This window comes from Prunus avium, chromosome 7 (genome assembly GCF_965620075.1).
Source record: "Prunus avium chromosome 7, drPruAviu1.hap1.1, whole genome shotgun sequence".
Classification (NCBI taxonomy): domain Eukaryota; kingdom Viridiplantae; phylum Streptophyta; class Magnoliopsida; order Rosales; family Rosaceae; genus Prunus; species Prunus avium.
Genome location: NC_142290.1, coordinates 25,609,564 through 25,681,652, shown reverse-complemented (window position 1 = coordinate 25,681,652; position 72,089 = coordinate 25,609,564). Strand labels below are relative to the sequence as shown.

Sequence of the window (72,089 nt, the reverse complement as noted above, 5' to 3'; positions counted from 1 at the left end):
ACATTTCAGCATGAAAGCCGCAAGCCTAAACAAATCAGAGATGGACTCATCGCCCAAAACTAACAATACAACTACAACTTTTAAACTCTCACAAGTAAAATTACAAGTACAGACTCAACTACAAACAAAACACCCAAGTCACAAAAGAGTTGATGTAAATATTACAACCCAAAAAATAAAAACTACAAAACCAACCGAGATGACATAAAGTAGAGTCGCCGCCGTCACTTGAAAACAGGAACACTATGGTCGAAGCCCAGTGAGGGGAGAACTACAGCCACACAGGAATCTACAAAAAAACACACAAAACCCACAGATCTGCAAAAAGAACCCAAACAACACCAAGTTAAAGCCGCAAAATAATGGGGCATCACAAGGTGAGGGGGATTTAAGGAGATCTAGGGCAACAAAAAAGTAGAGCAGAGAGCACAACCAAACCCTCAAAGGGTCAGAAATGACCACAAGCTCAACTAAAAAATCAAAAGGAAGGCAAGGGAAAAGAGCGAGGAAGAGGATGAGAGAATAGGGAAGGAGAAGGGAGGAAAGACAGTGACCTTCCCTCCCCCTCCCCTAGGATAGGAATGGTGACTAGGGTTTGAGAGGGAGAGAAGTGGAGAGCGTTTGAGAGAAATGATATGTAAATGTTACTTAAGTTATAATAAAGTGAAATGTATTGAGACTCCATCATAACTTCTCTATAAATATTAATATTAACAATTTAATTAATAGTAAAATGAACCAATACATATTGACTCCAAGTGGATAGCTGCATAATCATTAATACTACAAAACCCCATTGGATTTCTGTGCATGAATGATAAGTTGCCTCATTAACAACTTTGCTAAGAAATCTCGGTGAGATAAAACCTTGGCGAAGGGAAAAGACTAGTACAACTTTTGTCCAGATTATTGACATCGCATTGGACGCACTGAAATATGTCTCATTAAAACCTTACAATGAAAAACCCAATAGGATAGAAAGGCCTAGTCCAAGAGAAAAATAGTACAGTGCGCATATGTTTGATGTAGTATACTTTTGGAGGCTTCCCTAAATTGATATCTTCATATGATCCCAACAAGTTTGAATCTGATTGCTTGTAAATTTGATGCCCTCCGATACCATACATCAACTTCTAGAATATAGATTTTGGTAGAGCTTTGGTGAAAAGGACTGAAATATTATCTTGGGAATAAATTTGTTTGACTTCGATCTCTAGAATTTTTTAAAGTTCATGTGTATAATGATTTTGGTGATATGTGTTTGGTTGTGTCACCCTTGATAAATCGTTCTTTGATTTAAGTTATACATGCATCATTGTCTTCATACATAATCATTAGAGCATTTGTTGTTATAGGAAGAACACATGTGCTTTGAATTTGATGAATTTGAGATCTTAACAAAACACATTCTTTGTTGGTTACATTGAGCACGAGAATTTTTTAATGATTAAAGGATGTAGCAATCATAGTTTGTTTGGTAGATCGTTATGAGATAAATGTATTTCCACAAGTAACTGCATCTGCAAAGATAGCGCAAGATATGCTTTGTACAGTTCCAATGTCTACATGTTGAACTGTGATATCGGTGATAGTAGATGGGAGCCGCTACAATGAGAGGGTATTGATCGGTGCATAATTACATATCATTTTGTACCCTTCTAGCTTATGATTTCATTATGTTTTGAAGTTAAACTTGTGCTTTTAATCACTTTTCTGTTTGCTTTAGTGTATTAAGTTTTAGGACTCATTTAATGCATTTTGGAGTCAAGTTAGCTTAAAATTGTGTCTGCAGATCAGTCAAATTCACGGATTGGATTGCACGTTCTCAAGAAGAACCAGCTAATGAGCCATACACCATTGGAAATATGTGGGAGTTTAGTTTTTGGAGCATTTTACGGTTCATGATTCCAAGTCTTCTAGAAGAAGTTATGAAAATTTTGGTAGCTTAAGGTGAAATTTGGCAGCATTTGCGTTACTGTGCCAAAAATGACATTTGAAGGCCTTTCCGATTTTTCCTTGAGCTGCGCTACATATGGTTGGAAAGATAAGACAAAGCTTCAAGGCCCATATTTTTCCAGAATTTTATGAATGTTGGAACAACCCAAAACGAGCCTACAAGCAGACTGCAATGCATTATCGTGCATGACCTATGCATGAGCTAATTTTTTTTAGTGGGGAAGTTAGGTAAAGTTTGTGAAGTGGGTGTTGTAGGTAGAGACAATACTCAAATCAGATTTTTACTTCCCTTAGGCCTATAAATAGTGAGGTTCTCCAAGCTTACAAACACAGTAAAAAACTTATTGTTGTCTGATTCAACTGTGCCAAAATTGATTCAGCTACATCCTTAACTTGTGATACTCGCAAGTGCACGAGCCGTTCAGTAGTAGTATGTAAGTGCGAGATCGATCCCACGAGGATTGATGATAGATTGATTCAATCGATTCCCTACACAAAACAGAAAACAAAACAAAATAACAGAAACCAAGAAAGAAAGAAAAGAACTAACTCAAGCAAATCAGTTAACAAGTTCAATTCAGATTCACGGATTGATTCTAGCTAAAATATGATTAAGCCATGATGTCTAGTCCTAACCTTGTATTCCTAATTCCCTAATTAAATCCTTGTTGCCAAACCTAAATTAAGCATTAGAAATCCAATAAGCATAGAAGAATATTTTAAACAACCAAGCATGTATCTAATCCCTATTGTCGAATGTCCATACATACTCTTCCTATTCATAGTTCAATTTGAATTAAGGCATATGGTGTCTACTCTTAATTCCAACCAAGATAGCAAACATAGAAATTTTAATGGTGATCAATCATTCAAACAACCATATTAACTTACAATTACAAGCATAATGAATAAGAACAAAACCTGTAATTGAAACTTGGAAACTAATCAAACTTGAAAACTTCAAATAAGAAATTACATGACAATGAAAAATAAATTACAACTAAGAAAAACATAAAGGAAAATTTAGCAAAAGGTTTTTTATTATAACAATTGAGAACTTAAAAGAAAAACTAAGAGAATTTGAGGGAGAGGAGCTCTTGTTCTTTTTCTTTTGATTTTTTCCTGTTATGTTATGACCAATGATAAGGAAAGAAAGGAAAAGAAAAATGAAATTTAGGTAAATAATTAATTTATTTATATAAGCTAATTCTAGGGATATACGAAACTAAAATTCATTACAAAAATGTATTTAAGAATCAAAATCAGAATTATGAAACCACGGAATTCATGGGTTCTTTGAAAGAAAAGTAAGATGAAAAGAATATGCACAGTTCAATCTGTACCCACTCTTCCTACTAACTCTCGAGTTTGTGCCCTTATCACCGCGACTGGTCGGTGGGATGTTGATAAGATTTTTGATAACTTCTCGTTTCCGGAAGCTGAAACAATTCTTTCTATCCCCTTAATGGGTGATACTCTGGACCGGAGAATCTGGCATTTTGCTAAAAATGGGAGATATTCTGTTAAAAGTGGGTACTGGGCAGCTTTGGAGTTTAAGCGGTTGGAGGAGCTGTCAGTTGGGAGTCTTGCTGGTCCCTCTTCTCCTTCCTTGAAACTCTGGAAGCATTTATGGAAGCTCAAGGTACCGCAGAAAATCCTTCATTTGTTATGGCATTTGGCTCACAATCTCCTCCCCTCCAAGGAGGTGCTGTTCCGGCGTCGTGTTACACAGGAGACCTCCTGTTTTCGTTGTGCTGCTGTGAGTGAATCTACGCTGCATGCCTTAGTGGGCTGTGCTGTTTGTATGCAGGTGTGGGAGGCGTTAGATTTTCCTAGTGAGTTCCTTCTTCTCAATTTGAATGATGCTGGTTTTTGGGTGGATGCTGCATGGGATCTAATTCCTCCTGTTAAGCAGTCCCTTTTTGCATTTACGGTGTGGGTGTTGTGGAATGAAAGGAATGGGGTGCTGTTTGGTTCCCAACCCACCCCTCCCGGAATTTTGGTTCAACGTGCAAAGGACTATGATGATGAGTTTACACGTTCTCTTGTTGTCAATCATAGAAGTTTATCCTCGCCGATTCATGATGTTAAGTGGCATCCGCTTACTGATGGTTTTTTCAAGCTGAATGTGGATGGGGCTGCTGATTTGGCGACGGGAGATAGGGGAGCTGGTGTAATTGTTCGTGACTCTCAAGGAAATCTGGTAGGGGCTCTGGCAATGCGTGCCCTGAGCAGGATCTCTGTTCTTGCTACTGAGTTGTACGCTCTTAAGACTGGCATATCTTTTGCGCTGGATGCGTCTTTGGTGCCTCTTGTGATTGAGTCAGACTCTCTATTGGCGGTTAATATGGTTAATTGTGATGAGGAATGTCTTGCGGCTGAGGGTGGTTTGGTGGACGGAGTGCGTCGCCTTCTTACTAATCATGTGATAGTCTCTGTTTCACATATCTCTCGCCATGCAAACAAGGCTGCTCATCGCATTGCTCGCTTCAGTCTCCGGGATCAAAGTCTGTCGTGCTGGTTGGATGAGGGCCCTTTGTGGCTCATGGATGCTGTGTAGAACGATAGGTCTGAGACCAGTGTTTTTGGTTAAGTTTTCAGTTGTCAGTTGGCATGTGTGGCACTCTTTTTCCTCCTCTAGAGTTTTGTCCCATTGGGTTTTCTTTAGGGAGGTTTTAACGAGGCCACTTCTATCCATGCCAGAAGTCTTTGTTTTGACATTTGTCTGATTAATGAAAGTCTTTTCCTCAAAAAAAAAAAAAAAAGAATCAAAATCTTCTTTACCTAATTGTGTAGAGTTTTTCTGTCAGTTGTTATTTTCTTAAATTAAATTATTCTGGTAAGATCTATATTTCGAGTTGACATTGTTTTTTCTTTGATGCAGAGGGTATACAGAGCAGCACAATGAGGTTGAGCTCTCTGCAATTTGTTTGTAATTTTTTTTTTGGGTAGTAATTTTTGTTTGTAATTAAATTTGATTTATTTTGTTTGTAATTAAATTTGCTTTATTTTGTTTTGTTTTAAGGTTGTAAGTTTTATATTAATGCTTGATATTTGTTGTTTTGTAAAAAAGTTGTACTAATGCTTGATGGACTTTGTTCAATTTGCAATGTCCGGATATGAATTGGGCCAATTGTGATGTTTAAGGCCCAAAAATTTTAAAAATCAGATGGTCTTGAAGCTTAAATACACAAAAAAACCAAACTGGGCTTACAGCAGCCCCAAACCATGAGAACCGGAAACCGGAAATCGGCAGGTTCGGGTTGGTTCGGATTTTGGTATGGATTTTTAGCAAAATCGGTCCAAACCGAATCGGTCTGTATTTTCGGTTCAGGTTCCATATTTTAACAAAAACCGGTCCAAACCGGACCGTGCCCACGCCTAGTTTGAGAGCTCCACCCCCCCCCCCCCCCTCCAAGGGTGTGTTTGAGAACTTAGAGAATTTGAGGAAGAGAAGGGAAATGAGCTCTAGAGAGGTGCTTGAGAGCTCCCCCCCATGGAGTGTGTTTGAGAACTTAGAGAATTTGAGGAAGAGAAGGGAGAGAAGCTCTAGAGAGGTGTTTGACCTCCCTTCTCTCCCTTCTTTCCCTTAAATTCTCTTAGTTTTCCTTTTAAGTTCTTAATTGTTGTAATAAAACCCTTTTGCTAAATTTTCCTTTATGTTTTTCTTAGTTGTAATTTATTTTTCATTATCATGTAATTTCTTATGTTAAGTTTTCAAATTTGATTAGTTTCCAAGTTTCAATTACGGTTTTTGTTCTTATTCATTATGCTTATAAGTTAATATGTTTGTTTGAATGATTGATCACCATTAAAACTTGTATGTTAGCTATCTTGGTTGGAATTAAGAGTAGACACCATATGCCTTAATTCGAATTGAACTATGAATAGGAAGAGTATGTACGGACATTCAACAACAGGGATTAGATACATGCTTTGTTGTTTAAAATATTCTTCTATACTTAATGGATTTCTAATGCTTAATTTAGGTTCGACAACAAGGATCTAATTAGGGAATTAGGAATACAAGGTTAGGACAGGACACCATGGCTTAATCATACTTTAGCTAAAATCAATCCGTCAATCTGAATTGAACTTGTTAACTGATTTGCTTGAGTCAATTCTTTCTTTCTTTCTTGTTTTCTGTTTTGTGCGGGGAATTGAATTGAATCAATCTATCATCAATCATCGTGGGATCGACCTCGCACTTACATGTGCTATACTTACGAACAGCTCGTGCACTTGCGAGTATCACAAGTTGAGGATGTAGCTGAATCAATTTTAGCGCAGTTGAATCCGAAAACAACAGGTATGAGTGAGGGGCTTAAGTGAGGGGTCCAATCCAACCATGTGTAAGTTGAAAATGTTGAAGTTTAAGAGTTGGATTAGACCACTCACTTAAGCCCCTCATTTATACCTCCTAATTGTAGCCTTTCCGTATGGTAGATTGTGCTAAATGTAATAAAGCACTTATCAGACTAAGATATGGTACTTTTGGACCAAGCGTAATTTTATCATTATCTTTAAGACGAAACTAATCTTTTTTAGTGTGTAGGTTATAATCTCATGGGTTACCTTGATACTCACAAGTGCCCATCTCCATTTGTCAAAACAAAGCTCATACTCATGCCTATACCGCAATGGTACACCAAGGTGTTATGTAACACATTGTCCTTGCTTTTGTTTGTAAACTAGCTATATCCATCATAATAGCCAAAATTTACCATGAATTTTGGAATAAACTTTCTAAGCATTATACCAATCGAGCTCGTTTTCAGGTAATGAGCCTCAAGGAACGCCTCAGTCTCATCCACTGTAAATCCGAGTCTATGTGTGACTATCTGCAAACACTTAAAGTTATCTCTGATGAACTAGTTCTGATCAACAACAGTGAATGTGTTGCATGCTAAGTCTCCAATTGGAGAGTTCATTTGTCTTGGAGCAGGATTCACAAGCTCACTTAGGATTGTACCATCATAGGCTTCAGATGCCAAAGGGACAACTCCTTCCTCAGTAGTATGTTCCTCCCTAAGTATCAACTTTGGGTGAGTGATATTGGTTGGTTGATGCCTAAAGACATAAGCACCCTTTTCCTTGTAATTCTTTTGACCACTAATCTAATTGTTCAATTGTTCATTCGCAGAAATGTGGTTCCTAATCCTTTGCTTACCATTCACTAACCTTCCCTCAGTAGCCAGACCCCCAGTCACAGTATTGTTAGACTGGCTCATAAACATAGAACCATCAGTCCTTTTGCCAGATTCCAATGAAGGCTTATTAGAAATGTCATTTAAAGCTTTCCTTAGACCAAGAGTCTTGTTTTTAGATGTTGTCCAGACTTTTTTCCCATCAGCCTCCCCACTTTTGGAAGAGCCAATATGACCATAATTGTGCTTTCCGACATTTACACCAAAGGACACTCCATCATTCGTAGAGCCTTCACTCACATTTTTTAAAGCATCGAACCTAGACCCAAAGTTGCCACCTCTAGATCCCTTGTTTCCCAAGTTGTTAACCACATGCTTGGGTTTCCTTCTAACAGGCATATTCATCCAAGGGCCTCTTAAGTTTTCAAGAGCACAATCAATATTCTCTTGTTGATCGGTTCATAATTGTATATCATTTTGTACCCTTATAGCTTATGATTTCGTCATGTTTTTTTAGTTAAACTTGTGCTTTTAATCTCTTTTGTGTTTATCATTAAGTTCATTAAGCTTTAGGTAGCAATGGTGGCTTTGGATAGGAAAAGATACAAAAACGCGAAGACTGAGTTAGCAATTCGTTTCGGCCTTAACATCTTCATCCTACCTTGGATTGGCCCAAATAACATGTGGTTGGAAAGATGACATTCTGAACTTCAAGATGGAGGGCTCAAAGTTTTCATTTGCTTAAGAATAGCTCAATTCGTGAGCCCATGAAATTGCTTGTCATTCTAACCTAAAGATGAGCTGATTGTTGCTTGGTCATGATGAGCTATGCATGAGCTATGATTTCTGGTGAGATTTGTTGGTGAAGTGCAGTAGCCAAAGAAGAAAAGAAACTGATTTTGTATTGCATTGGTGTGTTAGGTAAGGTTGGTGAAGTGGGTGTTGTAGGTGAAAGCCATTCTCAATTCAGATTTCTCACTTCCTTCTCCCTACAAATATTATTTCCATTTCACCCCAAAAAGAAACACATTGTTGGATTCACACTCCCACAATTCATCCATCCTTCACACTCTCATCATTCCCCAAACAAATTCAGAAATCATCCTCAAACACTCCCACAACCCCAAACACTCCAGCCATCAACTCAAAGCTCTAAATAGCCCCAAATCACCAAAACTGTCCCAACAAGCCTCTCTTCCATTTCCTTACGAATTTCCTTTTTCTCAGCCATCACTACTCACCCAAACTCATCCTAAATCACCTCTTTAACCTTCATACATCCTTCTAGATGTAGAGAAGCTCTTGGAGAAGCATTAGACATGGAGAAGCTCTTGGAAAAGCATTGGACACCACACGAACTTCATAAAAGGGTTTTTCTACTCTTATTGCATTTATTATGTTTTCTCATTTCTGTTTAAGTTTCTTTCCCATTATGAGTATCTAAATCTATAACTAGGGTTTTGATGTAACCTAACATGAATATTCTACGTTTATAAATTTCAAGTTTCAAGTTTGATTCATGATTCATGTTCTTATTCATTATGCATACCTGCCTTTATGCTAATCAGAGTGCCTAGATATCATTCAGATTTTGTATCTTGGTTGGAATTAAGACTAGACACCATATGCTTTAATTCTAATTGAACTATGAATAGGAAGAGTACGTATGGACATTCGACAACAGGGATTAGATACATGCTTGGTTGTTTAAAACATTCTTCTATGCTTAATGGATTTCTAATGCTTAATTTAGGTTCGACAACAAGGATCTAATTAGGGAATTAGGAATACAAGGTTAGGACCAGACACCATGGCTTAATCATACTTTAGCTAGAATCAATCTTTGAATCTGAATTAGACTTGTCACTTGAATCCTTATAATCTAGAATTAGATTGTTATGGTGAATCGAATGCCCTAGTCTCCAAATCTATTTTCCAACCTTCAAAACCACCCTTTGTTGCACTTGTTTACTTTGCTTCATTTGTTTTGACAATCATAATCACTTTCACTTTAAACTCTATTTTAGACTTAACTTCCTACTTTCTTGAATTCGGTAATCTAAGTACATAACTAAGTTTAACTTCTCAGTCCTTATGGGTATGACCTCGTACTTGTCTTGCTATACTACTAATTAGCCCGTACAATTGCGAGTTAATATAACAACAAATTTTGGTGCCGTTGCCGGGGACTAAACGGAAGTTATTCCCTAGTTATGTGCCCAAGGTTACCCTATTCTTTTAGTGTTTCTAATTAATTCAAAATTTCTTTTTCAGGTAGTTTATGTCTGAAAGACCAAGTGAAGTCTGCACGTTCGAGATTTTTGAATTGTCTAGAAAGAGAGTTGTTAACTGCAAAAGAGCAAGCTCTTGCTACATTTACAAGTCTTGCTCTCCATACTGACCTTCCTGGTTCTTCACCTTCAAATTCGGAAGCAAGTTCAGACCAAGAACAAGAGATGGCTGCCAATGAGTTCATGGGAGACCTTGATATCCCAACAATTCCAACATCCCCTTCAAGCATCTTGCTACCCATCGTAGCTAGAAACTATGAGCTTAAATCTTCTCATCTTAATATGTTACCTTCCTTGTATGGTTTACCTAATGAAGATCCATTGACTCATATAAAGGACGTTTTTAATGTTGTGAGTTCTTTTCCGTTGACAGGTGTGAAAAAAGATCAACTTCGAATGAGAGTGTTTCCATATACTTTAAAGGATAAGGCAAAGTATTGGTTGAATTCTTTGAAGCGTAGTTCACTCATCACATGGGTTGCCATTCAAAAGAAGTTCTTGGAGAAATACTTCTCCACACAAAAAACCGACATGCTTAGGGACAAGATCTTGTTATTTGCACAACAAGATGATGAATCGTTTTGTGAAGCATGGGAGAGGTTCAATGGGGTGCTCAATCAATGTCCTCATCATGTGATTCCTTTGAAACTTCAAATGTGTATGTTTTATAAGGGACTAACCCCTTTTAGCCATAATATTGTCACCAATTTTGCTACCATAGCTTGTCCACTTGGGGCTGCATATCCATAATTTGTGCAAGAGCAAGCTAACTTGGTCAATTCTTACAACCAAGGTCCAAGAAGTGATCCATACTCTCAAAGTTATAATCCAAGTTGGAGGAATCATCCAAACTTTTCATGGAGGAATACCCAAAATCAACCCAACTCCCCTTCATTCCAAAGGCAACAACAATCATCATCATCATTGGAGGATATAGTGAAGCAAATGGCAATCAACCAATCCAATTTCCAGCAAACTACACAAGCTGCCAATTCCAAATTGGAAGTTCAAATAGGCCAAATAGCTGCTGAGATAAACCAAAGAGAACCCAACACATGGCCAAGCCAAATCGTGATCAATCCAAAGAACCACAAAGTCAAGGCCATTCACGTGCTCAGATCTGGTAAGATCATTAATAACAAAGTTGATTCTAATCTTTCAAATGATGTTGTGGTTGTAGAAGATGAAGAAGAAGATGAGCAGATCACATCTACAAAAGAGCAACAACCCTAAACATCTCAATATGCTCATAAGGCCAAATCAAATTCTCAGGAACCCAATCCATTCCAATTGGATTAAAGAGATGACAAATTCGTGCCACCACATCTTCAAGAAGATAGATACATGCCACCCGCCCCATATGTTCCACCCATTCCATTTCCAAGCCGTCTTAAGGAAGCAAAGCAAGATAAGCCTTTTAAAGAGATTTATGATATTTTAAGTAAAGTTAATATCAACTTGCCTTTGCTTGATATTGTTGAACAGATTCCTGCATATGGAAAGTTCATCAGGAACTTGAAAACTCACAAGCTCAATTTTGCTCCAAATGAAGAAGTAAAGCTTAACAAGAATGTAAGTGTTGTGTTGCAAAGGAAGCTTCCACTAAAACTAGAAGATCCTGACAACTTTGACATTCCCATTAACATTAGAGACAAAAAGGTTGGAAGAGCCATGTTGGACTTGGGAGCAAGCATCAATCTAATGCCATATTCAGTTTATCAAAAGATTGGCTTGGAAGGGATGAAGAAGACTTCAATTTGTCTTGAACCAGCTGATCATTCTATCAAATATCCAAAATGTATTGTAGAAGATATTCTAGTTTAAGTTAATACACTAATTCTTCCTACTGATTTTGTAATGATGGACATGAAGGACGACCCAAATGGAGATTGTGTTGAAAAATGGCCACAACAAACACAGTTATCAACCCCCTCCATGATTGTGTTGGGTGAAACCGCTGAATTTAAAGTGTTTGATCCTTCATCTCAACGTTCTATCTCTCTTGATACTTGTTTTTCAATTGATGTTGTGAATGATGAAGTTTCTTACAAGATTTTGTAGAAACAGTCCAATGATGCTATAAAAGTTGTCCTTCCACAAGAAGGGGAAGATCATGTTGAACCGGAGTTCCAAGAAGTGGTAGCTGCCTTAGAAGTGTTCCAGCCATACCCACCATCTTTTAGGCCACCAATCGAGCCTCTTGGACCATTCCTCACGAAATTGAAACCATCCATTGTCACCTCAATGTTCAATGTTGCACTCCCTACATAGATGATGAAGAAGAAAAGAAAAAAAACAAAGGAAGCGAAGCAAAATAAGAAAAATTTGGGTGAAGTATCTTGCTATGCATAAGGGTATTGATCCGAAACCCCTCAACTCATCATAAATTGCATAATGTCAACCCATGTGTTCTTTGGAGGCAACCCATCTGTTCTTTGGGTGAAATATCTTGCTATGCATAAGGTGCTTCTTTGGAGGGAACCCATGTGTTCAAGAAGAAGGTGCTTGGTAGGGGTCGACCTAATCGCATCAAGGGAGAGTTTTTCTAAACCTTTTCTTCACTTTTCCCTTTATTATTTACATGTTCTCAATCATTTGTGCTATGCTTTAACATTGAGGACAATGTTCAATTCAAGTCTGGGGGGGAAGGTTTTCAATTTTCGTTCATTTGTCACTAATTTTATTTTAGAATGTCGTACAATCAATGCTATGGAGCTGCCATTGAGGTTTTCATATCAGTATTTTTGCACTTCACAAAAATTTTGCACTCGAATTCTGGTGGCTAATTGCTTTCTTGAGAGGGTTTAAAGTGTTTCTAATTCTCATCCGTACTTATTTCAATTCACTCTAAATGATCTCATTGTTCCATTTTGATTGAATACTAAGGATGATTCTCTTTTGCAGATATCATGTGCTTGCTCTTACTCATGAATGAACTCATTGAAGTGATGCTAGGCTATGTGTGCATAACCATTCTATGTGTTTTCTTTTCACCCTACCCATATATGTGTTCCATCAGCCCTTTTGAAGCCAAACACTTCAAGCCCTTTTCTTCTATCACCCTCATCATTTCCCTACCTTTGTATCTCAATTTGAGATATTTAACCTATTGTAGCCATACCATATAGCTTAGAAATATACCAAGGTGTGCCAAGATAAAGTACCTAAATGAAAAATTGTTGTGAATCTATGCAATGAAGTTAAAGAAGAAGCAAATCAAATTAGCAAATAAGAAAGATAAATGAGAAAGTGTCTCGATATGATCTAAGTGTGAAAGATAAGGTAAATCCTAGGTGATACCATGAACTTTGCAGTCATGCCATTCTAAATCAATGATACCTTGCAGATCAATGAAGAATGCAACCTTGGTATGTTCTTAAGTTACTTGTTTTTCCTTCCAATTCTTCCATTCCCCCTAACCTTAGCCTTTCATTACAACCTTGTGAAAGACCTAACTGATCTTTGAGGATGTATTCATGGGTACTAGTAAGTATGTGTGTATCTCTATTCTTAGTATTTGATTCCCTTCATGAGATCTAACCAAAAATAAATAAAACTACAAAAGTGGTACTCTACGAGTCTTTAAAAGCATTAAATTCATCAATAAAACTATAACCTACGAGTCTTTACACGTGTTTGTAAAACTTGCACCAGTTCAGCACAGTCTTGATTTTTTCGGTTTGATTGTTTGACGAGCTTATGCAATTTTGCAACTTCAGCCTTCAAGGATGCAACTTGTGCAGTCAATGAAGCACATTCTTGGTTCCTTGCTAGCAGACGCAATCCTAAATTTGTCACTAAAGCAGCACTGCGAGCATTGAGAAATTGACCTTCTTCCACTGCTGTTTTATCAGACCTCCTTTCCATTTCATGCAAGTGCATACTTGATAGCATTTCATTATGCATGTTTACAACTTGCACATAAGTAGAACCGGTATGTAAATTGGAATGTAGAAACACAACATTTTCATGTGATGTTTCCTGGGTTGAAGGAGGAGCAAGAGATAAATTCAAATATGAGGAGCTTTCAGGAATCGAAGGGAATTCCATTTTGTTTTCATATTAAAGGAAGTCCTGGTATTTAAATTGGTGGAGCTGGGTTTTTTTTTCTAAGTTGTGATTTTTTTTTTCTGAACTAGGTTTCCTTTTATAGACGTCCATTATGGTACCTATTTCTCAAGCTACACACCCGTAATTTTTGGCTTTCCACCACGAGCTACACACCCATAATTTCTGGCTTTACACCTCGAGTTACACAACCGTGTTTTCTGGCTTTCCACCTCGACCCACTTAATTAGAAAAAAAAAAAAAAAAAAAAAAAAGTGAGTAGAGAAGATAGATCCATCTGTTATTTATTTATTTATTATTTTTTCTATTCTCTCTTTCTTTCCTTTTATTTAATATTTCTCCCTCCTTTTTTTTTTATTCTTTCTTTCTCTCTTTCTTTATTATTTTCCTTCTTCTTCCAACCTCCCCCTCTTTTTTTTATTCTTTCTTTCTCTCCCTGTTTCTTTCTTCCCACTGTAAGATCCCACATCGACTAACGAAGAGGGGGTGATGTGCCTTATATGTACATGCCCGCCTCCATCTAGCACGAGAACTTTTGGGAGCTCACTGGCTTCAGATTCATGGGAACTCCAAAGTTAAACGAGTTGGGGGCTAAAGCAATCCCAGGATGGGTGACCCACTGGGAAGTTGCTCGTGAGCTCCCAGAAACAAAACCGTGAGGGCAGAGAGGGGGGCCCAAATCGGATAATATCATGCTACAGCGGAGCCGATCCTGGGATGTGACACCCACCCTCCCTGACCACTCCCCTGCTACTAACTAAACGAAGAGGCTTTCTTTCTTCCATTGTTTCATAAGAACAAATAAACAAGAGCAGCACAAAATTAAAAAGGAAAAAATAATTAATTGTTCCTTGCGGTTAGTTTGGCTTTTGCATCAGTGCACAATTGAAAACCAAGTGGTCTATTGATTCCATGACATATCAAAACAAGACACAGACATGCTGGGATTTTCTTCGAGCACCTAGTGTGCACATAAGGGGTCGCTTTGTAGCTATCCAATGGGTCGTCCATGGAGTTCACAGCTTGTCCCAACGTGCATCCGCCTATGGCTGTGTCTTCTTAGTGTTTCCTAGTGGAGAGAGATGTGGAGAACAACATGGATTTTTGTGTCACTGTGCCATACTATTGATGTATATATTTGGATATATGGATTAAGCAGTAAAACCACAATCACACATATAACAGTGTGTTTGAGTGGTTCATCTGGATGGAAGATGCCATGTTTTGGTCTTAGTGTTTCCTTCTTTTTGGCCGAAGCGGCCGAAGGAAGGAACTTTTGGTCCTTCTTCTTTTGAGTGCGAGGAGTGCCACCACCAAGCCACGAATTTGGGCTTGAATGGAATGTGAGTAGATGGATATGTTGTGCTTCTGACTTCTGATTAAGTGATTAATCGACCAAACAAGGAACCTCCTCTTGGCTTAGGTTCTTTCACTTCCTCGGGTTCGAGGATGGTTAGGATTCGTATGGATGTTTTTGTGATTTTTAGGTTTTTAAGTGAAAAACGTGCGATTAAATTAAATGTGCGTTTAAACGTAAAGACAAGAATTAAAGGGCGATAAAATAGATCGAAGCAATAAATAAAGTAAGAACGAAATAAAAGCGATAAGAACGATAAACTAAATTAAACTTGAAATTAAACTTAATTAAAATGCGATAACAATGAAAAGTAAAGAAATTGAAATAGACTTGAATTTAAAAGACAATAATGCAAATTGCAAGAATTTAAACTTACACTAGGAAAAGGAAGAACTTGCTACATTAGGTGCTTGAAAAGTAAAATCCTAAGTTTAGAAAAAGAAAAGTGCAAGACGAAAAATAGGTTTGTGTGTCTGATGATGTGTGTCTTCTGCCTTCGTTCAGTGAAGTTTATATAGGGCGTCTGTTGGCCCATGGGCTGGCCATTGAATGACCAAATTTCAACTCTTTTAAAACTCTTTCCTTTTGAGGCCCCTTGAATTCGTGGGATTACATTGGTGGAAATTAGGGGTGGCATTTTATACCGAAAAACTGAAAAACTGCAAAAACCAACCGATAATTTACCCCAATGAAACCTCAATCGCGGTAAACCGAACCGCATTTGCGGTATTTAGAACCGAACCGCATTTGCGGTTGCGGTTACGGTATTTGATTTTCAAAACTTGCGGTTACTGCAAACCGCGAATATATTTTAAATAATATTGTCTATATTATATTATATGTAAAATATCCTATTCTTTCACAAGTTGCCAAGGATATCTTTGCAATTCCAAGTTCTACGGTTGCTAGTGAAAATGCTTTTAGCCTAGGCAAGAGGATTGTGGATCCTTTTAGAAGTTCTTTGCATTCTAAAATGGTAGAGGCATTAGTGTGTACTAGTGATTGGCTTAGAGCGGATGAATTTTCCTTTTACAAGGAACCAACGGATGACGAGGTTGAATTCTACAAGGAAATGGAATATATGACAACTTGTAAGTAATTAGTTTATTTATGCTCATGTTATTTATGCTTCTTCTTATAATAAAATGTACTAAACTTATGTTGTTTTATTTGTAGATAGCATTGGTGCTCAAACAACACAACGGGGTTCTTCAAATCCACTCACCACCACCAACACTTGAGTTTGTAACTTTAGTTTGAAACATTGGTGCATTGCATTTTCCTTTTAGTTTGTAACTTTAATTAACTTTGAATTGGATTTTCTTTTGGGTTGTAACTTTAATTCATTTTGCATTGCATTTTCCTTTTGGTTTGTAACTTTAAAGAATTTGGAATTGGAATGCTTGAGAAGTTTAACTTTAATTGGAATGCTTGGAATTGAACTTTAATTTTCTTTAGGTTGTGAATGCTTGAGAAGTTGAGGAGATTGTGAATTTATATATGCTTGAGAAGTTGGATTTTTATGACACAAAAAGAACTTGCGGTTTTAAACCGCTAATTCACGGTAGTAAACCGCAAAACGCGGTCGGTTTGCGGTTTCAAAAATCACCATACTGTAAATAGTCGGTCGGTTTGCGGTTTGGGCAAAAATTTGCGGTTACCGAACCGCAACCACCCCTAGTGGAAATATTATGATTGATTGATTCTCTCTTATTTTGGAATATTCTAAACTATCATTAATCTCCTTGATTTCTTTCCTTGTGAGGCCATCGCCACATATACACACTCTTCCGGAAATCTTGGGCACGAATCCATGGCTTGGGCTTCCCCCTCTGGGCTCCTTGGAATTATATGGGGTTGACAAACACTGTGAGTGTAGAAAATATGTATTAATTAATGAAAGAAGATTAAACACACCATAATCATTTATATATAATGATTTATTACAATATTTTACACTTTATACATTACATGGTAAGATACATGAGTGACTTAGTACCTTCAAATTTTTCACTATCTTCATCATCTCTATGTGTAAAGTAAGTGTATTGTGAAGAGTAGTCATCAAATGATAAATCCCCCAAATAGTTTTGCATGTAATTGTTAACATGCCACCCATATGGATATGAGATTGGTTGACGTTGTCCATAAGCAAAATCATTTGAAGAGGGTCTCGGATTCTTTCCATGAGCCGCTCGATTCCATCCCAAAAGGAAAGATCAAAGACTCACATTCTCATGTGGAAATCTGATTCTTGGAAGGAAACAAAACAATATAGATATACATATTTAGCATATTTAGCATATTATCACAAAAACATAAGCAACATGGTTGTTAAGGCGTTGGAGGAGTGAAATGGCAGGGGTTTGAATCCCCTTTGTACTTTGTGTTTTTTTTTCTTTTCCTTTTTTCCATTACATCGATATTTTTGATATTTTCGATATTATAGTGATATTTTGACAAAATATTGCTGAAGTGTGAGCGAAATTATCGATATCGATATTTTCCATTATTATCGTCGATATTATCAATATTTAGACAATATGTGTATGGATACATTCCGAAATATCTGTGATTTGAAAAAATGATAATATCCTCGATATTTCGTCAATATTATCGATATTTTAGACTATGATTACAACCAACAAATTCACAACTTGTTCCATACTTAAAATCATTTGCTAGAGTACGAAACCATGCTAAAACTCAACATGTCATTAAACTTCAAAATTCAATAACTATTATAGTTCAAATCAAATTTTAATATATAGTTAATACCTAATTAGAGTATTACACATGTAAAATATAATATAAATAAATAAATATACACATATACAATCCAGTGCAGTTTTTAAACCGTTTGACTTTTTCTTAGTTAAAACCAAACCAAACCAATAATTACGAATTAATTCGGCCAATTTCATCGATTCGGCTGGATTGATGCCCACCCTTTCGGTTATAAGAACGGATATGAATGCAATTTGCAAAATTGTGAGATGTTTAAATTCTAAGTTGTGCAGAATGTATGTCCCTCGTTGTCTCATTTTTGATTTCATGCATATATACATCATGAAAAACGACTAACGCCCTAGCATGGACAAGAAGCAAGTAGTTTGGGTGAAAGCCCCCAACATTTCCATTGGTTTTTGAGCACTGGTCGGCTAAGCCAACTGAGAGCTCAAGGGATTTGTCCCAATCTTCACACTGTGCAGAATGCATAATTGTACACATATACCCCATTTCATTAAAAATGAAGGTCATCACTGCTCTCTCTCTCTCTCTCTCTCTCTCTCTCTCTCTCTCTCTCATTCAAATAATTAACAATAATTCTCTCTAGCTAATTGAATTCAACTAATATTGTCAGAGTCTCTCAGAAGTACAACAATGTGCCTAGATTTTACCTTTGGTCCACACAACAGCTGTGCTTTTGTTTTACATGTCTAAAAGATAGACCAGCCCCAACTTATAAACTTAATTAGGTCTCAAAAATTGAGATGAAAAAAATGGTAAGAAAAATTCATGTTGCTAGGACAGCAGGCATCTTCTACTATACTCTGTGGCATGTCAACCCATAAGATACCCATATATCATATGTTTGTGTCTCACTCGGGAGGCTTTGATCGCACTGTAAATCTAACTAGGATTAGTCAAATCATCTTTGCTTATCAATGATTTCCTTCTTAAATAGCAGACAATACATATATAAAACTCTTGTAAGAATCCTATATATAATTGAGAGTTTTTTTGGATTGGATGAGTATTTGTAATTTTTATAGCATAGGACAAATTGGATCATCCTAATCTTGCACAAGTAAACAATGGTATGCGAATGTACCAACTAACTATTAGTTCGGTCATATCTGTATTCCTAATGTTCGGTGATATTTGTATTCCTAATGTAGTGATTGTCTCATGTGATATCAAAACTCTAATTTCATGACGCCCTCGACCATAGCGATTATCAAGCTAACCAACAAGGTGATATACAAAACTCTAATACCGTCTACATCTGTAAACTAGCTTGATATACACAGCATTTGTCAATTGAGGCTCAAATGATCAATTTCCCAATTTTGTTGATATGAAATGTGTAGGAATCTTAACATATAAATCCTCTTGATCAAGTAATCAACATGTTAACTACTAATCCCAATGTTAAATTCAACTTAATTTCATTATCAAGGGTGAATTCTAAAGAGAGTGGCCAGACCAGAACCAAAGACTTGCGACAGGCTTATCTATAGAGGCCCCACCTGACTGTAGTCCACTGTGTATATACAGTACTTGTATCAGACCCCCCCAAAAAAAACAGTGCTTTGTATTAGAAATGGGTGAGAAGGAAAGAGGAAATGTCTGATTGCCGTGCAGTGATCAGTTCTCACAAACAAAGTACTTCCAACACATAAATACTGACTACATCTTGTTGGCTTGCTGCAGAGCTAACCAGCATTGCCACCCACTTCACCTCTTAATGCGGAGAGGGAGAGAGAGAGTCAATGCTTATGCTTTTATGTTGTGGGGTCTTTTTTTATCACTTACTGGATTTTAGGTTGAGAGATGTGTGGAATTTACCTTTGCCATAATGTATATAGGCAAAAAGGAATGGACATAATAAAAGGGGTTGAGGTTTAATTGGAGTGAATTAAGGGTCCTAAATGTAGTTCACAAATTTGATGATCTTAAGTAGATAATTGATCTCATGACTAGCTTGCCTATGTGGTCACGGTTCGGAAAAATTAAACCTAAAAGTTCTTTAGCAATAACCCAAATCTCACTTTCAAATTTGACAAAAAGAGATCTATGAATCAATAGCAACCTATAAAGTCCAAAGTTTTTTTTTTATTTTTTTTAAAAAAAGGCCCTGACTATTAGTGGACAATGCTCACCTCTTACAACCAATGACGTAGAATCCGAACCTTAACAATTAAATTCTAGCTGTCTAATTAATAATCAAAAAATTATTAGGTGTATCAGAACCTTACATAATATGTCGATATGGTGCACGTAACGTGGTAAACTAAAGAACCGTAACTTCACCAAAATTCTATTATTAACTCAATGGGTATGGGTTTGAACCTACCTATTGAATTCAATCATATCCAAACATAAAAACAAAGAAAATCGCTCTCCCCTTTTCCTTTATTTGGTTGGGACGTTCTCCTTTTGCTTAAAGCAAAGTCACTTCCATTTGCATAAAAGGATGACAATAGTTGCACAAATGATTGATTCACAACACATGCATGCACAACAGCTTGTAAATTTGTCACATCAGTTTTAAGTATATTTCACCAGAAGAAACATATATATATTTGTGGGGTAGAATTATAAACTAGTCTCTTTTTTATATGGGCTAAGTTTGGTTTCTCCCCAATCTTGTTTAACGAAAACTACAAAAAAAAAAAAAAAAAAACCATCTTAAATAATATACCTAGCTATTTACCCATTAGTGTTCATTTAGTTAATTTTCTACAGCACCATTAAATTATTTCAGACTTTCAGTGTACTTTGTGGACCACGTATGAGAAAGAAAACAAACAAAAAACAAGTTTTTATTATCTTGCAACAAATTATACTCCTCTCTCTCTCTCTCTCTCTCTCTCAGCTTGTATTAATAATCCTTCTCCACCTTACCAAACTGAAAAGTTTCAAACCCATAGATTATTGGTACCTTGATGACAATTTAAAATTCTTTGGAAGTCAGAAAGAAAGCAGGAGGTCCTTGAGGAAAACCAACATTTGAGCACAATTTCAGCACATGCATAGAGAACATGAAGTGGGGGGGGGGTGGGGGAAACACCATGTGCATGTGGGATTGCAATAATATATTTCCATGGTAAAATACTATACAGGAGAATTTCAAACCCGTGCAGCTAAGTAAAATGAAATATGGATAGGGTTTTGAGAAAACCAAAATTAAATTTAAAAAAAAAATAGTATTTAAAAATGAACAGAACAAAATCTAACGTTTAGCGAAAAGAGCCTGTCTGCAGTGTGTTTGACCAGATCCCATGCTCTCCTTTAAATCTTTTATGTTTCCAAGACAGCACGAGTGTGTGTGTGTGTGTTGCATTGTAATTGTAGGACATATATAAGTCTACTTTGAGTTTCCATGTCCATGTCTTGTTTTGTGACTTCCAAACATTTCTGTCCTGCAATCTCAAATCCCTATAAACATAAAGATCGATGGACTATTTGCAGATGTTAATGTTAATTTAATTCAATTAAATTCTCATCAATTCGTTTTGAGGGTTACAAGTTTAAGAAAAATAATAGTTTCAAAAAAGATTATGACAAGGTTTGCGACATGCATGTGACCATCGAATAAAACTCAGTTGAATTCTGCTGCAGGCCAGTCAAATTCACAACGGAGACCGGCCCAGTCAAATTCTGCTGCAGCCCAAACAACTCATCTGTGTTCATTTGTTCTGTTTTAAAACTACAAGCCTCCACTATTGCCTATCAACCATGGCAGCGCCATCTATCTAGACTTAATTACCAAGCTAGCTATTGGCCTAAATAGTGGGGCAGCCATGCAGGCATGAGGTGGTCATGGCTCTTTATGGAGAGATTAAGGTTATGAATAGTTTAGTGGGGTCAAAATTTCAACTAACTAAAGTATTCATAATCCTAGCCAATCCGAAACATATTTTCTTCGCTTCACTCCTATGTCAAACCATGCTCACTGGCCCCCCTAATTTGTTAGGGTTTGACATGAAACATAATTGTAACGACATAAACATTGTTATAGACTTTGAAACTCACACAAAATTATGCATCAAAAGCTTCGAATCATATTTAAGTCAACTCGCCAAGACAAGATTAATAAACAAACGGGTTTTGAATCAACTCGCCAACACAAAATGAACACGGTCGAAACTAACTAGCTTGAAGTTTCCATGTCGAGTCAAATTCATGTAACTCATTTAGTTATATTAATTTAAATTTTTGTAGGGCTAAAATTATATACATAAATTTGCTTTTTGTAGAATATTCTCAATATTATCATGATTTTCTTATTATATATGAGTGGAGGAATTGATAAATATGAATATTTAACAGATTAAATAGGTTTAAATAGGTTAAGTATGTTTACTCTTGTATATGTTACACGGATATATCATGTTATTGTTTGATAACAAGTCATGTTGGAATTGGAGATCTCTGAATCTCTTAATACCTCAACACGACCCAATCCCACCAACAGTGGAACCTACGAGCGCAAACGCATTTCGTCCCTCACCAGGACTCTCACCAAATCCATTGCAAGCAGTAACCTCCAGTCCCTGCTCAGTCATGTGAAAGTTGCTTAACATGAAAGAAGCAAAGTTGATCCAGTATTTTCAACCAAAGTGTTCAAAGTAACTCCTCTAATTCCTCCATTGGGAAAAAATGGATGCTCTCTTGAGATCCATCATCAACATTTATTATATGATTCACATGAAAGACAGCATTTATGAAGTTAATGATTGAACCCTACTATTCACATAAAGATATGACATCATGCATCACCAAATACCTTCCTTCAATATTCCAGCCCTCTCTCCATCTCTTTCTCAAGCCTAAACTCATTAGTGGTACTCCAACTTCTGCAGGCTTATGTAGCCATCACAGATTCATCAGTCACAGGAGCTGATCAGTTTTCTGGCCTATAAATACGTACTGGCTGAGATATCATTATAATTAATGGGCCCATTTCATTTTTTAGCTAACAACTTGAAGGTCTACTCATTATGGCCTGCACAAGAAATTGTACAAATTATGATCAAGGAGAGAGGCACTTGGAGCGTTGGGGTAAAATTTGACCCCCACCCCCCTCTCCATCTCTCCAATCCAATCCAACAACAAAAGTTATGTGTGGCTGTGAATGAATGATGAGGTTGATTATTATTTTGGGAACTTGAGACCCCTCCATATGGACTCCAATTGATTTTGCTTTGTTTCCTTCCAGAGCCCTGCCAAGCACCTCATTGATTCACATTGACAGGTTAAGCTTCAATATAACATGGCATATCTTGCAGCAATCAGAAAAAAACAAAAAAAAGTATATGCGTGGCATTGCATTTTGAATTAATAGTCATTGAATAAAGATGGAGATTTTACCAAATGTCCTCTCACTGTGGGGTTAGTCTTAATTAATTGTGAGGATTTTAATGGAAATTCCACCCCCCACCCCTTTTCTTTTTTTCTTTTTTTTCAAATTTTCAATATCTCTTTTTGCTTTTTTACGGAAATTTGAACTTTGATCTTATTGGAATCCTAGTAGTTCATGGTTGGCAAGTTGGAAACCATCTGTTTGTTTCATTTGCACAAGTTCCAACCCTAGCAAAATACCCATTGGTTTTCAGTCATTTGAGTCTTATGAATTACATATATTTCTTCTCCCTTTCTTTCCTTCATGCCATTGCCGTTGACGGTGACTAAAAATACTTTCCACAAGTTGGTAAACCAAGCTCAAAACAAAACAAGTTAATGATATGTTTACTTGAAATGAAAGAAGTCATGAATTGCAAAACGGCAAAATAAGAGAGATCAGGATTGGATATGAGATCAATAACTGTGGATTACAAATGTGTAACCAACATAATTTTTCATTCATTAAACGCCAGAAATTTGTTCTAATCCCTATGTGTTCGGAAATTAGAAAAATCAAAATAAGTATAAATACTTATTCCGTGTAAATAAACATGTCACAAGAGTCCAATAAACACCCACAATTGGCATGTTATATCACTATTGGGTTCTCCGGTTATTCGCATTACACTTGTTCCCATTTGATTTGTAAGCATCTCCCATTAAACATAAAATTTGAATCTTATAACTTATGTGGCAATTTGACATATAATAGAGTTTTACATTAAAATATTAAATTATTATTTATTATTTATTAGTTTACTATAATTTAGGCACATTAATTAAATAATAATAATAAAATAATGTCATAGTCAAACAGCCAAAAATAACAGCAAAACAGAAAAATGTTATTCCACGTTGGATTTAACATTTCAGTTGGAGTAAGTCTCAGTTATTTTTTCTCAACCTAAAAGTGCCACGTTGGATTTTGCTCTAAGTCCCAAAAGAAACCCAACACAGGGAAAGCCCATGATGATTTTCATTTCTTTGACTGAGGCCCAGAAGATGCCCACTCAGGTCTGTGCTTTCTGCTTTCCATGGAGCTCTCTCCCCTCCAAAACCCCCTTCAAAACCCTAATTCCCAATTACACCATTGCCCATCAATTTCCCACCATCAACAACCTAAATTTAACGTCTTTTTCTGTTTAATTTTATGAATAGGTAAATCAACCTCAAGCTCAACCCAATTCTTTCTTTTTTCTTCTTTTTTTTGTCTTTTTTTTTTAAAATAAAAAAATCTCAGAGTTGTATAAGAATTCCAATTAGGCTGTGGTTGATTATGTTATGTCTGTTTTAAGTAGTTGTGTTAATATTGATTAGGAGGAGATTAAGATGAGCCAGCAACCATCGGTGATCCTAGCAACGGCTAGCTATGACCACACTATTCGGTTTTGGGAGGCCAAAAGTGGCCGCTGCTATCGCACCATCCAATACCCTGATTCAGTATGTCTCTCACTTCCCACTTTTCAATTTTTAAAGAAAGAAATTATCTTTGTGTGTGTGTCGTAAGTTTTGGATTTTGGAGTTTATTGAGATGTTGGTTTTGTTTTCAAATGATAGAATCCAACTGAGGTAAGCCAAAGAGTTGGCATTGAGAGGATTTGAGATTGGTGGAGTGGAATGGTTTCATTTGTTGTTAGGTCATTGAGTTTCCTTTAGTTCATAGTTGCTTGATTATGTTTTCTGAAAAGATTGGAAAACTTCCTGGTGGGTTTACTTATTGTTTATTTAATTCAATTGTGCTGGATCTGATTTTTCCATTTTTCATGAGCACAGCAAGTTAATAGGCTCGAGATTACTCCAGATAAACGCTTCCTGGCTGCAGCCGGCAATCCTCACATTCGATTATTTGATGTTAATTCAAACAGCCCTCAACCGGTTTGTCTTTCTCACTCTTAGGTTTGCTTTAGTTTTTGTTGAATTTAGATGGGGACTTTCATGATCATTTGTTCTTCTTCCATCTACTCATGAGCATCCTTTTGGTATAATTGTTTGGCAGGTGATGAGCTATGATTCACATACTAATAATGTAATGGCAGTGGGATTTCAATGTGATGGAAACTGGATGTATTCAGGTTCTGAGGATGGTACAGTAAAAATTTGGGATTTGAGGTAATTGTTGCCAACACACGTATGCTGTGATGTAGGATATGGGTGAATTGAGAATTTAGGTAGTTTAGCGGAAGCAAAAACAACGGAAAACAGAAAATAGAACGAACAAGGATAGGTCTGGAATCACTCCAGGGGTTTGGCTTCACACCAAGTAGTCTCCAATCTCTGGAAAATAAACTTTTCTTTATATCTCAACACCTCAACTACATAATGAATTACATAGAAGGGGTATTTATAATAATCTAACCCTAGAGTGAAAAGGAAAATTAAACTTATTCTAGGAAAGAAATCCTAAGCCAAATAAAATAGGAAACTTAGAAATCCTACTGAAATCTGGAAAAACTAAAATCCTAATGAAATCTGGAAAACTTAGAGAACCTAGGAAATAACAAATAAATTAGGAAACTAATTAATAATTCCCTCTTCCATCTCTTTCGTTTGTAAACCCTAATGGGTTTGACAAAGATGTCCTCATCATTCTGGTTGTGCTATCTATTTTTCTTTTATTAAGTCTTGTTCGTATTTTGTATATAGTTTGTTTTTCTTATATGTTGAGTTAATCACAGAGCTCCAGGTTGTCAACGGGAATATGAAAGCCGTGCAGCTGTTAACACTGTTGTGCTGCACCCAAATCAGGTAAACTTTTGTCTCGTCCCTTTCTGCTATGGAACATTTACGTTAGCTAAAAATGTTATTTGGTTGTAGTGTCTTAATAACTGCTCAAGTTATTAAGAAGGATAGAGATAACATTGACTTTCATGATAATGTAATTGTATGTGTTTTTTTTTCTTGAAAAGAGATGATAATCTTCGTAGACGATTTTCGTTTGTGTCTGGTAAGCTTAGAGAGTGCCAAATGGCTTTCCCAAAAGAGAGTAGGGAGGAAAAAAAACAAGAAGGAAAGCATCATGCTGGCATATGTGAGCTCCTACTTACATTAGACTGTTCAAGTATGGTGTTGAACTGGATGGAAGTTGGAACATGCATGCAGTTTTCCATACAGCCCTTTGTCATATCTGCGTAACTATCTTATGAGAGTGAACTTTCCCATAATCACCGTACATTGACCATGTACAGAGTTTTGGCTCATCAAATTGCTTATATAGAGATAGTGTTTGCTAAAAGGTCTTAAGTTGATGTAGTGAGCCAGTGGCCGTCTGTATTCTGTTGCAATAATGTTTCCCTGGGTTTTGTTCAAGTCCGATGTTATTTTTAAGTCAGAGTTATTGTTTCATGTTCATTCTTGTTCTATAATTGTCAATTTTATGCCCTTGAGAAAAATGAAAAAAGAAGGAAGAGCTTGCATGCCATAATGGTTTCAATCGTTTTTCTAATCTTTAAATCTGTATGTGGTTTTACAGACAGAACTGATATCTGGGGACCAAAATGGCAATATTCGTGTTTGGGATTTGACAGCAAATTCATGCAGCTGCGAACTGGTATGCTTCGCTGTCTTGCACTTACGTACTTCATATACACCTTTTATTACTGCTATGATCAAAATTGCAAATCTAAGGTGGTGATTGGGGGGGAGGGTTCCTCCCCGTTTTCATCTTACACTAATTTCAAAGGTCTCATTAGGAACCATGTTGTCTAAACAGCAATCTTTTTTAAAAGTCTTGGTATTTTTTTAGGTGAAATGAAGATCTAAGTGGGCAAAGTCTTTACTAGACTCGTGCACATGTGTTGTGCTGTGTTTAACAATAAAAACCTATCTTAAATAGAAAATAATTTTGAAAAACAAAAATACTGTGGTGTTCAATATGCAGGAATAGATGGTAGATGGGAAGGGGATTTTTGGATGGTAATTACCGAGGATAAGAATGTGAAATCGTTAACAGTGATGTGTAAATTTGATGGTTCTTTTGGATGGTAATTTACAGAATGGTACATTTAATATCAATCTATGGGGTGAATCTAGGTTCCAGAGGTGGATACTGCTGTAAGGTCATTAACAGTGATGTGGGATGGGAGCCTGGTTGTTGCAGCAAATAATCATGGTACATGCTATGTTTGGCGCTTGTTACGGGGAACCCAGGTAGTACCTTTATGCGTTCGATTATCTGATTTCACCTTCTTGTCATACTTCATTCATTTTGACGCCAAGTACTTTTTCTTCCAGACTATGACAAATTTTGAGCCACTTCATAAGCTGCAAGCACACAAGGGATACATCCTCAAATGTCTTCTTTCACCTGAATTCTGTGAACCCCACAGGTTTGATCCATCAAAGCCGATAACCTTTCTTTCTTTCTACCTTTCATTTAGGGTCAAATTTATTGTTTTATTTCGCCTTCTCTTCCTACCTAGTATTCTCTCCAGGTCAATAAACTTTTGCCTTTTACTATAACTTTCTTTTTTGGTTCAAACAATATCTACTATTTTATTTTTGCCTTCTGTTGCTAGCAGCCAGTATATTGATGTTGTCACATGTTGGCGTAACCTGTCTTTGTACTTCTAGATATCTGGCAACCGCCTCTTCTGACCACACTGTCAAGATATGGAATGTTGATGGTTTCACATTAGAGAAAACTCTAGTAGGTAATTATCTGCTATACCATTAAAGGTGCTCATTTTAGTTTACAATTTACTCAATACGCCTGATTGTTTCTTAAAACCAAGCTATATGATAAATTAATCTTTACTGTTTCTTTACCTCGTAGGACATCAGCGGTGGGTATGGGACTGTGTTTTCTCAGTAGATGGTGCTTATCTTATAACAGGTAATAGTTCTCAATAACTGACGATTTTAAATGAACCCATGTCTTCTGAAGCAGCTTGTAGATAACGATGGACGCTTCACAATTGAGGATTTTCACTAAGAGTTCTAAACCTTAATCTATAAAATGTCATTTTGTAAATTGGGATATGGCAGCATCCTATCCTTTTTCTGTCAAGTTTGTAGACTAATGCAGTAGTCAAACTTGTGCGATAAATTAACATTCAGATTCTTAGTTTTCGTTTTTCTCTAATTTTTCTTTGAAAAATAGTGATACTGATAACAGATTGAACAATTTATCATTTATCCATGCAGCTTCCTCAGATACAACAGCAAGACTTTGGTCCATGTCCACTGGTGAAGATATCAGGGTGTATCAGGGGCATCACAAAGCAACCATTTGTTGTGCACTTCATGATGGAGCCGAACCTTCTTCATCCTGAACCAGAATCGTCCTTGGCTCATCTACATGCATGTCTGCCTCGTGTGTGTATGTGTGTGCGCGCGCACTCGCAATTACATTATTGTTTATAATGGAATTGTATAAAAATATGGGGGTGCTACATATCTTATTTCAGGTTCCCCATACAGATATCTTCCACCTAATGTGCATTATGTGTATTACTTTTGTAACCAAAATAAAAAAGTATACTTTCTTCATAATTCCTCGACACTTTGTTAAATCCACAAATTATATCGTGTCCTCTAGTAGAAGCCATACTGAACAAGTGAGATCAGCTATGCCTGCACTGTTTATTGCAAGCAATGTTTCTTATTGTAAGTGTTAGCTTTTATTTTATTTTATTTTATTTTTGTGCAATCTCATTGAATAGTTTGTAATAACAATACAGCTGTATAATCCAAAGCTTTGGCTTTCTTGGCTTTCATTGCCCTTGTACTAAGTGGTGGGGGAAAAATGATACGGTAGACTTTTTTCGTTTTCTTCCCAATTCCCATTTTATCTCTGTATTTGGTGCTTCTTCATTTACCACCCTTTTCTTTCAGGTGAAAAAAAAGATTTTTCACTTTAAAATAAGGTGAGTTTATGGGGGGGTTTTGGCTTTAAGTGAATAAGAATGTAATTTCCACCAAGAATGTATGTTTGTGTGTGAGCGCAGACACCATGTAGCATTTCTGATACCGGTCTAAAACCACAAGCACCACGGCACCTTTCGTACATGAAGGCAATTATTTAGCTAACTCCTATAATCTTGCGCTGATAATTTCCTATATATAATTACAGTTCTACCCTACTTGGTTAGGGTTCATTCATGGCCCTGCCCACTCCATGTCCGGAGGATTTGCGAATCCCTCCTGCTTCCACCTCATGGGATCCAAGTTGAGAGAGATAAATTGAACAGGTTTGGCTCCCCCTATTGGGATGTACTATTAACCCTAAATTGGGGCTACACACTAAAAATTACAGTAGAGTAGTTTATGAATGTCTCTGCGGTGGACTTGATTTTACTAAAGATGATGAGAATGTTAATTCCCAATCATTTATGCAAAAGACCATTTATTATTTTGTGTGGAAGCAACGGCTGAAATAGGGATGACAAAAATCCACGTTGGGTCCTCAGTCCTAACAAGGGGAGATTTCAGGGGGGAAATGGGTGTGGGTACCGGGATCCCCGATTTAAAAAATACCCGATCGGAGACGGATCGTGATAGTATTGTTATCCTTGTTTCCGAACTCGGGCCAATAAATGATGTATTTATTTTTAATAAATAAATATATATATATAATATAATATAACAATTAAAAAGTTTTAATGTATAAATAACTAATTAAATAATATAGCAGCTGTATGTATAGCCACATATCCTTTTCTTGTGCAAGTTTTTTTCGTTTTCCATTGAGTGAGGACATTCATCTTGATGATGAATTGTCGATGAAAACAATATGTTGTATTAGTTCCATTAATTTTTATCCCATATTCTCAAAGAAAATTATATGATTTTATTATTTTTGTCAAATTGAATTGAGTTGAATTTGAGTAGTTGAGTGAAATTTTAATTGAGTTAAATGAGAGTTTAAGGTGAAATTGAAGTGTAATATGGATAGTTTTTATATATTTTTAAATATATAATCGGGTATTTAGGTCGGGTTTTGGGATATAATCCCCCGATGGGGTAGAGGGGCAGGAATTCCCAAAATTTCATATTGAGAATGGGGGTGGGAATGGAGATGGTATTGCCATACCTAGCCCCTAACTGCCCGTTGCCATCCCTAGGCTGAAACATGTGAAATCAAAGGCCATTACTTGAACGACATGCATAACCCACCAGAAAAGATTAGGAAGTTAGGATGGTACTTAGAAGCGTCTTTTTCCTACCATTTTTCTATAGAATTTCAACTTCACATTTTTAGTTAGTTATTGAAAGGTCTATTGAAAGGTCTAAGAAATATCGTTGTTTGTAGTATTGGGTATTTGAGTCCTTTCACACGGTTTTAATGGCCATTTTTCTAAAAGTGTAATTGGGTGTTAATAAATCAACTCAGTAAATATCATCAATCAGCCAAAAAAAAAAAAAAACAAATAAATATGATCAGACCTGCGTTATTAAAACTGACCTTGGACATTACATGCTTTCGAAATTTTGAGCGAGGCTTTATAAATAGCAGATTAACGAAAAAAGAAAAAAGAAGAACTCATGTAAGTGAAATACAAATAAAGGGCTGCAATTGGCCCAAAATATGTAAAAGTCTCATATATATATATATATATATAATCTATCTCTGTGTGCATTCAACCTCCATCTTGTGCATCAAATCAAAACATCCAGTACCCACATTGACTGGCAATCCAAGACAGATCCTAGCAGATGGGGTTTCTAAGCGATCCACCTGCCCATGATATGCTGCTTCAACAATGAACTTGGAAGCTGTCTCAAAAGTCATTTTATTAAACGGAGATATCGACTCCACGATGCCTCCAAATCGATTCAATGGACGATAACCACCAGCATGAGTCATAAAGTCAGCTATTAGTGTAAGATGCCTAATGTTGACGGATATTCCGTAAGACTTGAAAACATTATTTATTTCTCGGATGATAGTTTCCCTGGCGGCTTCTACTCCGTAAGTGTTCAGCATCGCATGTATGTTATTGGAATAAATATACCTGACATCAAGAACATCTTGCAGTTTCCAAAATGTACCGAAATCAATTCCAGTAGTTTGCAGAGCTGCCATCTCCTTTTTTTCCTTGGATGAAAAACTTTGTTTATTTTCAGGATCCTTCCCAAAGCAGAGGACTTGATTTTCATCACAAGTAATTTGTTTACAGTCTGCAACCTTTCCAGATCTCTGTATATAAACCTTCTGGGCTGTCTTCTGAGCAATCTACATAACATAATTCAAACAATTTTCAACACAGGGGTGAAAGAGAATGTGCAGTAATAAAATATATAATGAACACCTGCATAGTAACAAAAATATAAAACGCCACATGAATCTAATTATACTCGTAAGTTAACAACGGTTTTGGGCGTGCTTTTTATTGTGCTGTTTTTGTTTTTCCTATAGTTTTTATTTATTTTTATGAAGCTTCTGACCCAAAATAGCTTGTCAGAGGGAGAAATGCTGAGTAACGTGTGGGCTAACTTTCCAAGGAAATAAATAAGAGCAGAAGTGTGATAACGAGTAAAACTAGAAGTACCTGAGACAGCAAAATATGAGGTTCATTGTCGGTAAATCTAAAATGGACCTCGAAGTGAAACCCCTTTGCTGATACAAAAATTGCCCTGTCAGTCTCCTTTTTTACCATCTCTGCTCGGACCTTCCTTTTCTTTCTAATTTGGGTTCCCGATTTGGTCTTTTTCTCCTTTGACTTGGGCTTAGCTAGGTCCCCAGCTTCTTCTAAAGGACTTCCAGGCATTTCATCACTAGCATCGATAACCCCAATTTCAACTTCACTTTCCTCCTCATCAATTTCACTTTCATCTCCATCTGACAAGTCTGCTTCTCTCACTTCATCATCACAGCCATCTTCATAATCCATCTCATCTGTAGCTTGTAGCTTTCGCTTATGTGCATCCAGACCAAAATCCTCGACCCCTTCACCATGTTCACCATCATCTGCACCACCATTGTCATCATCTTCTTCCTCACGTTGAGATCTTTTTTCAGAACGATTTTCATCTGTCTCATTTGATGCCTTCGGTTGTGAATCAGGCATGAAATTTTTAATACCACTAATTTTAGAAAGCAAAAGAATATGATTTTGTATGGCGTCTTCCAACTCCCTAACAAACAGAGTCTCTAGGATTTCCTCCCAATCTTCTGATGAATATTCAACAATGGTTTGAAGATGTTCAGGTATGTGGAGTGTCATCTCAAGCTTATAAATACGGCAAGTTTGACCATCCTGAATGGAAAATGGCACAAAGGTTACTTTCATACTCTCAATTATGTCTGCCACAGTGATTTTCTTCAACTTATCAGCTAGCTGCTGGGCTTCCTCCCTGCATATAACAAATAGAGTATTTCTAAGTCTATAAACATAAAACACGGTGCCCCTACATTCCATAAATGTGTCCAAACTAGAGGACAAACATCGGATAACACATGGTCAGCAGGGTTTAGCAATATTTAAAACTAAGAAATACATAAGCTCTGTCATTGAGAGCGAATTTACAAAAAAGCAATTGGACATCAATAAACACTAGGTATCGGTTATCAGCAAGGATAGCTTTGCACTCAAAGTTGCATTCAATTGAGACAGAATAAACCCTTACATCAACCCTACCCTCACTTTAACTATGAACCAGAGCCTTTTGTGAAAATAAGATTATTCAATAGCTCAGAGCATTCTCTTTGAAATTTTGAAAAAAAAAATCCGTACTGTTGCAAGGATTACTTAAAGACTTATAACAAAATATTAAATGTACAGTATGTTCAGTTGTCTACTAACATACCCACCCAAAAAAAAAAAAAAAGCAAAAGTATATCACAACAACAAATTAAAGACTCACTTCGATCTCCCCTTTTGCAATGGGCATGTCATAACCGGCGTCTTAATATCATTTGCAGCAGTCATCAAGATCTCTTGGAGGCGTGGGATTCCAAGGGTCACATTCATTTCACCTCGTCCCGCAAGATGGAAAGTATTCAGTCTGAAAAAGATAGCAATGACCATATGGCAGGATACATATTAATATAACCAAAAATAATGCTCGCCTAAATACAAAAACAAAACACGTACCAAATGCATTTGGTTGTACCAAAAAAAAGAGAGGAGAGATAAATTTTTACATCTTTTTTTCTGTTTGAAAAAGAGAGAAATCTTATAAAGCAGAAAAATATATGATTACAAAGAATGTGGAACTGATGGCCAGTTCAAAGAGACCTGCGAAGGAGAAAGACAAAAGCTAGCTAATGCTAAAAGGTTTTTTAGCAATAGACTCCAAAGAGCAGCTCCCTTTAGCAAAAAAAATTAGACTCTTTTTTTTAATTTATTTTTAAAATGCTTTTAACTTTAATCTTCTAATTATTTTATTTGTCCATCTCTTTTAGGAGACTAAATCAATTTGTCCATGTCTTTTAGGACCCATTCTAAATCCTGAAAAACTCATCATAACTTGGTAAGAGTTACACTTTAAACTGTAAATCGCTGAAATAAAAAGTAATACACTTCACTACTAATCACAATCCGCAGCCTTAATTAAATTAATTTTAGATTCTGTTCAGGGTTTGGGGAGGGCTTAGATTCTAGGATTTAGCTAAAGCCTTAAATCCTAAATCCATAGCCCACAATACTGGGACATGCTAGAATAAAATCCAAAAGTAACTATGTAGGTATTACATTTATGTCACTCACTGAATTTGCTTTCAGTTTCAGTTTTGGCAGCTAAGCAATAAACCCTAAGCTCCAAAATGACGATTCTACATTCTAAAGTAATCAAACTCACCCTAAAAATTTAAATCCTACCTGATCAACAATCCAACCCTACCAAACCATTTATTCAGAAAACAAATAACAAATTTAAAAATAATAATAAATGTTCCATAAAAGCAGCAGGAAAAATGAAATTTTGTTTTATGCATTGGCTAAAAATAAGTAAACGTTTTTCCAAGTTCTTAACTAAAACTTACAAGTTTTGGGGATTTCTACTAATTGGCCATGCTAAAACAGATTCAACCACAACACAACACCTAAAACACAGCGGCTTTCCATTTTAACCAAATGTCTGAAAGATTTTTTTTGGTCATCATGATTGTGAAAGATAAACTCCTACGTTATGCAGAAACAGATGCCCAAAGTACGGACCAAAACTCCTAAGCCTCATTGCCAGTCTTCAAAAGTCCATCTAATTTCTCTCTGCCAAACCACCTAGAGCACAGCCAAAACCATGCAACTCCACATAACTTTGACCTTCATCCCTCCTCATAAAGAAGAGAACAAAAGTCCAAGAAATTACCAAGCTACTTCTGGCTAACTAAACAACTTCAACCAAGGACACAAAATCACAAAATGTGAAAACATGATCCACAGATTTTAAACCCTTATTTTACAATATGCACCGCCGGCAGAAAAGGCAACTGGAAGGGTGGAACCAAGCAATTTCTGAAAGAAAAAAAGTAGTGAAGACAATAGCCATCATCTCAACTTCACACAAGTTCCTTCTAAGCCCAAAGTCATAGTTCAACAGTAAGACAGTAGAGTCAAGAAGCCTCTTAGCCATGTTGTGAAACCTAGAGAAGTTATAGAGTCTAGAACACACATTTTCCAGACAACTCTCCCAAACATGCATCCTCCGAAAACTTAATTATGTCCCTGTTTCCCCCTTTTTTTTTCAAAATTTCAACCTGAAAACCTACGTCGTTCCCAGCCTAACCCTTGCATCTTGAGATGTAACCAAGGGCAGACATAAATAGCAAGAAAATGAACATTTAAAACAATATGAGAAAAGTAGAATGAAAACTCACGTCATCTGTGTTGACGGTTCTCCTACAGACTGACCGGCAAGAACACCAACTGGTTCTCCAGGTTGAGCAAGACTACATAGGTATTTGTGCTCCATTAACTTCAAGAAATCCTCTTGGAAGTTTTGATCTTTCTCTTTCAAGGCCAAATTATGCACAAACTTCTCTGCTTTTTCTTTGAGAGCCAAAGGCAAGTCTTTAATATAAGGATTTAATTTATCCATTTGACGACAACCTTTCTTGTGAAACATTTCTTTATTCTGAGAAAAATAAACATTAGGAAGTAAATAAATTATTGAAAAATGGTTTTGCAAGGAATTCATATTCAGAAAACCAGAAAGAAGTTCTTACAGCTATCAGGGATTCAAACTTTTGAATAAAGCTCGTCATATGGACATCAATGCCATCTTCTCCATAACGAAATTGAATAATGGAACCATCAGCATCACGGACGGTATTGTCATAAGAAACTTTTAGGCACTCAAGATTTTTTATTATACATCTTTGCAAGTATCCACTACGAGATGTTTTGACAGCTGTATCAACCAACCTAGCAGTATGAAGATTGTAGTTAAACAAAGAAAAAATCAGTGAAATGGTTACTAAGGATACAATATACCATTGGCTCTATTTGTTTGACCAGGTAAAGAAAATAAAATATTTTTTATCATCCTACAATAACAACATGATGGCACACAAATGCGTAAAGTGATTTTCTGTTGTGACAAATACGTTCGAAAATTTTAATCTGGAAGGCTATTCCTAAAAAGGATAAGCTACTGAGATTCTCTAAATAATTTTAAATGAAAAGAAAAATTCAAAATCACAGGTGGAGTAAGTGGCTGAAGGAAAAGTTTAAAAATGAAGAATCAAAACGCATACAAACTGACACACAAGCAGCACATGCTTCCTATGTTTACAGGCTATAGCACGCCCTTCACTAGGGCTGTCTTTCAGAATGAGTCCTGTGCCAAAACGGAAAAAGGGACACTTTTTGACACACTAATAAATACAGGGTCCCAAATTCTGAGCTATATAATTTTCTTGGGGAGGGGGGAATTTTTATTTATTTATTGATCTTTGGGTTAAAGAATAGATAAGACGATCAGTGTGCTATAAAAAAACCACTACAGCCTTTCTGAAGACACTTACACTCGACAAATTTAAGGAAATTTTTTCAAATATTGATCTAGGTAACCCAAATGCAAGACGAACTTGTACATACTTGGGCCTACTCATAAGCAACAAGCTTATTTATTCAAAGGGTTTAACTCTTTCCAGGGCTCCATCTATTACGGAACCACAACATAATCAAGCATGCACATCGCCACACAAGAACAACATATAATTAAAACACCAAATTATAAAATGAAAACTAACAGCAAGCAATACTTGGTTGAAATGTTACATCCAAACTCTAAATCTATCTCAAAAAAATTATATTGTAGAATGGAGGAAGATTTAGTCATGCGCAGCTATTAATTCTTAAAGGAATTGTGGCAAACTAATACAATCAATCCAGCAATACTGCAATCCAATGTACCTCTCAGAAATTACTGTAAAACCATAGCATTGACCCAAACCAACACTAGATTATAAAATTAGTGTAGACACAGCAGTTGATTGATGGTTGGAACTTATGGACTATAGGGATTTCCTCCCCAAAAGTCTGTTAGGGTGGGGAACTGAGGAAGCGGGACGAGAGGTTTTTATTTTATTTTATATTTTATATCTATATAAATCCTTTATCTGTATTTTAAAGCAAATGGAGTGCCATCCCAGTATGTAAAGAACAAGAGTGATCCCTTGGTTACATATTACTTGCATGGTGAATTCTATTGACACCTCCCAAAATGCTCTCTACACCCCCTAAATGTTTATTGTGACTTGTTAATTAAGTTGGTGGAAGGGGTTTGCAGAATCTCGTTACATATGAAAAACATGGTCCAATAAACATGAAATCAAATAATTCTCTTTTTAATATTATGTGATGAGTTTTGTTTTTTTTCCAACCTTGATCTTTTGTTTCACTTCCCCAAGGGAAAAACAAGTCTCAGTTACTGAGTCATAACTCAACTTAAACTAGGAGGCTCCATTGCTTGCTTGAGATCTAGAAACTAAAAACATGCAACCAAGACTATGACAAAAAACCACAGTTTAAACCTTCTTATCCACCAGCACTACAATATTTCAAGCAATACAACTGCACGACAGCCTGACGGGTACAGGTGCTGTGACATAAAGCTTGCAACTTCTATAAAGAAAAACAAACAAAAAAGAAACTAGAAAAGAAAAAAAGCATATCTTATATTCTTGCACGACAAAATATTGCTTATGGAAAAACATAAAGGCTGATGATTTCCACCAAAGACAACTTAGACAGGGTAGAGAAAGAAGTTTAAATTACCCTTCACGGCCAGCCATGCAATGGAAATAGTACTCCTGAGGATGAAGACCAGTAAGAAAACGATCAATGATAAAGCCTCCTGCTCGAGATGACCAATCCCATGGGGGAAAGCACGGTAAGGTCTTTCCAGAAATCATTTGAGGGACCCGTTTGCCTTCTAGCTCTTGCTGACCCAAATATGAAGTTATTTGTTGGAGATTAGCCTAATCAAAACGTTAAACAACATTAAATATGTATAAATATCTATTTATGAAGTTTCTTGAGTAATACTTTATAACAAAATTTGAAAACAAATAATTCATAGCTTACAGATGTTAACATGTAGACATTTAAATTAAATCAGAACTATCATACTGTTGCACTGGAATGGTTTACATGATACAATGCAAAGAGAAATTAAACAAATCCCCAAAAACTAGGGTACTGGTATGGTAAGGATACAAAACAATCTAATAATATATGTATTTTTTTCCTTTTCCTTCTTCTCTTATTCATGTTTTGTTTCTCTGTCCAAAACTCTTTAAAACAAAAATAAAGTTCATAATTTAAAAAAAAAAATTAATTCACCCAGAGCTGAAACCCCCTTTTTTTCTAAAAAAAACAATTCAAATAACACCTTTGGCTTCCCTTGCATATTCTTCAAGAATCCATATGTATCCAAGGGTCAAACTTTACAAAAGTCTATCAGATAGAAATTTTTAGCAGAGCTGTCATACAATAACTCGCGTATTAACATGTGCCTTGCACACGATGTTGAGTATCGAATATAAAATAAACTGTAATACTGATAATATAAATAACAACAACAACAATAATAAGAACAACCATATCTTAATAAGCATGATCATGATCTAGCATAAAAAGGGAAGATGAAAATAACACATGGAGGTAATCCGTACAAGTAGAAGCTATAAGGAATTGCCTTTATTTCACAAAGGAAATCTTTATTTATTATTGCGACTTGTAAGTAAAATATATACTTATTTTATTGCCTTTGACGTGGAACACTTCACATGCAATTTCACACTACACTTTATAACTTGATAAAATAATAAGGTATGTTTACCCAATGAACGTATTACAAAATTTGTGCTAAAATACATATGTATCAATGATAAGAAACAAATCTGGTTGAAGTAATGTCAAAAGCATAACTACTCTTAGTAATCTGATAGTGCACTATCATGTTGCACATAACTCCAAGCATGAATAAGTAAGAAGCAAACTCCAGAAACTTACCACACTACCTTTAGCCCCAGATGTTGTCATAAGATAGATACAATTTTTAACAGACGGTTTTGATAACCCCCTCAACAATAATTGTTTGAACACATCAGAGTTGGAGGTCTTGTTATTAAGCTGACTAATCATTCTCCTATCCAAGGATGCCAAGGCAGATTCTCCATTACTCCGTATAAAATTTTCGATGTTTAATTGCAGTTCCACTGGATCTGCAAATTTGATCAAGGCATCAAACATGCATTAATACAAATGAATCAAGAACCGAAGGGAACAAAATGAGTGTAAAAACTTTGGAAAGAAAGACAGGTAAGAAATTATACATCTCCATTTTAACCAATTTTTTTGTAAGATTGAAATTCTCACCCTAGCAGACTCTATCTGAGACATCCAATGGCATGCTAATTTTCTTTTTGAAGTTAATACTCCAATATCCCATGTTTTATTGAGATTTTACTTGATCTTTATGTATGTAGAGAGAGAGAGAGAGAAGAGAGAGAGAGAGAGAGAGAGAGAGAGAGAGAGAGAGAGAGAGAGAGAGAGAGGTGCACCTTACAGCCCCCATGTCACGTTTTAGCAGCAGGATGAAAATACAATAGTTAATAGAAAATGTCCTACTTGCATGTTGCAATCTTCTACGCTAATAACTGTTGGACCTTGGTCCAAACGGTTACAGAATTGTCCTATAAAAACACTGCCCCGCAAGTGCCTATATACAACCCAAAAAAATTTCAAAGCCAGCCACCAAGCCGACAAACATCATGTCTTTCCATCATTGCTAACACTCGTATATCAAGATTAATACTTGTGATGTTATTCAAAGGAGGCAACCAAAGATGTGTTTATCCCCTTCTTGGTGTGTTCTTTGCAAAGAGAATGCAGAAAACATTGATCACTTGTTCATTCACTATTCACATTCACTAAAATTATGGTGGAAGATGCTGTGCGCACTCAGAGCGAAGTGGGTGATTCCTAAAGGGTGTTTTGAGTTCCTTAGTATCAAGTTGGTGGTTTCGGGGAGGGGGAAGAAAGCTCGAATTCTACGAGATTGTCTTGTTCATGCTATTTTCTGGAATATTTGGACAGAGTGCAATCGAAGAATTTTTCGGGGACATATAGGAGTAAGGGTTGAGGAATTATGGGTTAGAGTTAAATTTTGGGCATCTCTTTGGGCATCGGTTTCGGGGCAGTTCAAGGATTATCACTATTCTATCATCATGAGAGATATGGCGGCAGTCTTAAGATGATTTTACATAAGTTGTTTTCTAACCACAGATTTATTTTCAGGCACAGTAGGTTAGTTGTTTTTTATTATGTTTTTTGGTGCTTAATGAGTCCGTTTTCCTTCTGTTGTATGATCGAGGATAATTTTTCCTCTTGATTATCAATACAAATGTTTCTATTCCAAAAAAAAAACACTCGTAAATCAACTCATCCCCATCTTGTGGAACGGTTTCCACCGATAACAAGTATATATATCTTCCACCCTCTAACAGGATATAGAAAACACTGAAACGTCAACTGATGTTTTTGGGCTGTAGGTTCACACTCTAAACATTGCTTCCACCTCATTCAACATGCATGTTGACATCAAAATGTTCACTAAGTAGCTTTTCTGGAAAATGGCGTACCTTTTCTCTTAACATCTTTGACCTCGATAAAATCACGGTAAACATTTTCACCCACATCTTCACAACTTTCTAGTTGATCCTTCATTTTTGCGTCTTTGCTTTCCAATAGCAAGAGATCATCAATCCCACACGTGAACCCATGCGTCTGAACCATAGCACAATTTAATGCAAGTTTACAAAGTTGCTAAAAAAATTAAGGCAAACAAGAAATAGAATTAAATAATTAACAGTGAAAATAAATACTGAACCCAACTAACCTGCAAATACACTGTAAATAAATGACTCAATACAGAAAGCAATTTTCCTGCAGTATCTGAGCCATAGAACTCCTGAACTGTATGGACCAAACCATAATCACCAAACTGAGCCTTGTCAATCACGCCGCGCACTAAGTTGTTTCTATATATTAATAAATGGTTCTCATCAGGCTCCTCTTTTTCCTTTGAGTTATCTTTATCAGTTGCTTGTTCTTTGCTTGGTTTCCTCTTTTTTTGTTGTCCATCTTTACCAGAATTATCTTCTCCTTCAACATTTTTACAATTAAAAAAACCACGTGGGATTTTTGCATCTCTTTCAACAGTAACTGGTGGAGAACCTCTAGTAATATGATTTAGCAAGGCAGTGATGACCTACACAAAGGAGCCAATTTCATTTTTAAATTTAAAAGTCCAGGAAAATCACAATAGTACTGTTAAATTAGCAATCAATAAAAAGAACAAAGCAAAGAGAGATAAATGGAGCATAGTAAGCGTCCAAGAACATCATAATAGTTATGCTTTCAAACAAGGAGAAAGTCATCCAGATTTTCAACGGAAAACACATTTTGACCCCTAGTTTGTACTATAAATATAAAATAGCAGAGTTAATTTACAATAACCTGCTTTCCTGTCCAAAGGCGCTCTGGTTTCCAAATTGCAGGAAGAAGGGGCTGCATTGTGCCTTCAGAGTTAAACATGAAAACTTTTTTATCTGGTTTGCCAGAGAAAGCATCTGACACACGGGCTGAAACACAAGAACTGTAAAGAAGCTGATTAAATTGATCCCAACGTAAAAATGTATCCTTTTTTGTAAGGAGGACAGCACTTATAACATGGTCCTGAAATTTTCAAAAAAGAAAAAAAAACAGCAATAATTATTTAGAGAAGCATTGGTATTGTTGATCAAAATATTTCAAGTAAAAAACTTAAATATTATCTTTAAGTGGCATATTACTATTATAATTATTAGATACCTGAATCAAGGCTCTAATGGGATCTCCACTGGTCGGCTTTACGTATTGATTATTTGCATTTACAATATTGTAAGCTTCCGAACGGGAAATTTCATCTTGCGGAAAATGAACATTCATCTCATCACCATCAAAATCAGCATTGTAAGTACTGAAATCACAACATTAAATCACAAATTACCATGTGCAAGCCAAAGACAAATTTCAAGACTCATAGTTCATGTAGTGAATATGTAAACAAATATTAAGATTTATATATATGCATACGTGTGTGATATATCAACCTGCAATTAGCATAGTGCATGCGAATTGTTTTCTCCCCCTTCAATACACGAACTACATGCGCCATTATACTGGGTTTGTGAAGTGTAGGCTGCAAAATGAAAAAAAAAAACACGATCTAAGCAGTCAACCAAAAACTAATCGTTAATCAAATTATAAGAAAATAAAAGTTAACCTAACAAATTATTTGAAGTACAAATGAAGCCACTTTACCACATCATATTATTGAGATTAGTATATTAATACATAACAAAAATTTGAATCAATAAAACAATTTTAATTTATTAATACATAACCTAATTTTTATTCTAATGCCAACACATATCTCAAGTTTGTCAGCCTGTGCATTTAGCTTTAGTGAAGCATTTTGAGGTTAAAACATAAGCAACAGGAAGTGGAGTTGCACAGGCTGTGCATTTATTTGAGCACTGGATCAGTCATCTAAATATTTACATATAAGGTCCCATATGCAACCACTTAATAAATACGATCTAACATTCAACTATTATGTAATCATTATTTTGGGTCTACACTCAGGCAACTTCTACACCTTACGTAGACAAATCAACAAATAACAAATAACAAATAACAAATACCAAACTTCTTTTCTTTACAAGTAAACAGAAGACAAGCAGCATAAGCCATTTACCACTAGTATGGAAAACGCAGAACTAACTGCTTCATACCATAATGTTGACAATCAGCCTGGATAGCAAAACAACTTAAAACCTCCTCAACACAAAATATGGGTAGAGAATTATACATATAAAGTCAATTAATCAATACCTGTCGATTGACAAGCACAATATCCCCATCTCGCAAGTGACGATGTACTATTTTACTTTCAATGTCATTATCAGAGACCTTCCCATGTTGCATGACAGCCCCTTTTGAAGAAGGCAATTTTCTTGATATTGAAATGCGTTCTCTCCTGTTTTGCCTCAAAATCTTGGGACCAGATTTATCAACATATTGTGTAGCTCCAGGATGGATTTCAGAACCGTTGACAATAGCATTCCTCAACTTGTCAACATTCCACGGAGTAACTCTCTGTAGGAAGATCAACATTAAAAATAAAAAACAACATTAACGCTCCATTGAAGCCACAGAGCCCAATAGTAACCCTTACCTCAGGATATGTTAGTCTCGTTGCAAAGTATGGAGGAATCCCAATCTCATTAACAGCTAAGTAGGGATCCGGAGATATGACAGACCGGCACGCAAAATTTACCCTTTTGCCCATCATTTTCTGCCGGAACAGGCCTTCCTTCTTCTCAAGCAACTGACATATTCCGGGAGCCGCATCTCTTTGACCTTGACCTAGAATTAAGTACAGAAGGGTCATTGCTTAACTTCTACAAACAGGTGAATAATTGACAAAGATCATGCAGTAACTAATCCAGCATACCGAAAATATAATTATATGTAAGAACCTGCAAATAAATAGCAATCACTACGTAAATGCACCAATTACTGTGGACAGGGACACAATGCATCTAAGACCTATGGAATACTAACATCAAAGAAAGTGGTCGTGGAAATAAATAAAATCCAACACAGTATGACCTTGCATTTATTAAGAGCAAGCCATTCAAAACATAAAAAAAATAGGACTCCCAGTCAAGGTCATTCAAGTGTTTAATAACACTTTGGGAATCAAAACAAGAGTGGGGCCCACATAAAATCAGCAATCACACTCCTGATTTTCAGGAGTGGGAATCCATGCTGAGGGTGTGGTAATGTCATTGCTGGTAATCATGGTTCATCAACAATCACTCTGATTCCAAGTTAGTAAACATGAGAGCAGTCACTTTTTGGAACCTTGTGGAGGAAAAAGTGGAAAAAGGATTAGAGGGCTGGAGTAAAGCTTATTAGTCAACGGGGGGGGAGGCTGAAATTAATAAAATCGGTGTTGAGAAGTTTCCCAATCTGATATCTATCACTTTTTCAAATTCCCTGAGGTGTGACGCAGTGATTGGAGGGGTTAATGAGAAACTTTTTTGGTGGGATTACTTAATAAGATGTCTTCACTAATACTCACCCTTACACCTAAGGAAAAAGGAGGTGCAAGGGTGAGTATTAGTGAAGAGGAACAAAAGTTCGCTTGGAAAGTGGCAGTGGAGATTTCATACTGCATGAAAAAGGCAGGGATCCCAAGATTGCGGCAAGAGACTCAAGTCGATGCCCATGGATTTTTCTAAAGGGTTATTTCTTTTGTTGTGTGGTGTCGCTTTCGAGTGGGTATGGGAAATAGTAAGGTTTTGGGAAGCTGTTGTCCAAATCTATCTGAGTTTCATTTATATGCTTCAAATTGATTGTTTGAACTTTTCAGGCTAATCAATCTCTTTCTTTTAGATGCATCAATATTGTTCCCCAATTTCTATCTATGATTCTCTTTCAACACTTCTACTGCATGCTGCACACGAAATTTACTGATTGTATTACAAAGAATAATTAGAGGAATACAAAGAATTTCAAAATAATAACAATAAAATATTAAGGGTGCTTTTCTTAATGATTTTTTGTACATAAAAAGGAAAAAGGAACAAGCAGAAAGCAAAGATGTAAAGGGAAAAAAAGGAACTATAGAACCAAATATTTGAACACAATACAAAATTTATGTATTAACAGAGAGAATCCAAAATACACATTCACTCACCGGCAGCAGTTTTGCTATTGAACATCACATTTATACTCTCTTGAAGATCCCTCCACCGTCGAATTGTCCTTGAGTGCTCTAAGTTGGTAAGAGTTTGGCTCAAAGAAACATTTGCCTCCAGCACCTTACTTAATAAGACGGTTTGAGGATGCTCCATCACCTAAAAGAAGCATCAAACAAGAAAGGGTAACATCGTGTACATCATGAACATAGAAAATGTAAAAGCATGACCAAGCAAATAGAATTCAGAGAAGGTGGTGGTGGGACATAGCACATTACCCCATAACCTCTTCAAGTAAAACAAAAATTAACAAAAAATCTAGAACAACTCAAACAAGATGCAATCCCAAAAAAGAACCTTTTCTAAAAATCTAGTAAAGGCTTTTTTGGGTGGTTCTCTTGTAGCAAGTTTTTACTAAAAAAGAATTCATAATTCTTATATACTTCAAAACGGAAAAGAAGAAGCCTTTCTAGATGAAGAAAAATGGCACAATCATAATACAATATGTGGTACAGAAAACAACAAACCATCAAAAATATATATATAAGGTCAATATTTTAGCACAGTTGGTCAAAAGAACAAACAAGTTTTGAGCTTCAGAGTGCTAAGTCTATCAATAGAGAACCACAAAACCATCTCTTTTATATATAGATAAATTGACCGAGAAAGGTATTATTATTCTATCCATAAACTGAACTATCCAGTTACCAAAGGACCTTACAATCACAAGGGCCTACAGTGCAATATAGGGAATCCAAACGATCCAATGATCTCTGCCCCAGTAACCGGAATCCATCTATGAGGGAGTATATTAATGTGATGGATAAATAAACATATAGATAAGTGTCTATGTGTATATATATATATTTATAGAGAGAGAGAGAGAGAGAGAGAGAGAGAGATAGAGAGCACAAAAGTGGGTCTCTGAAGTAAGATATACATACAGAATCGCCACCCTTGGATGGAGGACGGAATTTGATTGGTGGTACAAGAACAGTCTCCAAGAAAAACATAGAGTGACCTCCATTTGTTCCAGTTTCTTGGCACTGGATATCACTAATAAAAGAGCAGAGTTGAGATTCATTTTCCCACAGAAGCCTAATAATTTCTTTAACCTGCAAGAAATGATAAAATTATAAAGCACTTCAAAATAAGGATAAGTTTCATTTTGAAGGTCTGCATAGAATAGACCCAAGTCAATGACAACAATTACAAGCATTAATCTCATCCATCTATCATAGTTTCATGCTAACACTGGCAAGGAACATACCTCTGTTGGAAGTAGATCTCCCGACAAGGAATTTTTCTGCTTAAAGAACTCACTAAGCACTTTGCTCCCTTGTCCTTTTTGCATTCTTGTAGCAACATTGTTAAAATTCTCATCCTCAAGCATAGATGCCTCTTCATCTTGACCAGTCAAGGGTCCCTCCAGGTTGCACCCTCTGAGGACATTTTCTCTCGCATGGTCACTGCCACTCTACAACCACCAACCCATAAAGGTGAAATTTTAGTTACAAATCCAATACTTACAAGGCCGAGGACCCTTAATATTATAATAAAGGTTACAGACTTGTCCATGTTTTTAAAGACAAAAAAGAAATATAGATCGGCAGATATGTTCTTACATCTACATATAGAAAAGTAAAACTAACAAGTACTCAATATCTGTGTGAAAGCACAAACTTTTTTGCTTTTTCCCTTTTTTTTAAATCAGAAGAATAAACTAGTGACCTTTTTTATAGGAAACACAAATTTCTATTGAAAAAGAAAAATAAGATACAGAAATGACGGTCCATCTCTAGTTAATCACAAAAGCTAGAAAATTATAAGTAACATATTACAATAAGTTCATAACTCCCCCCAAGATGACTCTGGCATTGAACCCATAAAGGTACCACAAAAAATCTACTATTTTCCTTAGAAAATCCACTTCCTCCCCAGTCCACCTTATCTACAAAACCTATTATTTCTCTTCATGCAAGCAACCTTAAGAACTACTAAAACTGTTGATCTTTATAAAATTACTCTCCTTATTAGCACCAACACAGAAATGACCAAAAATCCTCAACCAACAAGAATAGCAATTTTCAGGCCAAAGACGCACTAGTCCAAACAATTGTAGACCCAACAGAAACCTAACCAGAATTGAAAACATTGAAAAGGCAATGCCAAAAACAATAAATTAATACAAATTAATACAAATTAATCTACACGCTAGGCATCACAAGGAAACATGGATGAGGAGAGAGACAGGTACGAGGTTTCTGGCTTGGAGTATCTCACAAGTATGAGTTTTCTCATCAGTTGCCAAACCAACAAAACAACAACAGTTTAGGAGGAACACCGACCTTCCAAATCACCTTTTTGAAAAGAAACTGACCAAATCATCTTAAAGGGCCTGCAACTGAATCATGAATACATCATACATGTTTGCTGGGCCTAACTAGAATCAAAGATATATTATTAATCCAACTATCCTATAGCCCAATTCCGTCCCATGGACAGCGGAAACTGAATGGGATCTGGAAATTCCCTATCATTCAAATTCCACCAAAATGTTAAGCTATGAGAGAAAAGAGGGCAAAGGAGCCATGGAAGATATTATAGCAATCAGTTAAACGAAGAAACAAATCACAGAATTATGGGTCTCCATACCAAACTTCTTCCAAAACATAGACAACAGAATAAATGAAGAACAATAACCCTCAAAGATATATTTCGAAGGATACCGAAAGAACCTTGTATATTCCCCCAACATTCTGTTGCACTCCTTACTTACCCTCAATGATGGAACCCACCAAAAATCTTGCCTGAGGGAGTTAAATCTGAAACATACTATAGAAGTTGACTCCTTGGCCACTGTCAGTAAGATTTGAGTTCGGAGTCAATCAAGGTTTCTTAAAGAAAGAAGAAAACTCATGTTCAAGGAGTTATCTCCACAACTACTTACTTAAAAAGGCTTTAATTATAAATTCCAATGGCTAGCTGCGCTCTATGTTTTGGTTTTTCACACAAGATCACAATTAATTGAGTGTTATCTCCTCCCCTCATCAGTCATCACTAAATTCACTATATGTTAGGAATAGTACTACAGGCACCAGCTATTATCTCAACTTTTTAATACAACTGATGTGGCACATAGCATGGCAGCTGCTTACTGGTTGTAATTAAAAGAGGGTTCACAGTGTGCCCAAATATAAGTAAACGAAATGCTGCAACATCAGTTGGGATTTAAACATTTGGGATACGAGTTGGTACCCCAAGAATTATTAATACATAGTGACCTCTTATTCTCTGACTCATTCCCGATATTTGGTTATACAGTTGTGACTTCCCTCTCTGATCTTTCTTCCAATCAATTGTTATTCTCCAACTCTATCTAAAAGAATGATCAAGCACATGTAATATGAGGGAAGTTAACCCTTATGGTGTTTATGAAATAAAATTAACTCTATAAAACAAAAAATGAACCCTAAAAAACATGCAATAGACAATTAAAAGGCATTCAATCTTCCTGTTATTGTCCCTTGAAATAGTTATTGGACAAGTAGCAGAAACAATGTTCTATCTATGCAACAAAGTTATTAGAGAAATCTTCCTCAACTTTTCTTTCAAACATGAAGGAAGAAAATTTTATTAATGAACAACAAAAGCAAAGGAAGCCACAGGCACAAGAGATATAAGTGTCTACCAATGTCCAAGGGCAGCAAAATGCCTAATAAAGAAAAGAATATGAACCTAGAATAACAAAAACCTTACAGAAAAATTAGGTCAGTCTCTCATATAAACATTGACATATGTAAGTAAGTTGGCACAATCTTATGCTGACACATTCATCAAAATATTGGAGCTCCACTCCCCTTCACTTTTACCATAAAAGAAAATGAAGGCCTACATACTAATAATTACAGAAGTAATATTTTATATACCACTTCTTAACCATAAGTTTAAAAGTCAATAGAAAATAAGGAAGCATATCTTTTTAATAACTATGAAAGCAGATACTAATAATTTCTCTAATAGTTCCATGTACTGAGTATGGAAGACCATACCATTTGGAACCATCCAAAAGTAGGTTTACTGATTTTGGGATTTTTAGCCTTGCAATTCTTGCACTCCTTCCCATGCGTCGGCAAAGCCTTATCCAAAACAGACATTATCTCCGTAAACTGAAGAGAAGTCCATCCTTGCTGCTTCAAATCATTGTCTATGTGATTACCACTCCCGTTGCAGTCTGAGTATTCACTAGGTGAGTCGGACTCTAACCTTTTAGCCCCAAGAACATCACCTTTCATTATGAGTTTCAATTGGGAAACATGTTTCTCAACCTTAATCAAACAAGAAAGAAGCACAACAGAGAAGGGGAAAGAAGTTAGAGAGGAAATAAGGTGATCAAGACAAAAACTTCTGAAAGCAATAAAATTAAGGGAACACCACAAAGGGCTATGGAAGACGCTAATTTCATTTCACCAAAGTTCAATTACATGTTGTCGGCTTGTACGGAAATGGTAGCAGAAGAAACAGGTTCTTTGTAGAAGTTTGTGAAGAATGTTGAACAGCAAGGGATTATAAGCTGGCAAAACAAGGTCAATATGACCACAATGACCCGAGCACGTATATGCTGTCTGACCACACGTTTGGCAACTGCATAAAAAAAATAAACAACTAAGTCAATCAACAATAAGTCAAAACATCAGGATTCGAACTAGATAGCTGCACTGACCAAAATCAACCACTTATAAAGTATTATAAAAAAAAATGGAATTTAAGAAAATAAGAATAAGAACTATGATAATAATTCAGATTCCAAAAAGACATACAGAAAAAAAAAATGTATCAAGATTTTGTTTAACGTTCTGGTGTACAAGATTTTGTAGAACTTCATTCTATGTCATGTTATTGACTCTCCAAAACCATTCATGGCAATGCAAGAAGAAAACAGTGGAAAATACTAAGCAAATAAATCATCATTATCAGCTTGGTCCCAAATTACAGTTTCCACACATCTCTGAGAGTAGAATACTCATTCCAAAATAAAGTGGTTCGGTTTTGCCCCTATTTAGTCAAACATAAGCATACCTCTGTAAATCACTAAACCCCAAAATAATAAATAATAAAACAAAACAAACAATATGTTTTAACAGTCTAAATTAAAAACATGAAACCATTGAAACGAATGTGCAGAGAGCTTAGAATGCAAAGAATGGGCATGAAAAGTGGCGTTACATTTGGCCGCGTTCATCCCCGAGTGGGCCCATCGCCTTGTCGTAAAGGCCACCATTCACGGGCGTACGTGTTGAGTCATCGAACAAAATTGGGCTGGTAACCTTCACAAAGCTGTGCTTCCGAACCTCTTCGTCGGTGAAGAAGCCAAACCTAATCGCATCCACGGACGTCGTCGGAACCTGCGATAAAAGCTCCGAATTTGTAATAATTCACAAATTCATTGAGCTTCCCCATTCGACTCAACACAATAATACGACAACGACCCACTGAAAGTAAAACACAAATACAATCCGTATATACATATAATATACAAATAGATAGAGAGAAAGAGAGACCTCTGAGGCAGCCATGGCGACGATAGAGAAAGAGAAATATTGGAAGGAATCTCGGCGGCAGAGGAAGAAGATGAAGTTTGATTTCAGAGAGAGAAAAAGGTGTGAGGGTTTAAGAGAGGGTTTTGCGGTTTTCAACTCGCCGCAGTTATACTACTCGCGTGCGTGTTGCGCAGTAGTATCTTGTAAAGTCTTTTTTTTTTTGCACTGTCGTTTTGCCAACGATATTTGTCAATTTACCCTATAAATTACTTTTCGGTAAATTAAGAACATGAATTTTTTGAAAATAATTAATTTAGGAGGTGTATTCAATTGAAATTTTAAAACTATTTTGAGATTATTTAAACAAGTTTTGTTGTATTTATCCCGGGAATTGGTTCATGTCAATTTAGAAATTCTGAGTTTTGTCAAAATTTCAAGTTTATTTCTCTCATCCAAAAGCACAGTAAGGGCCAGTTTGGCATTGCTGTGCTGTGAAAATAATCGCTGTCAGAATTGTTGTGAGAGAAATCAGCTGTGAGAGAACACAGTTTGGCGTTTGGTAAACTTTTTGTTAAAAGTGTTGTTGGTATGAATTCCCGTATAATCAAAAAATAATTGCTGCATAATCATTAAATCCAGCGCCTCTTTGAAACTAATTCCTGTATAATCAGAAAATGAAAGCACTTTATTAGATGCTTTCCCAAATAGCTTTCTCTCACAGCAATTTTTAACAATAAGTGATTTTCTCATAGTTTACCAAACAGGTTGGGCTTCCCAAAATTTTTTAAAAATCACTTATCACCCCAAATAAGCAATACCAAATAGGCACTAACAGTATTTTTGCTCATCACTTTAACCCAAAGTTTAACTATAATTAACTCTTTATTTTTTATTTATTTAATGATATTATTATGAGAGAGAAACAATGTTGTAGTAAGATTTTTCCTGATTTATTATTAATTATTTTATTAATTAACCCAACAAACTTTCTATTTTTCTATTAATTACCAATGAAGAAAACAACAACCCAAATAATTAACAACATCATGACGATCATTACTCAAAAAAACAGAACGCCACTCCTCCTTCATAACCAAGGACGGTCCCAAGGAACTTGGTTTTTATTTTTTTTTGGTAAAACAGAAGAAACTATTCACCATGTCTAAACAGACCAATCTAGCTTCAGGAATACCTCAAACATCACCACCTAAACACGAACTGACCCAACTAGGGGCCGTGTCGAGAATGAATAAACCCATGTCCAAGTTATAGCTCCAGTTGGCAAGACAGTCAGAAACTCCATTCTTCTCTCTATACACATGTGTGAGGGTACAATGACCAATTTTTCTCACCAGTTCATAGCAGCTATCAACCAAGGCTGCCAAAGGGTGCAAACCAAGCAGAGAAGGTTGCTGGCAAAAGGTTCCCAGCGACAGCGCTGCCTTTTCAGTTTCTATTGTTTTGATTTATTTTTTAAATTAAATTAATCAAGAAAAGTGAAGAGTTTGTTGAGTTAATTAATAGAAGGGCTTCTTAGATATAGATATAGGTCCATTTTCATCAAGATGTAATGAATGCAGTCCACATGCTTTCCCTTTTCAATTGCAGTTCATTCTCACCAAGTAATCAATTAGTATGTCTATAATTTTTAAAGAATTTACAGTATATACTATTATCATAAAAGGGAATTATATGAGAACACTTTTCCTAAAATTTGGTGTTTCTATCTATGTGTGTGTGTGTGTTTCCTTATATATGACGTTTCCTCTTGTGTATATATGTACCTACCTTACAAGTAAAAAAAAAAAATCTTGATTTTTCTCAAGTAATTTTTTCTAGAGTTTCATATATGTACATACATACCTTTCCTTCCAGGTAATAGGTTTTTTTTTTTTTTTTTTTTGGTGGTTTTCCAAAGCAATTTTGTATGGAGTTTTATCTCAATATGAGTTTAAAGATCCATAACCAAACTATATGAGTTTAATTACCTGGGCTAGAGGGTATAACTACCTATACTATAGGTAACTTATGGATTTAATTACCTTGACTAGAGGTAATTTATGGGTTTAATTACATGCACAAGAGGTGTATGTATAGGTACCTTACCTATTGTTAATGTATGAACTTTCCATGAACTCTTATTACAAATTTTAAGGTCGGTATACCTTGGGAAATTTTCAAAATTCAATTAAATTCAAATCAAATATGATAATTAATGTCCTACAAATCAATAACTTACTGGTTTTACAAATCCATAATTTACCTTATTTATGTTTTAGGGACATAATTGGAACAAAAAAATAATTAATAAATAAATTAAATAAAAGTAAACATCAATAAATTGAAAAAGGCATGTAATCTTAGGTGGTGCAAAAGTCAAAGGACTTGGATCAATAACAACTTCTGTGTGGATCACACCCAATATCTCTCATCATAATTGGACTTATGCCAAATTTTCTATTAATAGAATAAGGATAAATTAGGAAAAATCTTATTAAAGCATTGTTTCTCTCTCATAATAATGCCATCAAACAAATTAAAAATTAAGAATTAACTATAGTTAAATTCATGGACATGTGTTACCTTTTGAGAAGGGTGGTGAGAGTACACCATGTTTAAAGTGGCGAGCAAAAATACTCCCTAAAGTGGTGAGCAAAAATGCTCCCTAAAGATTATTAGGATTTTTAAAAGAGAGTAGCCAAATCTAGTGGTATTCAATCAAGACTTTAAACAAGTTACAAAAAGTTTTACAGTGCGTTTGGATGAGGGAAATAAACTTAGGATTTAGACAAAAGTCAGAATTTCTAAATTGACATTATCCAATTCCCGTGTTTTGATATAAAAAAAAAAATATATAGAAATTTCGAAATTCCACATGGTAAAAAATATGGAATTTGGAGGTCATAAATCCCAACTATAAATTTCATTTAAAAGTCATCATTTCTAAAATTCCAAAAGGGATTGAGTTTATATAACTTTACAAATAAATGTTAAATTTTGTATTTAAATGTGAGGAGGTTTTGCGAAGGACATCCAAATCCTGCCTCTAGGACCACACCGGAAGCCCATGTTATTAAAGTTAACTTTGATGCTACTTGGTCAGCATCTTCTGGCAAAGCGGGAGCAGGTCTTATAGCACGAAATGTAAATGGTAAGTTCGTGGGAGCGAAATGCCTATCTTTTCACACAAAATTCACAATCATGGCTGAGGCAATTGCTGATTTTGAAGGTTGCAAATGGGCATCTGAGCTGGGCTTATCGGAGGTTTGCTTTGAATCAGACTCCAAAGAACTGATCGAGAGCATGAAAGGAAACATAAAGCGTGGAAGATGGAATCTTTACCCACTTCTATCTAGGATTCGTGAATGCAATTCCAATTTCTCAAACTGTAATTGGGCATGGACCAATAGGAAAAACAATGCAGCGTTAGATCATCTTGCGTCACTGGCACTATCGAGGTTGAGTCCGGAAGTCTGGGTATCCAGGCCCCCCATGTCACATCCCGGATCGGCTCTGCCGAAATACAATATTGTCCGCTTTAGGCCCACCCTGCCCTTACGGTTTTGTTTTTGGGAACTCACGAGTAACTTCCCAGTGGGTCACCCATCTTGGGATTGCTCTAGCCCAAACTCGCTTAACTTCGGAGTTCCCATGGAATCCGAAGCCAATGAGCTCCCAAAAGGCATCATACTAGATAGAGGTGGGCATGTACATATAAGGCACATCACTCTCTCTCCGTTGATCGATGGGGGATGTTACAATCCTCTCCCCTTAGGGGTCCGATGTCCTCGTCGGCACACTCGCACCACACGGCAGAGTGACTATGATACCATTCTATCACATCCCGGATTGGCTCCGCCGTAGCACAATATTGTTCGCTTTAGGCCCCCCTTGCCCCCACGGTTTTGTTTCTGGGAACTCATGAGCAACGTCCCAGTAGGTCACCCATCCTGGGATTACTCTAGCCAAAACTTGCTTAACTTCGGAATTCCCATGTAATCCGAAGCTAGTGAGCTTTCAAAAGGCCTCTTACTAGATAGAGGTGGGCATGTACATATAAGACACATCACCCTCTCTCCGTTGGTCGATGTGGGATGTTACATCCCACCTCTCTTATGCATGTCTTAAATCGTGACGGTCTTCCCTGCCCTCCTCCAGCCTCCATATAGCATGCGCTGTTCAAGATGGCCAAGACTCTCTGAAGTTGGATTGTCGTACCACTCCCATACTGTGGGGCTCTTTCTTGTAGCAGTTTGTAAGGGTGTATTGAGTTTATTTGCTTTGCATGGACTTCTGTTTTGTCGCATGGCTTTGCTTCTCCTTATTTGAGTTGTAATCTTTTTGGATTGCTCTCCTTTAATGAAAGTTCTTATTGACCCAAAAAGATCCGTTACCGAAACAAATAACTTCACAAATTCTAAAACATTGATTTCTGTCATTTTAAATTCCATCATTTATGAATTCCTTTGTACTTTGGACCTAATTACCTCGTTCCGACACATCCCAAAGATACTGACCGTGCCATGTCGGGCCTTATTTAAACAGGCCATGCTCGTACTGTGTCAGGTCAGCCCGGTCCGTTTGACACCTCAGATGGAGGTGACGCAGTCTTGAAATGAATGCGTTTAGTTTAAATTTCCCTTAATTAAGTTGAGCCTGCAGTGTCCTGTTTCATATTTTAGTTGTATACAAACTATAGCATGTTTAAGGATAAGAAGCCCTGTAGTAATTTTATTTATAAAAAAAATTAAAACAACAATTTTTCTAAGTCCACTGAGGGTGGACATTTTAGAGACAATTATGTTCTGGAAATGTCATGCTTAACCATATTGCTCCCGTACACATAAATTACACCGAACAGAAATGATAAAAGCGAAAGGGTCATGTCCAAAGCCTCACCATGTTCACTAACAAACAAGGTCAAAGGAAGTGTAATTTCTGAGGGGCATCCTAGACCTAGCAGTGCTGCTACAGCCATTCTTAAGAGTCTATACAGAAATTACCCTAATCAACCAGCAGTTAATGAATTGATATGCACACAAAATATGCGTTTTACTGAATCAAGGGGGCACCACAGAGAAAGAACTTTAAAGCTCGACCACACTACAGTAGGGGAGGGGTGACGAACACGCAAGCAACATGAATCACAAGTTGCCCAGCTACAAAAGGCTTGGGAATGAAGGTGTACTCTATTGCTGTTTTTCTGGTTTGCCTGAAGACTCCCCTTTGTTATTGTTATTTGCAGGAGCCACTGGGGCAGGTGTTGAACGCTCTGACTGCGAAAACCGAATCAAAATCTGCATAAGGACAGTAACAACGCCCAAACCCAATGCTGAAAATGCAATACCCTTCCATGAGGATAGAAGCGAAGACCAGTAGAGGAACTTTAGAGCCCCCAAAATAAGCAAACAGGCCCAAGCTGTAACAACCTGCACTAAGCATGAGTTAATTAGCAGTACTTACAAGACACCCCCAGTTACCTGAATATAGAGAAAAGGTAACACAGTAATAAATAAAAAATGGAGTGGCAAGATGGGTAATTTTTAAGAGCACGTATCCCACCAAAAGAGACTTTGGCGGCCGACCAGTAACTTTCAATTGTTGATCGCCAAAAGTTTGCTCTACTGTGTGTTTGTCCAACAATGCATCCTAGTATATGAAAAACAAACAAGAAGACCATCAAAATTAGGACATTAATACATGAATTATTGGAAGCAAAACCCGATTAGTCAGTTCAATTTGATTCAAGAATATATGTGCAAAATACATCTTAATCTTTTCCCTTCATTTTCCAGGTGCATGTATTTCACATATGATTCCGGAAATGCCAAGAACACAACCATGCAACACATTATATAGTAGTCACCTTGGCAACAAATATATCTTTACACCATTGTGCAACAGCCTCATCAGTTTGAGGCAAATCCCTCATTACATGCCGCTTGATGTGCACATGCACCTGCAAGAGAGTAACAACCAGGGCAGGCAAGTTTGTATCAGCCAAAAACCCAGATATAAAAAGGGCAGCTCAGTGCACAGGGCTGCTGCCAATCCATATGATTCAATCAGTAATCACTAACATAAACAATTTCAAATTTTGTAATCATAAAAAGCATTCAGCACAATTTCAAGACCCTCTGAAAGTCAAATGAATGTACAATGCAAATCTAGCATTATCACAGTAAGTAGAAAAGCTTCAAATTATGTAGTTGACATTCAGAGTTGACACAAAGCACTTGTTACTACCCAAGCGAGGAGCACGAGCCATTGAAAACTCCTCACAGATACCAAAGGACCCACAATGTTAAAAAAAAAACATAAAACAAAATCATTGCCCTTTGCCCTTTTTACTCCCAGAACATTTGAAGAACATGCTCAATGAAGAAATATGCCAACTAGTGATTCAAAACCACAAGGTATAAGAGAATTGAAAATGCAAAAATGATCACAGTTTCACTACTCGCATTGCACATCACACCACAACTATCTGGACAGATGTTTCTTAGAATGCCTTACGTAAACAAGCCACATGAGTGTACTCAATTAAACAAAAATGTGCATTTAACATTCTGTGTCAGTTCTACATGTGAATTTAACGCTCAAACCTACATGCACTTGCTACAATTAAACAACTTACACAGCCTTTTTTAAAATCTCAAGTAAGGCAGGCTTACCACAGAAGGTCGCCCCTCAAAGAGTCTTAGCATTGTTGGTGCAGGTGAACTTTTAGGAATAGCCACTGTTACATCATAAATGGCTGGAGCAAATGAGCGCATCTGACTCACAGCGGTGACAAAACCCTGAAAGAAACAAGAGTTTTACTAGATAAGCCAAAACCACGTGTAATAGGGAATAATGGCCTGTTGTAAAGGAGGATTCCAGAACGTTATACTTTCTTATGCAGATGGGAATTCTGTAACCAGCCAGGAGATGGAGAAGGCATTCCAAGAAAATTATTATTATTGTTTTCTTAAAGTAGTATGAGAAAATGCAACGGGAATTTTACCTTAGTACGAGGAATCAAAACATTTCTAGGGACAGGAAGCCCTGTTGCGGCTGCATATTCTTGAGCTGCTAAAAGCTTTGCCTGTGTAAAACGAGTGCCTTCTACAAACAGAGCCAACCAAAAGGGCTGAGGGAAGTCCTTCAGCCGTTGAACACCTGACTGCAGATTTATTACCACAATAAGCAAATGAGATCAGCAAGGTTACTCCAAAAGTAGACATTTTAACGTATCGCATATGGACAGCTAGGTTAGAAAAGAAATGTCCCCATTCAAAGTGCAAGGCTAATCCTAATCCTAATCCCCTTTTACTCAAGTCTAACAATGGCTCCTGTTTGGTTTCAAGGAAATGTGATAGTAATGAAAATTCAGTAAATAAAAAACAATAATAAAAAATTAAGTCAAAGTGTCAACTTATGGATAAATGTTACGTATTGTCTCAGTCAATATATTTGGGTCTCGGAAAGACTCAACGTCGTATAAGTTTCTTCCTCCTATTATGAAAAGGGTGTCTCTTATAAAGCAATCACATTTGGGAAGAACCAAAATTAAGTATTGTTGAAAGACCTGGTGATTTGGTATCTCTTTTACTTTCTATTCTTTTCTTTTTTTCTTTTTCATTAGTCATTTACTTTCTAACAACCATACTCATTTATCCTTCCTATTATTTCCCATCGAACTTTAGGGTTACAGAAACTATGAATCTTTCTTTTATCTAAACCTCTTCTAATTGCCAGTTTTCTACCACCTATGACCACAATAATCATAGGCAACAACTCACCTTCTTTTGTCCTACATCAACATGGTAGCCGAGCCAAAACATTCTCTATGTTCTTCAAAATTTCCCATTTCTTCAAGTAAAATGGTTATAAATTCAGAACTTTCATCTAGATTTAAGGATTTGTCTGGCACTCAGTGAGTTGATTGAAAAAAGAAATCAGTTCATTGAAAAATAGTTGTAGTGGTAGGAAAAATGGAAACATCAATTTGTTACATACAGCCCCTAAGCAAGAAGAACCTAGACTCTTTGTGGAAGAGAAGTGTGAGAAATTGGAAGTTAGTGAATTATATGGAGACAAAAACCCTGAAGCATTTCTCAATTAGCCACATGGCTTAGCTTTTTAGGTGGCCTCTCTTGGCAGATGAGTGAAACCTCTTTTCTTTAGAGAGTTTGGAGGAAAAAAGAACTATCGAACTAATTATGCAGTCATTAAAATTTAGGAGATATCAAAATGACTATGAAGTTCATCTACAACACACTACTTCTTATCAACTAATTACAAGCAACGAGTTCACATACAATTCTCAGAATTGGTGCTAGGAAGTCTATTTTGAAGATATACCGTCTGATTCTTTAGCTTGGTTACAAAACCTGACCTCAATGCAATGAAGATATTTACGATATCTATGTCCAGATTGGTTATCAAATTGAACAAGAATATAAAGGAGAGATTCCTTAAGAGTTTCATGAGAAAGCAAAACTCTCTAGTGTAAAGAACAACTTAAATGTGCCTGTGTATATCATATGTATATAAAATATGTAGATAAACAACCATACACCAATACCTTTAATGTGCCTTCATCTTTGGCCCAGCTTCTTTCCAAGAAAAGATACTCAGAAAACCACATTGACCACCCTATGACCTGCATGTAGAAGGCATGCCATTTACTGACAAGAAATAAGGAACGCCCAAAAATAAGGCAAATGAGAATGCTTATGTTAAATGAAATGTAGACTGGATGATAAAAGTGGGGCCACAATACAACATTTGCAGCAAAACCCCAAACCCGCAACTATTACATGAAAATGTATCAAATTAAATTTTTAATAAAGTCTATAATAAAATTGCAATATGGTCTGAAATTAAGTATTCAATGACATCTAAACTTCTAACTATTAATACCTCAGGATCATACCAGACTCACAAACTTCAAATTTTAAAATCTTATCTAAGTTGTTAAGGTTATAAACTAATCTCATTTAAGAAAAGATTACAAAAAAAAAAAAAAAAAAAAGACTAAAGGACCCCTTGTGGGGCCAACTCTGCATTGTTGTTTAATGATCTGAACCATATGTTTTCTCTCCATTCAAGAATCATCCTGGTAAAAATTGGCCCAATCGAAAACCACCTAACCATCTGATTATCATTACGATTATTTAGGGTTTACCAGAAACACTGTTTTGGTCTATTTATTTGATCACAATTCGACGTTTTAATGATTTTTTATTACGCTATTTTTTCACAAGGATTACTCCTGAATGGAGTCTTAAGAAAATAAATGGCTCAGATATTGAACTACAATTAACAGTAGGTCCCACAAGGGATCCCATTTGTTTGCATTCCTCAATGGAAAAAGCGTCTATGTATGCAATGTCTTCTTGTCAAGACAATGTGGCAACCTAAGATGCTTATGTTATCACACTATGAATCTAGACCACACGTTCAAGCAAGAATCAGCATGATATAGAAAATATCCCTTCTCCATGTAGACACAAACAATGCATATATGTGTGTGTGTGTGTGTGTGTGTGTGTGTGTGTGTGTGTGAACTTAACAGTTTCTGACTTAAAAGCTTCATCTCCACATGCTGACAGGACATCTTAGGGTGGAACATACCGGAAGGAATTTTGATGATTTCTTCATTACAGCTAAGGAGCTTCCAAGGCAACCTGACCGCTGCATGAGTACATTTAGTTCTAAATCAGCAGCATAAAAAAATATAGCACAGCACTAGTCTATATTGTGAACAACTTTTACAAGCACATGTGAATAAATCTCAAATACAACTTTTGTGTGCCTCTACAAATATAATGTAAGCATATCATGAAAACAAACTAACAGATAAAAAAGTACTTTTTGATAATTTATTATATGTATGAATATAAACAGGTTTCTGATATATATATATATATTTGTGCATCATGCATGTGACTGAACTATGATACATAAACAGTGTACCTGAGCCAGAACCCATCCAACAAGCCAATCAATATCACTTCTATGATTGCATATGACAAGTGCATGTTCTTTACCTAGAAAATAAGAAACATGAGCAGATAAATGAACTCTCCTGCATTATTTTGAAAAGGACAATATATACTTAGTCCTAGGCACAAAAACATCAAACAAGAGAGAAAGTTTAAGCCTTACCCATTGAATTAAAGGTTTCATGGTCTGTGTATACTTGAATCTGCAGGAAAAAAAAACAAAGGGGGTTAACTAAATCAAGATTCAGTTAAGTGGACATGGAAAAAAAATAAATTATGGTTCAACTTCGAGTTAAGTGGGCCTTCATATATATAACTTTTCTAGAGGTTCTATATAAATAGGTAAATAAATAGGATGTGTATGCTATTCACCTTTCCATGTTCCTATACTAAAGGTTTTCAACTGTACTGGAAATATAACGACCCAGTAATGCACTCTCCATATTAGTGTGATACCCCACTAGACATATTAGGATATCTTAATCTCTCACTATTCTTTTTTTTCTTGATAAGTTACTCTCTCTCACCACCTTGAAACGGATAAAAAAGACAGTGCACTGTTGCCCTTGGTCTGATAAAACACAAGTAAATTTGTAACCAATCGCCTCTCTCTACCCCCAAAAAGAAAAATATGCAACCAAAACCTAGTTTAGGAATTGATAGCATTTTAGGGATTTATAAAAGCTTATGAGAAGAAAATTTGATCCACATGCTTTGATTTCCTCCTTCAGCATTACATCTTCTAGTCTTTCTTATGGTAGCAATTGCTGCTTTGAATCTTTCAAAAGCCAGCAATTACCTCAATAATTGGTTCGTACAATTTGTATGGGCAAAGATTTTTTTGAAAAATACTTAGTTACAAGCTAGCAGAATAAGTGGGAAAGCACTTAAAAAATGCTCAACATATATTAACTTATTTGCACTTCAAGGAAGTTAAATCAATCAAAACCGCTAAAATCACACGATATGGGGGGCTAGCTAATACCTTAACACCTGCCCACCAATCAATGAGCCACACCAGCTCCAGCCACAATAATTCTGCCACCACTCTGTTTATCCTTCTGTATAAATTCTTAGACACGGGCCGAATAAGAATGAAGCAAATCGCCTGAAACAATGGACCAAGTATGCTAAACAGATTAAAACCTCAAAAGAAAAGAAAATGATTCAATCGATATGATAATTGAACAGAAAAAAAAGAAAAAAAGTGAACTCCTAAATCTCAAATTTTAACTCAGTTTCGAACAATATAATTAAGCTCAATGGGCTCAACAGCATGTGAGATTCAAAAACGAAGTTCTAGAGTTTCGTTTCATCCCCAATTGTTCTCCGAAATCATTGGAATTATACAGGCCAGATTAGAAAGTAGAAACAAAGCCGAGATTCACATGCACGCTGAGAGACGTACGCTGCCCAAAGAACCCCTTGAGAAAGAACAAAACCATAAGGCTAAAATCAATCACTATAAGCAACTTATACTGAACCCCCGGAAAGGAAAGAAGCAAAACCCTCGTAAAATACAGCCCAAAAATTACGAAATCAATTGCAAAAAGATACTGAAAAATGAGTGAACCAAAAACCAAATCTACGCAATTACGAAAATAAAATCCAGAACCATGAAGAGAAAAGCGAGAAGGAGGTGTTTACCTGAATGAGATTGACAACGAGGCCTGAGATGAAGAAGAGCAGGCCCAGTGGGACGACGACAGCTGCAGCAACAATCGGCATGGCCCAAAACCCACAAAGAGGATAGAACGAATTTCACAACACACACAGATTTCAAAATTTCAAATTCCCAAGTGCTCAAAAAGGAATGAAAATTCTTATTTGGAGTTGAATTTAAATTAGAGATTTAACGAGCGAGCCCTATGAAGGCAAGTATCCGGAACTCAGGCACTGTGAGTGAAACGTGTTTGTGAAAATGCGTCACAGAAATGTTGCGCTCTTTAAATGCCGATTCTCATATAATATAACAAGGGAATGAGAAGCACGGCAGTGTGTGAGAAATGGGCTTTCTTTTCTTTTCTGGTTTTGCAATAAAACTCTACGTATTTATTTCTTGAGCTACTCCTTCCTTGGGCTGATAACCAACAAGAGTGGGCATAATATGGTTGGCTTGAATCTCATTGTTGATGGGGTTGATGGGGTTGATGGGGGGTTGGTGGGTCCATGGCCCACATCTTATGAATTTTATCCCAAATAATCAAATATTTGATTTCTTATGCGATCGATGAATCAGATAGTAGATAACAACTTTAAATGCCACACTATTTAGCAACAAGACATGTGAGTTGGCAAATTTTTTTTTTTTTTTCTAATACGGTACACGGATGGTTCCAATTAGGGGTGGGCACGGTCCGGATTAGTTCGGTTTTACTCTCAAACCACAGCTGAACCAATAAGAAAATGACAATCCGATTTAGTTTGGATTAGCCTAAAACCATAATGAAAATCGAACCAATCCAAACCAAAGTGGTTTGGATTGGTTCGGCCGGTTTGTGCCTAACACAAAACCATGCATTTTTCAACCTGCTCTTACATTATAATGCTAACATTTTGCCATTATATCATTCCATTTCATCAAAGGCTAACACAACAACATTCCATTTAATCAAAAGCTGTCCAATTTCCAGCATGCATCTAAGTTCACAATTTCCATCAAAACAAACATTCTAAAGTTCATAAGAAATGAATACAAGATGATAAAACTAAGAAATGAAAGGCTGCCCAAAATACAAGTTCATAATTTCCATTTAATCAAAAGCTGTCTAGTTTCCAGCATGCATCTAAGTTCATAATTTCCATCAAAACAAACTTTCTAAAGTTCATAAGAAATGAATACAAGATGATAAAACCAAGAAATGAAAGGCTGACCAAAATACAAGTTGATAATTTCCATTTAATTAAAGGCTGCCCAGTTTCCAACATGTCCTCATACTGCACATAAAAGTAGTTTCAATCAACACAAATTTTAGGATACAAGATGATCAAAATAAGAAATGAATAAGAAAATTACCATAACTGCAAGGTTGTGCATCAATAGAGAATCAATCAGTGAAAATGTGCACAGCCGCATTAACATTTGATCTCCTCATTTCTATATAAGAAATATACATAATCAATATTTAGCTTCAGCACAATAAAACTCACACATTATAAGCAATTAATTGAGAAAAATAGATATACCTGACTCAATGGTTTCATAAAACTCCATCTCCTCAATGGTGGGCTCAACTTTTAAAGAAATTGAAGTGGACTTCAACCAATTTTGTGTACAAATTAAAGCCTCAACCATATCAGGACTCAAGAAACTACGAAATGAGTTAATTGTTCTCCCTCCAGTGCTAAAAGTAGATTATGAGGCAACTGTAGAGACTGGAATTGCAAGCACATCTCTTGCAATGGCCGCTAAATCTGGATATTTAGAAGCATTCACCCTCCACCAATTTAAAATATCAAAGTGTTTAATATCTTGTTTTGCAGCATCCGGCAAATATCTATCTATCTCATGAGATAAAACCACTGCATCTTTATCTTCTTGTCTCCTTTTCCACTTTTCATTCATAGCCTTTTTCCTATCACCTCCAAAGCTTGAGGAGTTAGAACTATCAGTAACTATGCTGCTGCCAATACTTGAGGATGTAGTAGAACTACTACAACTTTGAGTTGGATTACTAACGAAACCTGCCTCGTACAGCCCATAAAGTTTAAACAAAAAATCTTTCACACCAACTGTCTTCTCGGCAACATAAGCATCATTTTCCACATACAAATCAGCAATATGCATTGATAAATTGTCCAATTTATACCTAGGATCAAGAACAACAACTATCAGCAAGAATTGGTTCACACTATCAAGTGATCCCCAATACTTGTCATATTTCAATTTCATATTTTGAGCCATGTTAGATAGAAGAGGATTGCCTACTACACTCATTTTTGCCAATTCACAATCAATTGCAAATAAGTCATGAAAAATAGTATGGGCTGTGGCATGCAAAGTGGCACTACACCTCAAAGTAAAGTCATAAAAACATTTTAAAAACTTGACAAAGACAACAACATTTGCCCAATCCTCCTCAACTGGTGGCATAATCCCTCTACCAAAGTAGCTTTTAAAATGTCCATCCTCATCTTCCAACCTAGAAAAAGCCTTTTTAAATTTCAAAGCAGCTTCTAGCATCATGTAGGTGGAATTCCACCTAGTTGGCACATCCAAGACACCCAAGCCTTTACAATCAATCTTATCTTTTCAATGCAAGATTTAAAAGTTTCTAATCTTTGGGGGGGGGGGGGGGAAGATCTTACATACATGACAGCATCACGAATACTCTTAACAGAATTATGCAACTCTTTCAAACCATCGGTTACAATGAGATTTACAATATGAGCACAACATCTCATATGTAAGTGGACACCTTCTAACAACAAACCTCCATTCGACCAATCCTTCATCCTACTTTGCAAATAAGATACAGCTTTATCATTTGCAGATGCATTATCTAGGGTAATTGTGAGTACCCTCTCTATACCCCAATCAATCAAACACTTCTCAATAAGTCTGCCAATTGTCCTACCCTTGTGATTTTGAATTACGCAGAAATTCAACACACGCTTATGCAACATCCAATCACCATCTAGGAAATGTGCAGTGAGAACCATATAGTTTATATTTTGGACAGAAGTCCATGTGTCAGTAGTAGGGCAAACTCTATATGCAGCTAACTTTGCTTTCAAAGTTGCTTTTCATCATAGTAAAGTGCAAGCAATCTCTAGCAAGTGTTCTACGAGATGGCGGTATAAACCTAGGGCATGCAACACTACAAAAGTGATGAAACCCTTCTCCATCTACGAAACTAAATGGCAACTCATCAATAATAACTATCCTAAGACATGCTTTCCTAGATTCTTCCTTATTAAATCCCGTTGCCCCAAGAGCAGTAATACTTCCAGATTGGTCCTTGGCAAAAGTTAGGACCTTTTGGTTTGAACCAGGCACCCTATATGGGTATTTTTTGTGTGCATAAATTAGTAATATGAGTTCTCAAACTTGATGTCCCACAAGTTGCTGGATCATATTTATAGTCAACAGTTTTGCAATACTTGCATCTAACCCTAATAGGTTTAGAAGGATTACCAGTTTGATATTGTTCAAAGTGATTCCATACCTCACTTCAATACTACAAAATAGTTAAACAACGACACAAAATAGACGACGTTGCATCTATAAACCATCGTCATGTTTTAAAAGACGACAGTTTTATAAAACCGTCGTTGTATATTACCTTACACACTGCTAAAATGGGTTTGATTTTAAAAACACGACGCTTGTCAATTAACAAGCGTCATCTTTCAAAATGCGCTAAACGAAAAGCGGCACTTAAGGGAATTCGCGATTTAAATATTCAGATTTCTCCCCATTGCTCGAAAAAATCTCTCCCTCCTTTTGAAACCCTCAACAACTCTCTGGATCTCCCTCAACCCTCTTAAACACTCCTTCTCACCTCTGAAGCACTCATCTCTATAATGTTCACTACCATCGTCACCAAGCTTGCTAGCGTAGGAATCGGAGTTTGCGATTTAACATTCTAGGCCACTTGAGCCCCTTGGATGCCATCGACACCGTGCTCGCTGGCATAGGAGGTCACAATCTCTTCCTCTTCTTCTTCTCTCTAGCTATGGTTTCATTGTATGCATCAATTTAGGGTTCTTCAAGTTGGACTAGTTTTTATCAATTAATTTTTGGGGGTTAGGGTTTTCGATGTCTGATTTTTGGTTTAATAATTCGTGTCCGATGCGATTAGTATCAGATCTAGTTGGATCGTCGACATGCCTCGACTCCGGCTGAGGAAGAGAAGCCGGACAAATATGAAATTCCACCATCCCCTGCTCCCCCCCACCCCCCAATACAAGGCTAAGCTTGATGAGTCCAAAGCTTTTGCTGTTATTGAGGGTAAATTTCTCCAAATCTCCCTTACTTTATTGAACTTTGTTTTTGTTAAAGATATAACTTCTATATGCTTGGCTGTGAGAATATGATTTTCCTATTCTTGATGTCTTGGGACTTGTTTGAAATATATGTTCTGTTTGTAAATGGAAGATCCTATACACAAACATGAGAGACTTTGTTCTCAGCACTGTTCTCAGCTCTTCCTTGTCCATGGTTCTGCTGCCCAAGTACATTGGTGGCCTAAAGACCATTGGTGTGCATAAAAAATACAACAACCACAAATTTGGATACAAATTTGGATTTTACCCATCCTCACTGAGGAATTAAAACCATCTTCACTTTGGGTCTTGATCGGTTCATAATTGTATATCATTTTGTACCCTTCTAGCTTATGATTTGGTTATGTTTTTGAGTTAAACTTGTGCTTTTAATCCTTTTTGTGTTTATCTTTCAGCTTTAGGTAACAATGATGGCTTTTGATAGGAAATGATGCAATCCATGCATGTTAAAGCCTGATTTGGATAAAGGGAAGAAGTGCTTAAAGACAAACTCAATTTTGGCTACAGCCCCCTGCCAGTCCAGTTTCGTAGGTCATATTGTAAGCTTTGTTTCAGCAACCTACATAGCTCGGATGAGGCAACATTCTTCATGAATGTTGTTTCAATGGGTGTGTACTATAACATATCCAAAATTCAGTCCCATTGGATAAATATGGAGGCTGTTACCTAGCAAACACAGAGCCATGCTCAGGATGGATTTTATCAGCGCGCAAAATGAGTTAGCAATTTGTTTTGGCCTTAACTTCCTCCTCCGACCTTGGATTGGCCCAAATGATATATGGCTGGAAAGAAGACATTCTGAACTTCAAGTTTGAGTGCTTAAAGTCTTAATTTGCTTAAGTGAAGCCCAATTTGTAAGCCCTTGAAGTTGCTGGTCATGCTGACCTCAGGATGAGCTATTGTTTCTGGTTGGAAGCTTGGTCATGGTGAGCTAGGCATGAGCTATTGAGCTGGTTGGAAGCTTGGTCATGGTGACATGAAGATGAGCTAGGGCTGCTGGTGGGATTTATTGGTGAAGTGCATCAACCAATTCATATTTTCTAATACAAGTGTTGTATGCATTAGCCATATCAAATTCAGATTTTCACTTCCCCTAGGCCTATAAATAAGGATGTTCTCTAAGCTTGTAAACACACCCCAAGGGGGGGAGCTCTCAAACACTTCTCTAGAGCTCCCTTCCCTTCTCTCCCTCAAATTCTCTTAATTTTGCTTTCTAGTTCTCAATTCTAGCTTTCCTTTTGCTTCTTAGTTGTAATTTATTTTTCTTTGTTATGTAAATTCTTTTCTTAAGTTTTCAAGTTGAATTAGTTTCCAAGTTTCAATTATGGTTTTTGTTCTTATTCATTATGCTTATAAGTTAATATGCTAGTTTGAATGATTGATCACCATTTAGGCTTGCATGTTAGCTATCTTGGTTTGAATTAAGAGTATACACCATGCTTTAGTTCGAATTGAACTATGAATAGGAAGAGTATGTATGGACATTCGACAACAGGGATTAGATACATACTTGGTTGTTTAAAATGTTCTTCTATGCTTAATGGGTTCCTAATGCTTAATTTTAGGTTAGACAACAAATGATCAAATTAGGGAATTAGGAACACAAGGTTATGACCACACACCATGGCTTAATCATACTTTAGCTAGAATCAATCCATTAATCTAAATTGAACTTGGGAACTTATTTGCTTGAGTTACTTATTTCTTTCTTCCTTGTTTTATGTTCTTTGTTTTTGTTTCTATTTTGTGTAGGGAAACTAAATTGGATCATTCAATCACCAATCCCTGTGGAATCGACCTCGCACTTACATATGCTATACTACCAACGGTTCGTGCACTTGCGAGTATCACAAGTTGAGGATGCAGCTTAATCCATTTTGGTGCAGCTGAAATCCACACAACAGGTCTAAAGACCAAATTTTGGTTTGTCATAAGGAAGAGTCACTGGCAGAAGGTTGAAGGCTTTGCATCTATTTTGACTTGGCTACTCATGTGCTTCTGGTATATCCTTCTTCCTTCTTTTTATTTTTATTTTTAATCAAGTAGCTTTAACGCTTTGGCATGCTGCTTTGTCTTGTGAATTTGAGCAAACTTGTAGAGTGCCCTTCTTCGTTGTTTAGCAGATTGAGTTGGTGCCCTGTGCGGTGGCCTTGTGTTTATTTCCAAAGTTGGAAATTTAATCTTTGCTTGCACCTTGCACCAAGAGGTCAGTTGTCCTGCAACCTTTGCTTTCATGCTTGAACCTCTTTGCTATTTGTTGTTTTCTATGAGTTATGAAAATCATACAAAATGGGTCTCATGTTTTTCCCTTAGAGACCCCTAGATAAATTAAGCCATCCTTACTTTATCTCCTTTTGTTTGGTTTTGCGCAGACTTGATAGGAAGACTTGACTATATTTCTGTGAGTTCTGTGAGTTCTTATTCTTGTTTTGCATTTTTCCTTTCTTGAATTGTTCTTTAATACTCATCTTGTTTTGCATTGTTCCTTTCTCTCTGCTTGAAAATGTTCGATCTTTGCACATAAACTTCAGCTTCAACTGTACATTCAAATTCTTCATTATTGTCTTAATTTTGTTGGTTTGTTTGCTGAGGAAAAAAAACAAGGAGAAGTGAGATTCTTACTTTGTTGGATCACAAGAAATGGATAACACTACACAACTAAGCCTATGGTAGTATTAGTTTTCAATATAGTTGTGGGGTTGGTTTCTTGGGTTCTTGAATTGATAAATCATTTTCCAATACATTTCTCATCAACCAAACAGAAAGAGTAATTGCTAGGAAAGAATTTCCGCTAATGTTGTTTGTCCTAGTAGAGCTGAAATTTTCTCCTTTTTGTGACTTGCAACTTGCAAATAGTACATCAACTGACTAGATATTAGGGTACTTTTTACACATTTTAGTAGTTGATTTTTCAAATTTGCACATTTTAGTTCTTAAATGTGGTCATTTGTGTTAATGTAACTCTGTATTTAATGTGTGTAGCTAATTATGTTTATATATCTTAATTTGGTTTTAATGGAATTTTTAATGCAGGTTGCTCAAGTGCTTCTCACACTGCCATGCATATTCATTTTCCCAACTGGGTTTGTTATATGGGATTCTATTTCAACTTTTTTATGGGTTGGTGGGAAGCTGGACTGCTTATCTCAACAGTCTGCTATATGTTGAGTACAGAACTAGAAGGGAAAGAGAAAAGGTTGATTTTAGGAACCATGTAATTTAGTATACTCCATTATTTAGGAAGTATGTATGTGATAGGAATAAAGATTGATTAACTATGTAATAATATTGAATCTTCAAGTTTCATGAAATAAACAATTTTTGAGTGTATGTATTCATAAATAAAACAATATAGTCGGAATTCTAGTTAAAATTGTTGTAGACGACGGATTTACAATACAACAGTCGCCTTCATAGCTAATCAACGGCAATTTTTGGGCATTAATTCACATTCAAACATAATGGGAACTTCTTATACGACAGTTTTAATGTAAATCCCGTCATCTATGCATATAATCAATGACCGTTTTTAACACAATACTGTCATCTTTATGTACAATTAATGATGCTTTTTAATAAAATACCAACATCTTTATATTTAAATGACGACAGTTTTAACAAAGTACCGACGTTTTTACCCATAAATAATGACGGTTATTTATAAACCGTCGGTTTTACCCATAAACAACGACAGTTTTTAACAAAAGATTGTCGTCTTTACATCTAATAGACTGCAGTTCTTTCAACAAAAAAAAAAACGTCGTCTTTACATCTAATAGACGACAGTTTTGAGTAAAAGCGTCGTCTTTAGAAATAATAGACGACGGGAATTTACCATCATGGTTTTATGCATCAAAAGATGTCGATTGATTTCACGACAGTTGAAAAACCAGATACACGACGGTGGATTACCGTCATCTATTGTGATTTTTGTAGTAGTGCTTGGTTTCTTAGTCGGGTTTCTCTTTTTTTGGGAAGGTAATGGTGGAAGTTGATCAGATGCACCAGTATGAGCTTCAGAGATCACAATTGCTGGTGCAAGGTGCAAATTCAATCATAGGTGATGGCTGATTAGAAGTAAAACCTTCTTCCACCCCCTGGTTTACCTCCATCTATATAATCAGACAAATTGCACATTAAATAAATTGCACCTTAATCACACAAATTGCACCTTAATCAGAAAAATTGCACACTAAATAAATTGCACCTTAAAGATACAAATTGCACCTTAATCAAAAAAATTGCACATTAAATAAATTTGCCTTAATCAGACATATTGCACCTTAATTAGAAAAATTGCACATTAAATAAATTTCCCTTAATCAGACAAATTGCACCTTAATTAGACAAATTGTACCTTAATCAGAAAAATTGCACATTAAATAAATTTTCCTTAATCAGACAGATTGCACATTAATCAGAAAAATTGCACATTAAATAAATTTTCCTTAATAAGACAAATTCCACCTTAATCAGAAAAATTGGACATTAAATAAATTTCCCTTGATTAGACAAATTGCACCTCATAATGAACATTAAATAAATTAGAAGAACTCACCATCGTTGGCACTGAGTTAGCTTCATCCATCGGGCTTGGTTTGAGATATGAAGTTTGGTAATGATGAAGATAGATGGGTTTCCAGAGAAGCAAAAGCCAACTAGTCTGAGAGGAGCACAACACAGGTTCCTTGCAAATAATTAATAAGACAGACACTTTCTTGCAACCACAGCACATCACAGGTTCCTTAATTAGACAGATGCTTTCTTGCAACCACAGCACAGCACATCACAAGTTCCTTAATCAGATAGATGCTTCCTTGCAACCACAGCACAGGTTAGAATCAGATGCTTCCTTTCAAGAACTCTGCCCAAGAGTTCGAATCAGATCTGAAAGGAGCACGTTTGAATCAATGAAGGTGCGACGTCGACGAGGTTTCTGCGACTCTGACGAGGTTTCTGCGATGTGAGTGTCACGACCCGATTCGAAAACAAGGAATATTCCCGAATCAGGGTGTGAGTCATACCATAGTCATAAGAATAAAATCCTACAACCATGATATGATGAGAAAAAGAGCCACAAAATAATACAAATTTACTTAATAACACTAAATCAGAGTCACAGTAGCTTGTAGTTAACTACACACTAAGATCTTTAACAAGCGGTTGACTACTTACAAATATTAAATACACAAATCAACAACAAAACCCAGCAGCTTAGTTGAACCCGCTTCCTCAAACTTCTTCTTTAATCCTGCACAATCTATTAGGGTATGAGCATTCTAATGCCCAGTAGAGTACCGTCAAAACCCTCAAGGTCAACTATCATAGTTAATCAAAGTGTCATACATCAAACAAGACAAGATATACAAATTATGCAATCATACCAGATAAATAAATTTGCATATGCGGTGATGCCATGAACTCACTCCCTTCTAATCCCACTAATTCATATCCTAGGGCAACAAGCCTGCATGTCCCATACCATGTGTTTTACCAATGTGGCTCCGAATACCCTAAAATATGAACTAACGTCCATCCGTCCCTTAACCCATTTTTCTTTTATTTACGAGTTTCTCAACTTTCACTTTTCATTAGAGGCCCTGCTCCCATCACCTCAATATAATCAAGCTCTGCTCCCGTCACCTGAATATACTCCACATTTTAATTTACTTAGATATATCTAAGGCCTTCTCCCACCCCTTAGATATACCTCAAACGACACACACACACACACCCCAAACACCACTGTCTTTATGATGCATATGTAATGCAACGCAAACATCATTTATCTCTGCAGAATAATAATATAGATAATAACAATAACAATAATATTCCAGGCTTAATCACATGCATAATAATATTCACTCAACGTCAAATAATATCCACGGAGAAAACATCAACTATAATATTCACATAACATCAAATAGTATTCACCGAGCAACGCAACAATAATATTCATATTTATAGTACTATATATAAGCACCCAGATTAAAAGTGACATAGCCCAATAATCGGGAAATCAGGAAACCCTACCTCATGTCCAGCTAGCTTAACCTTGTGCGGTTTCGTCCTCGAAAGTACGCAGAGTAGAACACCTAGTTAAGATAATTTACTGATTAAAATTCATTGGAAATAAGGAAACAAATTTGAGTGTCCTACTAGCGCACGTAGACCTAAAACCCCAAAATACACTTGACAAGTTATTTGACCCGATTGTTACTCCCTTAACCTCACATCCAAGCAAGCATAGAACCAAGCGTTAAGGAAAAACTAATCTATTCCCCTCCTATAATAGTTATACTCTTTGGGATGTTTAAAATCAGGTGGTTCGGCTTTAGACTCATAAAGGAAATTTAAAACATCAATTTCAAACTAAAATTTCAGTTTTGCTAAA

At 36.3% G+C, this 72,089-nt stretch overlaps 3 protein-coding genes, 1 non-coding gene and 1 pseudogene across 5 annotated transcripts; 2 read left to right on the top strand and 3 right to left on the bottom strand.

Moving 5' to 3' along the window:
* Nucleotides 1-9,925: 9,925 nt before the first annotated feature.
* On the bottom strand, nt 9,926-10,033 carry LOC148293226 (small nucleolar RNA R71). The gene has a single exon (XR_015825919.1). It is a non-coding gene; the product is annotated as a small nucleolar RNA R71 (small nucleolar RNA).
* Nucleotides 10,034-10,339: 306 nt separating this feature from the next.
* Nucleotides 10,340-13,215, top strand: LOC148293225 (uncharacterized; annotated as a pseudogene).
* A 10,657-nt stretch (nt 13,216-23,872) lies between these two features.
* LOC110771495 (target of rapamycin complex subunit LST8) lies at nt 23,873-28,666 on the top strand. 2 transcript variants are annotated; one of them, XM_021975802.2, is made up of 11 exons: nt 23,873-23,966; nt 24,270-24,392; nt 24,726-24,827; nt 24,949-25,061; nt 25,628-25,697; nt 26,422-26,499; nt 26,982-27,098; nt 27,183-27,277; nt 27,522-27,601; nt 27,724-27,783; nt 28,095-28,666. In XM_021975802.2, the coding sequence occupies exons 1-11, from the start codon at nt 23,919-23,921 to the stop codon at nt 28,220-28,222; spliced, it is 1,014 nt and encodes a 337-aa protein (XP_021831494.2). In that variant the 5' UTR covers nt 23,873-23,918; the 3' UTR covers nt 28,223-28,666. The 2 variants fall into 2 exon arrangements, with proteins under 2 accessions (XP_021831494.2, XP_021831496.1); XM_021975804.2 differs by lacking the exon at nt 23,873-23,966 and adding an exon at nt 23,973-24,110.
* Nucleotides 28,667-30,301: 1,635 nt separating this feature from the next.
* Nucleotides 30,302-49,874, bottom strand: NRPA1 (nuclear RNA polymerase A1). Its single transcript, XM_021975785.2, has 21 exons — nt 49,716-49,874; nt 49,381-49,559; nt 48,639-48,798; nt 48,207-48,482; nt 45,425-45,631; nt 45,099-45,269; nt 44,154-44,313; nt 42,624-42,814; nt 42,281-42,544; nt 41,497-41,585; nt 41,216-41,363; nt 40,862-41,080; nt 40,242-40,613; nt 39,985-40,129; nt 38,354-38,565; nt 37,115-37,317; nt 35,059-35,257; nt 34,711-34,967; nt 32,757-32,897; nt 31,442-32,246; nt 30,302-31,125 (listed from the first exon to the last, which is right to left on the bottom strand). The coding sequence occupies exons 1-21, from the start codon at nt 49,728-49,730 to the stop codon at nt 30,514-30,516; spliced, it is 5,025 nt and encodes a 1,674-aa protein (XP_021831477.2). The 5' UTR covers nt 49,731-49,874; the 3' UTR covers nt 30,302-30,513.
* A 4,523-nt stretch (nt 49,875-54,397) lies between these two features.
* Nucleotides 54,398-61,781, bottom strand: LPAT2 (lysophosphatidyl acyltransferase 2). Its single transcript, XM_021975790.2, has 11 exons — nt 61,334-61,781; nt 60,672-60,794; nt 59,850-59,889; nt 59,658-59,731; nt 59,316-59,375; nt 58,264-58,341; nt 56,701-56,859; nt 56,369-56,494; nt 55,561-55,653; nt 55,257-55,343; nt 54,398-55,123 (listed from the first exon to the last, which is right to left on the bottom strand). Exons 1-11 carry the CDS (start codon nt 61,412-61,414, stop codon nt 54,884-54,886), a joined length of 1,161 nt encoding a protein of 386 aa, XP_021831482.1. The 5' UTR covers nt 61,415-61,781; the 3' UTR covers nt 54,398-54,883.
* Between the last annotated feature and the right edge of the window lie 10,308 nt (nt 61,782-72,089).

What these genes read in the sequence shown, in the direction of transcription:
- LOC110771495 (XM_021975802.2), top strand. Translation starts at nt 23,919, where the DNA reads ATGATGATTTTCATTTCTTTGACTGAGGCCCAGAAGATGCCCACTCAG. An exon ending in ATTCATGCAGCTGCGAACTG is followed by an intron (nt 26,500 to 26,981) that starts GTATGCTTCGCT and finishes GGGTGAATCTAG; the next exon opens with GTTCCAGAGGTGGATACTGC. An exon ending in GAATTCTGTGAACCCCACAG is followed by an intron (nt 27,278 to 27,521) that starts GTTTGATCCATC and finishes TTGTACTTCTAG; the next exon opens with ATATCTGGCAACCGCCTCTT.
- NRPA1 (XM_021975785.2), bottom strand. An exon ending in GGGGATGAACGCGGCCAAAT is followed by an intron (nt 48,799 to 49,380) that starts GTAACGCCACTT and finishes TTTTTTATGCAG; the next exon opens with TTGCCAAACGTGTGGTCAGA. An exon ending in AGTTTGAATCCCTGATAGCT is followed by an intron (nt 34,968 to 35,058) that starts GTAAGAACTTCT and finishes TATTTTTCTCAG; the next exon opens with AATAAAGAAATGTTTCACAA.
- LPAT2 (XM_021975790.2), bottom strand. Translation starts at nt 61,414, where the DNA reads ATGCCGATTGTTGCTGCAGCTGTCGTCGTCCCACTGGGCCTGCTCTTC. An exon ending in AATCATCAAAATTCCTTCCG is followed by an intron (nt 58,342 to 59,315) that starts GTATGTTCCACC and finishes TTCTACATGCAG; the next exon opens with GTCATAGGGTGGTCAATGTG. An exon ending in AAGATATATTTGTTGCCAAG is followed by an intron (nt 55,344 to 55,560) that starts GTGACTACTATA and finishes TTCATATACTAG; the next exon opens with GATGCATTGTTGGACAAACA.